We start from the raw sequence: 72089 nt of genomic DNA, 5'->3' as shown, positions 1-72089 counted from the left end.
CCTCTACTGTCTCCCATCACATCTACCTTCTCCTCCCATCACCTCTACTGTCACATCACCTCTACTGCCTCCTCCCATCACCTCTACTGTCACCTCTACTGTCTCTCCCATTTCTGTCACCTCTACTGTCCCATCACCTCTACTGTCTCCTCCCGTCTCCTCTACTGTCACATCACCTCTACTGTCTCCTCCCATCACCTCTACTGTCTCCTCCCGTCTCCTCTACTGTCACATCACCTCTACCGGCTCCTCCCATCATGTCTACTGTCATGTCACCTCCACTGTCTCCTCCCGTCACCTCTACTGTCTCCTCCCGTCTCCTCTACTGTCACATCACCTCTACTGTCTCCTCCCATCACCTCTACTGTCTCCTCCCGTCTCCTCTACTGTCACATCACCTCTACCGGCTCCTCCCATCATGTCTACTGTCATGTCACCTCCACTGTCTCCTCCCGTCACCTCTACTGTCTCCTCACATCATTTCTGATATGCGAGTTCCTTTCTCTCTCTCTCTCCTCCTATGTTCTCAGTGTTTCCAGCAGGCATCCTCCAGCCTCCGTTCTTCGGTAAAGGCCAGACCAAGTCTCTGAATTTTGGAGGTATCGGCATGGTGATCGGACATGAGATCACTCACGGGTTCGATGACAACGGTAAGATACATACAATTTAGCTTCATACAATTTACATACAATTTGCACGTACAATTTAGCTTCATAAGAATTGACAGTCCAATTTGAAAGTGTCGTTTCATGACATGTGGACGAGCTGGTCAGCTGTCCGTAACAGTTTGTCCGGTTGCCAGGTCGTAACTACGATAAAGATGGTGACCTGAAGGAATGGTGGACGCCAAGCTCCACCCGGAACTTTGTGAATCTGTCCAAGTGCATTGTGGACCAGTATGGAAGCTTCTCCTGGGACCTGGCCAACGGACAGAATGTATGTTGTCCTCTCCTGTCCCTTTTCTCTGCATCTGTTTTCTCCTCTCTTTCCCAGGAAATGTGCACTGGGTTCACATCAAATTGTATTTGCCACATGCGCCGAATACAACCGTACCATGAAATGCTAACTTACAAGCCCTTAACCAACAATGCAGTTCATGAAGTAGAGTTAAGACAATTTTTACTAAATAATCTAAAGTTAAAAAGTAACACGCAATAAAATAACAATAACGAGGCTATATACAGAGGGTACCGGTACCGAGTCAATGTGCGGGGGTACTGAGTCAATGTGCAGGGGCAACGAGTCAATGTGCGGTGGCGCATGTGTGTCGATGTGCATAGTCTGGGTGGTCATTTGACCCCCCCCCCCCAATTTTGCTGCTACTCGCTGTTCATTATCTATGCATAGTCACTTCACCCCTACCTACATGTACAAATGACCTCAACTAGCCTGTACCCCTGCACACTGACTCAGTACCGGTATCCCCTGTATATAGCCTCATGTTATTGTATTTTTAAAAATTTGGTCAATATTTTCTTAACTCTTCTTGAACTGCACTGTTGGTTAAGGGCTTGTAAGTAAAGCATTTCACTGTGAGGTCTACACTGTTTGTTAAGGGCTTGTAAGTAAAGCATTTCACTGTGAGGTCTACACTGTTGGTTAAGGGCTTGTAAGTAAAGCATTTCATTGTGAGGTCTACACTGTTGGTTAAGGGCTTGTAAGTAAAGCATTTCACTGTGAGGTCTACACTGTTGGTTAAGGGCTTGTAAGTAAAGCATTTCACTGTGAGGTCTACACTGTTGGTTAAGGGCTTGTAAGTAAAGCATTTCACTGTGAGGTCTACACTGTTGGTTAAGGGCTTGTAAGTAAAGCATTTCACTGTGAGGTCTACACTGTTGGTTAAGGGCTTGTAAGTAAAGCATTTCACTGTGAGGTCTACACTGTTGGTTAAGGGCTTGTAAGTAAAGCATTTCACTGTGAGGTCTACACTGTTGGTTAAGGGCTTGTAAGTAAAGCATTTCACTGTGAGGTCTACACTGTTGGTTAAGGGCTTGTAAGTAAAGCATTTCACTGTGAGGTCTACACTGTTGGTTAAGGGCTTGTAAGTAAAGCATTTCACTGTGAGGTCTACACTGTTGGTTAAGGGCTTGTAAGTAAAGCATTTCACTGTGAGGTCTACACTGTTGGTTAAGGGCTTGTAAGTAAAGCATTTCACTGTGAGGTCTACACTGTTGGTTAAGGGCTTGTAAGTAAAGCATTTCACTGTGAGATCTACACTGTTGGTTAAGGGCTTGTAAGTAAAGCATTTCACTGTGAGGTCTACACTGTTGGTTAAGGGCTTGTAAGTAAAGCATTTCACTGTGAGGTCTACACTGTTGGTTAAGGGCTTGTAAGTAAAGCATTTCATTGTGAGGTCTACACTGTTGGTTAAGGGCTTGTAAGTAAAACATTTCACTTGTTGTATTCAGCACATGTGAAGTTCAATTTGATACCCTCCCAAACAATTGGGGTATGAGTTTTGGGGTATGAGTTTTGGGTGTCTACTTTTGTCCTGCTCCCCTAAAATGGGAGAACTATGTAAAAAATGACAGCACGTTCTATAACGGTTTACACGATTTATGGATGAAAATAGCCTCAAATTAAAGTTGACAGTCTGCATTTAATCATTATATCATTTAAAATCCAAAGTGTTGGAGTACAGAGCCAAAACAACAACAAAGTGTTGGAGTACAGAGCCAAAACAACAACAAAGTGTTTGAGTACAGAGCCAAAACAACAACAAAGTGTTGGAGTACAGAGCCAAAACAACAACAAAGTGTTGGAGTACAGAGCCAAAACAACAACAAAGTGCTGGAGTACAGAGCCAAAACAACAACAAAGTGTTGGAGTACAGAGCCAAAACAACAACAAAGTGTTGGAGTACAGAGCCAAAACAACAACAAAGTGTTGGAGTACAGAGCCAAAACAACAACAAAGTGTTGGAGTACAGAGCCAAAACAACAACAAAGTGTTGGAGTACAGAGCCAAAACAACAACAAAGTGTTGGAGTACAGAGCCAAAACAACAACAAAGTGTTGGAGTACAGAGCCAAAACAACAACAAAGTGTTGGAGTACAGAGCCAAAACAACAACAAAGTGTTGGAGTACAGAGCCAAAACAACAACAAAGTGTTGGAGTACAGAGCCAAAACAACAACAAAGTGTTGGAGTACAGAGCCAAAACAACAACAAAGTGTTGGAGTACAGAGCCAAAACAACAACAAATGTTTCAGACTGTATTGATCTTGATGTTTTTGTTTTCTGTAAGCAGCTCAATGGAAATAACACTCTGGGAGAGAACATTGCAGACAACGGTGGGATTCGCCAGTCGTACCAGGTAGGAATGCAGAAAGACAAAGATTTTACACAAGGGGAACAAACACAATCTGTGAAAAACAAATCAAGGAGTTTGAATACTTTCTGAAGGCACCGTAGATAGGTACTTCAATAGCCTTTAATACTTTACATTAGGTAGACAGGTACTTCAATAGCCTTTAATACTTTACATTAGGTAGACAGGTACTTCAATAGCCTTTAATACTTTACATTAGATAGACAGTTACTTCAATAGCCTTTAATACTTTACATTAGGTAGACAGGTACTTCAATAGCCTTTAATACTTTACATTAGATAGACAGGTACTTCAATAGCCTTTAATACTTTACATTAGGTAGACAGGTACTTCAATAGCCTTTAATACTTTACATTAGGTAGACAGGTACTTCAATAGCCTTTAATACTTTACATTAGGTAGACAGGTACTTCAATAGCCTTTAATACTTTACATTAGGTAGACAGGTACTTCAATAGCCTTTAATACTTTACATTAGGTAGACAGGTACTTCAATAGCCTTTAATACTTTACATTAGATAGACAGGTACTTCAATAGCCTTTAATACTTTACATTAGATAGACAGGTACTTCAATAGCCTTTAATACTTTACATTAGGTAGACAGGTACTTCAATAGCCTTTAATACTTTACATTAGATAGACAGGTACTTCAATAGCCTTTAATACTTTACATTAGGTAGACAGGTACTTCAATAGCCTTTAATACTTTACATTAGATAGACAGGTACTTCAATAGCCTTTAATACTTTACATTAGATAGACAGGTACTTCAATAGCCTTTAATACTTTACATTAGGTAGACAGGTACTTCAATAGCCTTTAATACTTTACATTAGATAGACAGGTACTTCAATAGCCTTTAATACTTTACATTAGGTAGACAGGTACTTCAATAGCCTTTAATACTTTACATTAGGTAGACAGGTCACTTCAATAGCCTTTAATACTTTACATTAGGTAGACAGGTACTTCAATAGCCTTTAATACTATACATTAGATAGACAGGTACTTCAATAGCCTTTAATACTTTACATTAGGTAGATAGGTACTTCAATAGCCTTTAATACTTTACATTAGATAGACAGGTACTTCAATAGCCTTTAATACTTTACATTAGATAGACAGGTACTTCAATAGCCTTTAATACTTTACATTAGGTAGACAGGTACTTCAATAGCCTTTAATACTTTACATTAGATAGACAGGTACTTCAATAGCCTTTAATACTTTACATTAGATAGACAGGTACTTCAATAGCCTTTAATACTTTACATTAGGTAGACAGGTACTTCAATAGCCTTTAATACTTTACATTAGATAGACAGGTACTTCAATAGCCTTTAATACTTTACATTAGATAGACAGGTACTTCAATAGCCTTTAATACTTTACATTAGGTAGACAGGTACTTCAATAGCCTTTAATACTTTACATTAGATAGACAGGTACTTCAATAGCCTTTAATACTTTACATTAGATAGACAGGTACTTCAATAGCCTTTAATACTTTACATTAGGTAGACAGGTACTTCAATAGCCTTTAATACTTTACATTAGATAGACAGGTACTTCAATAGCCTTTAATACTTTACATTAGATAGACAGGTACTTCAATAGCCTTTAATAATACTTTACATTAGATAGACAGGTACTTCAATAGCCTTTAATACTTTACATTAGGTAGACAGGTACTTCAATAGCCTTTAATACTTTACATTAGATAGACAGGTACTTCAATAGCCTTTAATACTTTACATTAGATAGACAGGTACTTCAATAGCCTTTAATACTTTACATTAGATAGACAGGTACTTCAATAGCCTTTAATACTTTACATTAGATAGACAGGTACTTCAATAGCCTTTAATACTATACATTAGATAGACAGGTACTTCAATAGCCTTTAATACTTTACATTAGATAGACAGGTACTTCAATAGCCTTTAATACTTTACATTAGATAGACAGGTACTTCAATAGCCTTTAATACTTTACATTAGATAGACAGGTACTTCAATAGCCTTTAATACTTTACATTAGGTAGACAGGTACTTCAATAGCCTTTAATACTTTACATTAGATAGACTGGTACTTCAATAGCCTTTAATACTTTACATTAGATAGACAGGTACTTCAATAGCCTTTAATACTTTACATTAGGTAGACAGGTACTTCAATAGCCTTTAATACTTTACATTAGGTAGACAGGTACTTCAATAGCCTTTAATACTTTACATTAGATAGACTGGTACTTCAATAGCCTTTAATACTTTACATTAGGTAGACAGGTACTTCAATAGCCTTTAATACTTTACATTAGATAGACAGGTACTTCAATAGCCTTTAATACTTTACATTAGGTAGACAGGTACTTCAATAGCCTTTAATACTTTACATTAGGTAGACAGGTACTTCAATAGCCTTTAATACTTTACATTAGATAGACAGGTACTTCAATAGCCTTTAATACTTTACATTAGGTAGACAGGTACTTCAATAGCCTTTAATACTTTACATTAGGTAGACAGGTACTTCAATAGCCTTTAATACTTTACATTAGATAGACTGGTACTTCAATAGCCTTTAATACTTTACATTAGATAGACAGGTACTTCAATAGCCTTTAATACTTTACATTAGGTAGACAGGTACTTCAATAGCCTTTAATACTTTACATTAGATAGACAGGTACTTCAATAGCCTTTAATACTTTACATTAGATAGACAGGTACTTCAATAGCCTTTAATACTTTACATTAGATAGACTGGTACTTCAATAGCCTTTAATACTTTACATTAGATAGACAGGTACTTCAATAGCCTTTAATACTTTACATTAGATAGACAGGTACTTCAATAGCCTTTAATACTTTACATTAGGTAGACAGGTACTTCAATAGCCTTTAATACTTTACATTAGGTAGACAGGTACTTCAATAGCCTTTAATACTTTACATTAGGTAGACAGGTACTTCAATAGCCTTTAATACTTTACATTAGATAGACAGGTACTTCAATAGCCTTTAATACTTTACATTAGATAGACAGGTACTTCAATAGCCTTTAATACTTTACATTAGATAGACAGGTACTTCAATAGCCTTTAATACTTTACATTAGATAGACTGGTACTTCAATAGCCTTTAATACTTTACATTAGGTAGACAGGTACTTCAATAGCCTTTAATACTTTACATTAGATAGACAGGTACTTCAATAGCCTTTAATACTTTACATTAGATAGACAGGTGCTTCAATAGCCTTTAATACTTTACATTAGGTAGACTGGTACTTCAATAGCCTTTAATACTTTACATTAGGTAGACTGGTACTTCAATAGCCTTTAATACTTTACATTAGATAGACAGGTACTTCAATAGCCTTTAATACTTTACATTAGGTAGACTGGTACTTCAATAGCCTTTAATACTTTACATTAGGTAGACTGGTACTTCAATAGCCTTTAATACTTTACATTAGATAGACAGGTACTTCAATAGCCTTTAATACTTTACATTAGGTAGACTGGTACTTCAATAGCCTTTAATACTTTACATTAGGTAGACTGGTACTTCAATAGCCTTTAATACTTTACATTAGGTAGACAGGTACTTCAATAGCCTTTAATACTTTACATTAGATAGACTGGTACTTCAATAGCCTTTAATACTTTACATTAGATAGACTGGTACTTCAATAGCCTTTAATACTTTACATTAGATAGACTGGTACTTCAATAGCCTTTAATACTTTACATTAGATAGACTGGTACTTCAATAGCCTTTAATACTTTACATTAGGTAGACAGGTACTTCAATAGCCTTTAATACTTTACATTAGATAGACTGGTACTTCAATAGCCTTTAATACTTTACATTAGATAGACTGGTACTTCAATAGCCTTTAATACTTTACATTAGGTAGACAGGTACTTCAATAGCCTTTAATACTTTACATTAGGTAGACAGGTACTTCAATAGCCTTTAATACTTTACATTAGATAGACTGGTACTTCAATAGCCTTTAATACTTTACATTAGGTAGACTGGTACTTCAATAGCCTTTAATACTTTACATTAGGTAGACTGGTACTTCAATAGCCTTTAATACTTTACATTCGATAGACATGTACTTTATTGGACTTTAATACTTTAAGATAGTTTATTAGATTTTACTTTACGATAGATGCTTTCTGAAGGCAATTTATTTGTAAAGTATTAAAGGATAATAAAGTACCTATGTGTCTTTCCTGAAGGCAAAGTGGCGTTGTTGATTTCAGGTATATTATACCCAGTAATACTGTGTGCGGAAGCTCAGAGAAGATGAGTGTAAAATAAGTCTCTGTTATATACTCAGATGGAAGTTGGGTTGTAATGATTTCAGGACAGAGAGAGGATGGAATGATTTCAGGCCAGAGAGAGGACAGAATGATTTCAGTCCAGAGAGAGGACAGAATGATTTCAGGACAGAGAGAGGATGGAATGATTTCAGGCCAGAGAGAGGATGGAATGATTTCAGTCCAGAGAGAGGATGGAATGATTTCAGTCCAGAAAGAGGATGGAATGATTTCAGTCCAGAGTAGAGGACCCAGAATGATTTCAGTCCAGAAAGAGGATGGAATGATTTCAGTCCAGAGAGAGGACAGAATGATTTCAGTCAGAAAGAGGATGGAATGATTTCAGTCAGAGAGAGGATGGAATGATTTCAGTCAGGAAAGGGGACAGAATGATTTCAGTCCAGAGAGAGGACAGAATGATTTCAGTCCAGAGAGAGGATGGAATGATTTCAGGCCAGAGAGAGGATGGAATGATTTCAGTCCAGAGAGAGGATGGAATGATTTCAGTCCAGAGAGAGGATGGAATGATTTCAGTCCAGAGAGAGGATGGAATGATTTCAGTCCAGAGAGAGGATGGAATGATTTCAGTCCAGAGAGAGGATGGAATGATTTCAGTCCAGAGAGAGGATGGAATGATTTCAGTCCAGAAAGAGGATGGAATGATTTCAGTCCAGAGAGAGGATGGAATGATTTCAGTCCAGAAAGGGTATGGAATGATTTCAGTCCAGAAAGAGGATGGAATGATTTCAGGCCAGAGAGAGGATGGAATGATTTCAGTCCAGAGAGAGGATGGAATGATTTCAGTCCAGAAAGAGGATGGAATGATTTCAGTCCAGAGAGAGGATGGAATGATTTCAGTCCAGAAAGGGTATGGAATGATTTCAGTCCAGAAAGAGGATGGAATGATTTCAGTCCAGAAAGGGTATGGAATGATTTCAGGCCAGAGAGAGGATGGAATGATTTCATGCCAGAGAGAGGATGTAAGTGGTGGTGTTATGCTTTCAGGCCTACCTGAACTATGTGGAGAAGAATGGGAATGAGCCTCTCCTGCCTGGAATAAACCTCAACCATCAACAACTCTTCTTTCTCAACTTCGCTCAGGTCAGACTGGATGGATGGATAAGTGCATGCATGCATGGATGGATGGATGGATAAGTGCATGGATGGATGGATGGATAAGTGCATGTATGGATGGATAAGTGCATGTATGGATGGATAAGTGCATGCATGGATGGATAAGTGCATGCATGGATGGATAAGTGCATGTATGGATGGATAAGTGCATGGATGGATGGATAAGTCCATGCATGGATGGATAAGTGCATGGATGGATGGATAAGTGCATGTATGGATGGATAAGTGCATGCATGGATGGATAAGTGCATGTATGGATGGATAAGTGCATGGCCTATGGATGGATAAGTGCATGGATGGATGGATAAGTGCATGGATGGATGGATAAGTGCATGCATGGATGGATAAGTGCATGTATGGATGGATAAGTGCATGGATGGATGGATAAGTTCATGGATGGATGGATGGATAAGTGCATGGATGGATGGATAAGTGCATGGATGGATGGATGGATAAGTGCATGGATGGATGGATAAGGGGAATAATGGATGTCACTCCCTATCACACTCCTGTCTCTTCCTCCAGGTGTGGTGTGGAACACATCGGCCACAACAAGCTGTCAACTCCATCAAAGTAGATGTACACAGTCCAGGGAAGTTCAGGTACGATCTCTCATTCCTCTCCTGTATCACTTCCTCTTCCACTATCCCTATCTCTCCTCATATTAACTCTTTGTGTCCCTCCGTGTCTATGGTTTACCTTATTTCTCTGGTTTACCTTAGTGTGATTTAGACCTGGGTCACCAGGTGTGGGGGTTGCCTTGTCATTCTGGCCACTGATGACCATTTCCTGTTTCCTGTTCAGGGTCCTGGGGTCCCTCCAGAACTTCCCTGAGTTTGCCAAGGCCTTCAACTGTCCCAAGAACAGCTACATGGTGCCTGACAGTATCTGCCGAGTCTGGTGATACTGTAGTCTTGACACTAGCCTACCCTGAGGCTGGTAGGGGGTGAGAGGTGGGCTTGTGTCCTCTTTCCCTTCCTAACCACCTCACCTTTCCCCCTGACTGTTAGAGCACTAGTCTGGAACAGGGGTATGTTCTATGTTCCCTGCAGGGTGGACCAGGACTGCTACACTGACTGTACAGAACAAACAGATTCAATGGACTACAGAGTGCTGTTCATAGCCAGCTCCCAGACTCTTCACCAGATCAGCAGGGTCACTGCTTTCCACGGGATACAGTCACGTCAATTCAATCTTTTTTTTGTGTGTTTGAAAATGTACTTTTCAATTCTACTTTTTTCCCCCGCTGCATTTCAATCATGACAATTATTTTTTGTTGTATACAAAATGTGAGACTAATGTGAGCATCTTGAACAACAGACAAATATCCACTTATTCTAAACTGCAGCTCTGTTTGTCCAAAATGCTATTTGTTTTACACTATGAGGTGGGCCTCAATATAAACCAAAAATATACTATATAATCAATACATTATAGATGAATATACATTGACAGTAATACAGTAATCAGTAGTCACACTTGGGGGATTCTATTTGATTGTATATTTAAGAAAACCACATTTTATTTTACTGAATATACACCAATGAGTATAACGATAATTTCATGTTTTTTCTGTATATGTCTCTAAATGGATGCCAACTATGTCTATAAGCACGAAACACTTACGTTGTTGCCTTGGAAACAGTTGGGCGACTTAGCTGGTCAGGAAATGACATACATCAAACATATTGCTATTTTTATTTTACAGCAAGAATGTGACCTTGATTCAAACTGCTCTGTCCAGCAGAGGAGGCTGGTGGGAGGAGCTATAGCAGGACGGTTTCATTACAGTGGCTGGAATCGAACCAATGGAATGGTACCAAACATATGGAACCAACGGAATGGTACCAAACAAATAGAACCAACGGAATGGTACCAAACAAATGGAACCAACGGAATGGTACCAAACAAATGGAACCAACGGAATGGTACCAAACAAATGGAACCAACGGAATGGTACCAAACAAATGGAACCAACGGAATGGTAACAAACAAATGGAACCAACAAATGGAACCAACGGAATGGTACCAAACAAATGGAACCAACGGAATGGTACCAAACAAATGGAACCAACGGAATGGTACCAAACAAATGGAACCAACGGAATGGTACAAACAAATGGAACCAACGGAATGGTACCAAACAAATGGAACCAACGGAATGGTACCAAACAAATGGAACCAACGGAATGGTACCAAACAAATGGAACCAACGGAATGGTACCAAACAAATGGAACCAACGGAATGGTACCAAACAAATGGAACCAACGGAATGGTACCAAAAATGGAACAAAACAAATGGAACCAACGGAATGGTACGGTACCAACAAATGGAACCAACGGAATGGTACCAAACAAATGGAACCAACGGAATGGTACCAAACAAATGGAACCAACAAATGGAACCAACGGAATGGTACCAAACAAATGGAACCAACGGAATGGTACCAAACAAATGGAACCAACGGAATGGTACCAAACAAATGGAACCAACGGAATGGTACCAAACAAATGGAACCAACGGAATGGTACCAAACAAATGGAACCAACGGAATGGTACCAAACAAATGGAACCAACGGAATGGTACCAAACAAATGGAACCAACGGAATGGTACCAAACAAATGGAACCAACGGAATGGTACCAAACAAATGGAACCAACGGAATGGTACCAAACAAATGGAACCAACGGAATGGTACCAAACAAATGGAACCAACGGAATGGTACCAAACAAATGGAACCAACGGAATGGTACCAAACAAATGGAACCAACGGAATGGTACCAAACAAATGGAACCAACGGAATGGTACCAAACAAATGGAACCAACGGAATGGTACCAAACAAATGGAACCAACGGAATGGTACCAAACAAATGGAACCAACGGAATGGTACCAAACAAATGGAACCAACGGAATGGTACCAAACAAATGGAACCAACGGAATGGTACCAAACAAATGGAACCAACGGAATGGTACCAAACAAATGGAACCAACGGAATGGTACCAAACAAAAATGGAACCAACGGAATGGTACCAAACAAATGGAACCAACGGAATGGTACCAAACAAATGGAACCAACGGAATGGTACCAAACAAATGGAACCAACGGAATGGTACCAAACAAATGGAACCAACGGAATGGTACCAAACAAATGGAACCAACGGAATGGTACCAAACAAATGGAACCAACGGAATGGTACCAAACAAATGGAACCAACGGAATGGTACCAAACAAATGGAACCAACGGAATGGTACCAAACAAATGGAACCAACGGAATGGTACCAAACAAATGGAACCAACGGAATGGTACCAAACAAATGGAACCAACGGAATGGTACCAAACAAATGGAACCAACGGAATGGTACCAAACAAATGGAACCAACGGAATGGTACCAACAAATGGTACCAAACAAATGGAACCAACGGAATGGTACCAAACAAATGGAACCAACGGAATGGTACCAAACAAATGGAACCAACGGAATGGTACCAAACAAATGGAACCAACGGAATGGTACCAAACAAATGGAACCAACGGAATGGTACCAAACAAATGGAACCAACGGAATGGTACCAAACAAATGGAACCAACGGAATGGTACCAAACAAATGGAACCAACGGAATGGTACCAAACAAATGGAACCAACGGAATGGTACCAAACAAATGGAACCAACGGAATGGTACCAAACAAATGGAACCAACGGAATGGTACCAAACAAATGGAACCAACGGAATGGTACCAAACAAATGGAACCAACGGGAACGGTACCAAACAAATGGAACCAACGGAATGGTACCAAACAAATGGAACCAACGGAATGGTACCAAACAAATGGAACCAACGGAATGGTACCAAACAAATGGAACCAAATGGAACGGAATGGTACCAAACAAATGGAACCAACGGAACGGTACCAAACAAATGGAACCAACGGAACGGTACCAAACAAATGGAACCAACGGAATGGTACCAAACAAATGGAACCAACGGAATGGTACCAAACAAATGGAACCAACGGAATGGTACCAAACAAATGGAACCAACGGAACGGTACCAAACAAATGGAACCAACGGAACAAATGGAACCACCAAACAAATGGAACCAACGGAACGGTACCAAACAAATGGAACCAACGGAACGGTACCAAACAAATGGAACCAACGGAACGGTACCAAACAAATGGAACCAAACAAATGGAACCAACGGAACGGTACCAAACAAATGGAACCAACGGAACGGTACCAAACAAATGGAACCAACGGAACGGTACCAAACAAATGGAACCAACGGAACGGTACCAAACAAATGGAACCAACGGAACGGTACCAAACAAATGGAACCAACGGAACGGTACCAAACAAATGGAACCAACGGAACGGTACCAAACAAATGGAACCAACGGAACGGTACCAAACAAATGGAACCAACGGAACGGTACCAAACAAATGGAACCAACGGAACGGTACCAAACAAATGGAACCAACGGAACGGTACCAAACAAATGGAACCAACGGAACGGTACCAAACAAATGGAACCAACGGAACGGTACCAAACAAATGGAACCAACGGAACGGTACCAAACAAATGGAACCAACGGAATGGTACCAAACAAATGGAACCAACGGAATGGTACCAAACAAATGGAACCAACGGGAACCAACGGTACCAAACAAATGGAACCAACGGAATGGTACCAAACAAATGGAACCAACGGAATGGTACCAAACAAATGGAACCAACGGAACGGTACCAAACAAATGGAACCAACGGAATGGTACCAAACAAATGGAACCAACGGAATGGTACCAAACAAATGGAACCAACGGAATGGTACCAAACAAATGGAACCAACGGAACGGTACCAAACAAATGGAATGGTACCAAACAAATGGAACCAACGGAATGGTACCAAACAAATGGAACCAACGGAATGGTACCAAACAAATGGAACCAACGGAATGGTACCAAACAAATGGAACCAACGGAATGGTACCAAACAAATGGAACCAACGGAATGGTACCAAACAAATGGAACCAACGGAATGGTACCAAACAAATGGAACCAACGGAATGGTACCAAACAAATGGAACCAACGGAATGGTACCAAACAAATGGAACCAACGGAATGGTACCAAACAAATGGAACCAACGGAATGGTACCAAACAAATGGAACCAACGGAATGGTACCAAACAAATGGAACCAACGGAATGGTACCAAACAAATGGAACCAACGGAACGGTACCAAACAAATGGAACCAACGGAATGGTACCGAACAAATGGAACCAGCACGTTTCACTCCGTTTCTTTGAATTCCATTCCAACCGTTACAATGAGCCCGTCCTCTTATAGGTACTTCCACCAGCCTCCTCTGGTGTTCAGTATGTGTGTGTTTTTGTCTTTTTGAAGTGTGTGTTTTTTTTATCCGGATGTAACCACTACATTTTTCAACAAACTGATGAAGCCTTGCATGAACCATGGTGCTACTGCTGTTTTGTGTGTGTGTGTGGGGGGGCTGAGGAAGTCAGGTTTGTAGCTGGACCCCCCCCCCCCACACACACAGTTTACGCCAAAGATTTTTAAGTCTGAAATATTTTCTTGACTTAAAAATGTGCCACAAATAACCTCTTCTTTCTCCTGCTCTTTATAATTGTTTTCACGCACAAACACGGGAAACAAAACATGTTGTCCTTGTTGATGTTCAGCATTATCACGGTGTGTTTAAGGTACAGAAGTAACTAAGTGTTACGTTTTTGTCTCTTTTATTCCTTTCTGGGAGAAGCAGATGTAATATTTGCGCCTGTTAAGGTGTTTGGTGTCCTGGTTGTGAAACACACTATCCTTTTAGATCCTCTATGTAAGGGGAAAGGAGGATCACTCCACAATGTGTCACGGGACTCAAAACATACCATTTCTCAAAAGTGCCACCTGTTTATGTTGCCATGTTTTCTGTGTGTATGTTTTCCCTCCTACACATATACACACAACCATCTCACCTGTAGAAGGATAGACGGATATACCTCAGTTGCCTGTATTTACATACTTTGTAATAAAATAAATCCTTAAAGAGAATGTGGTATGTTTCAGACGTATTCTTTGTGTAGGTAGAGTACATGCTAGAGATATGGAGGGAGAGGGTGTGTCATTGTGCCTCCAGGGTCTATCTGAGATGACAACCAGTGGATGGATGTGTGCAGCCAGGCAACAGTTTTCCTGGGCTTTTTCCTAATTGCTGAGACAACCCAGCTCTGTGAGATCCAACAATGCTCTTTTCTATATGTCAATGTGCTTCTACCTCATGTGTTTGGTTGAGGAGGTCCTATATGATTTAAAGCAGAGCTACTTCTTCCTTCCCTGGGGCAGGCTGGCTCTCATCCACCTCTTCTGGTTGGTTTTGAGCTGGCAAACCAGGTGTGTGTACAGAGCCCTTAGCCAATCAGTGACATTTAGTTCAGGAACCAAACATGTCAGGAAGGGACAAACAGAATCCAGCAGGACTGTGACTTCAAGAAGTCATTCCTCAACTGAACACACAAACTGTTATACCATCCCATTTTGCCAACAGTCACAATAAGAGCGACGTGTTATACCATCCCATTTTGCCAACAGTCACAATAACATTTACATTACATTTAAGTCATTTAGCAGACGCTCTCATCCAGAGCGACTTACAAATTGGTGCATTCACCTTATGACAATAAGAGCGACGTGTTATGCCATCCCATTTTGCCAACAGTCAAAATAAGAGTGATGTGTTATACCATTGACCTAAGTCATTGGTTTTGGTTTGAATGTGACATAAGTTGATCATTTAACCAGAAGGGTACTAGGGTTCCAATTTTGGAACCCCCCCCCCCTCCCCCCCACGTTCAGCTGGAAGGTGGTGCATGGAACGCAAAAATATTCCTAAAAATATTTAACCTCCACACATTAACAAGTCCAATGGCTCAAATGAAAGATAAACACCTTGTTTATCTACCCAGCAAGTCAGATTTCTAAAATGTTTTACGGCGAAAACATAGCACATATTTATGTCAAACCACCACCGAAGACACAGCTAATTTGCATAGCCAAGTTGAAAAAAATATGCAATCAACGAACGCAGGATTAAAAGAAAAATAATTCACTAACCTTTTGAAATCTTCATCAGATGACAGTAATATAACATGTTACACAGTACATTTGTTTTTTTCAATAATATGCTATATATCCATAAATCTCTGTTTACAATGATGCATCGTTCAAAAAATGCTACTCAAATGTCCTGAGAAATGACGATAGCTCCGGCAGATAACGTCAGCTAACAAGGAATACACATCATAAACTTTGACTAAATATGCATGTTCTACATATATATAGTTAGATACACTTCTTCTGAATGCAATCGCTGTGTTACATTTATTTTTAACGTTACAGGTTTCGTTCACTAGGCTATACTATGAGTCGGCGCTCAAAGTAGCATTATGGCTCCTCTATCTTGGAGTCCACATAAACCCAAATTTACCACGTAAATATTCCCTTACCTTTGCTGTTCTTCCATCAGAAGACCTGGAAGGAATTATACTTACCAAAAACAGGGTTTAGTTTTGCAGTCTGTGTCTTTCGGTTCTCAAACACGACACATTTCGGTTGAAATGTAGCCAAAAGTCAAGTGGATGCGCACCAAAACGTTGAACTTACCTATTATATGTCGATTAAACTTGTCAAACTAAATTCATAATCAAGCTTTAACATGTTATAAAGGTGTACAGCAATCGTGAGGACGAACAGAAACGCATGCATTGTATAAATCGATCTTGGAAGAAAGACAGGACCTGAGCAGAGCGCGCATAAAAGTGACCTGTTTTTTCGCGTGACCGAAAGGTTTCGGCCTGCCAAAACTCTCGTGAGCCCGCGATTCTCACAATGAGAAGCCCCATTGAAAGCTGAGATCGTGCTGAAGACAGAGAGACTGTTCCCAGACCTGTAACTGCTTGGGAGGGTGGGGGCGATGACGTCAAAGTTGGGCCAACTTTTCTGATGACAAGAGAGAGTTTGGGAGAATGACTGCCCTGAGAGTTCTGCTTTACATACAGACATAATTTAAACGGTTTTAGAAGCTTTAGAGTGTTTTCTATTCAATAATATTTTTTATTTGCATTTATTAGCAACTTTTGACAAATAAAAATTACGTTTACTATGGGCACGCAATTACTCCAGCGGGGGCAGTAGACAGCCCTATCCCCAAGAGGTTTTAATTAAGTCCCAGGGAGAGTAATCAAATCAAATCAAATGTTATTTGTCACATACACAGATGTTAGTGCGAGTGTAGCGAAATGCTTGTGCTTCTAGTTCCGACAATGCAGTAATAACCAACAAGTAATCTAGCTAACAATTCCAAAACTACTACCTTATAGACACAAGTGTAAGGGGATAAAGAATATGTACATAAAGATATATGAATGAGTGATGGTACAGAGCGGCATAGGCAAGATACAGTAGATGGTATTGAGTGCAGTATATACATATGAGATGAGTATGTAAACAAAGTGGCATAGTTAAAGTGGCTAGTGATACATGTATTACATAAGGATGCAGTAGATGATATAGAGTACAGTATATACGTATACATATGAGATGAATAATGTAGGGTATGTAAACATATTAGGTAGCATTGTTTAAAGTGGCTAGTGATATATTTTACATAATTTCCCATCAATTCCCATTATTAAAGTGGCTGGAGTTGAGTCAGTGTGTTGGCAGCAGCCACTCAATTTTAGTGGTGGCTGTTTAACAGTCTGATGGCAATGAGATAGAAGCTGTTTTTCAGTCTCTCGGTCCCAGCTTTGATGCACCCGTACTGACCTCGCCTTCTGGATGATAGCGGGGTGAACAGGCAGTGGCTCGGGTGGTTGCTGTCCTTGATGATCTTTATGGCCTTCCTGTGACATCAGGTGGTGTAGGTGTCCTGGAGGGCAGGTAGTTTGCCCCCGGTGATGCGTTGTGCAGAGCTCACTACCCTCTCAAGAGCCTTACGGTTGTGGGCGGAGCAGTTGCCGTACCAGGCGGTGATACAGCCCGACAGGATGCTCTCGATTGTGCATCTGTAGAAGTTTGTGAGTGCTTTTGGTGACAAGCCAAATTTCTTCAGCCTACTGAGGTTGAAGAGGGGCTGCTGCGCCTTCTTCACGATGCTGTCTGTGTGGGTGGACCAAATCAGTTTGTCTGTGATGTGTACGCCGAGGAACTTAAAACTTACTACCCTCTCCACTACTGTTCCATCGATGTGGATAGGGGGTGTTCCCTCTGCTGTTTCCTGAAGTCCACAATCATCTCCTTAGTTTTGTTGACGTTGAGTGTGAGGTTATTTTCCTGACACCACACTCCGATGGCCCTCACCTCCTCTCTGTAGGCCGTCTCGTCGTTGTTGGTAATCAAGCCTACCACTGTTGTGTCGTCCGCAAACTTGATGATTGAGTTGGAGGCGTGCGTGGCCACGCAGTCGTGGGTGAACAGGGAGTACAGGAGAGGGCTCAGAACGCACCCTTGTGGGGCCCCAGTGTTGAGGATCAGCGGGGTGGAGATGTTGTTGCCTACCCTCACCACCTGCGGGCGGCCCCTCAGGAAGTCCAGTACCCAGTTGCACAGGGCGGGGTCGAGACCCAGGGTCTCGAGCTTGATTACGAGCTTGGAGGGCACTATGGTGTTAAATGCCGAGCTGTAGTCGATGAACAGCATTCTTCCATAGGTATTCCTCTTGTCCAGATGGGTTAGGGCAGTGTGCAGTGTGGTTGAGATTGCATCGTCTGTGGACCTATTTGGGCGGTAAGCAAATTGGAGTGGGTCTAGGGTGTCAGGTAGGGTGGAGGTGATATGGTCCTTGACTTCATGATGACGGAAGTGAGTGCTACGGGGCGGTAGTCGTTTAGCTCATTTACCTTAGCTTTCTTGGGAACAGGAACAATGGTGGCCCTCTTGAAGCATGTGGGAACAACAGACTGGTATAGGGATTGATTGAATATGTCCGTAAACACACCAGCCAGCTGGTCTGCGCATGCTCTGAGGGCGCGGCTGGGGATGCCGTCTGGGCCTGCAGCCTTGCGAGGGTTGACACGTTTAAATGTTTTCCTCACGTCGGCTGCAGTGAAGGAGAGTCCGCATGTTTTAGTTGCGGGCAGTGTCAGTGGCACTGTATTGTCCTCAAAGCGGGCAAAAATGTTATTTAGTCTGCCTGGGAGCAAGACATCCTGGTCCATGACGGTGCTGGTTTTCTTTTTGTAATCCGTGATTGACTGTAGACCCTACCACATACGTCTTGTGTCTGAGCCGTTGAATTGAGATTCTACTTTGTCTCTATACTGACGGTTAGCCTGTTTGATTGCCTTGCGGAGGGAATAGTTACATTGTTTGTATTCGGTCATGTTTCCAGTCACCTTGCCCTGATTAAAAGCAGTGGTTCGCGCTTTCAGTTTCACGTGAATGCTGCCATCAATCCACGGTTTCTGGTTTGGGAATGTTTTAATCGTTGCTATGGGAACGACATCTTCAACGCACGTTCTAATGAACTCGCACACCAAATCAGCGTATTCGTCAATGTTGTCGTCTGACGCAATACGGAACATATCCCAGTCCACGTGATGGAAGCAGTCTTGGAGTGTGGAGTCAGATTGGTCGGACCAGCGTTGAACAGACCTCAGCGCGGGAGTTTCTTGTTTTAGTTTCTGTCTGTAGGCAGGGATCAACAAAATGGAGTCGTGGTCAGCTTTTCCGAAAAGAGGGCGGGGCAGGGCCTTATATGCGTCGCGGAAGTTGGAATAGCAATGATCCAAGGTTTTTCCAGCCCTGGTTGCGCAATCGATATGCTATTAAAATTTAGGGAGTCTTGTTTTCAGATTAGCCTTGTTAAAATCCCCAGCTACAATGAATGCAGCCTCCGGATATATGGATTCCAGTCTGCAAAGAGTCAAATAAAGTTTGTTCAGAGCCATCGATGTGTCTGCTTGGGGGGGAATATATACGGCTGTGATTATAATCGAAGAGAATTCCCTTGGTAGATAATGCGGTCTACATTTGATTGTGAGGAATTCTTAATCAGGTGATCAGAAGGACTTGAGTTCCTGTATGTTGTTTTGGCCACGTCACGTTAACCATAAAGCATACGCCCCCGCCCCTCTTCTTACCAGAAAGATGTTTGTTTCTGTCGGCGCAATGCGTGGAGAAACCAGCTGGCTGCACCGTCTCCGATAGCGTCTCTCCAGTGAGCCATGTTTCCGTGAAGCAAAGAACGTTAGTCTCTGATGTCCCTCTGGAATGCTACCGTTGCTCGGATTTCATCAACCTTGTTGTCAAGAGACTGGACATTGGCGAGGAGAATGCTAGGGAGTGGTGCACGATGTGCCCGTCTCCGGAGTCTGACCAGAAGACCGCTTCGTTTTCCCCTTTTTCGAAGTCGTTTTTTGGGGTCGCCGGTTGGGATCCATTCCATTGTCCTGGGTGAAAGGCAGAACACAGGGTCCGCTTTGCGAAAGTCATATTCTTGGTCGTACTGATGGTGAGTTGACGCTGCTCTTATGTTCAATAGTTCTTCTCGACTGTATGTAATGAAACCGAAGATGACCTGGGGTACCAATGTAAGAAATAACACAATGACGGTGTCTCTCCACAACTCAAGTTGTTCCCCATTGACACTAGGTGAGTGTTTTTCAGGGTGTTTTGGCTACGTTGATGGACCTGGGTCATGTCCCCTGCTCAGAAGTGGCACACATCAACCAATTGTTGCATGACATGTCATCGACTGACAGATTGCTGTAACTTTCTGGTTGTGGTTAGCTGCAGTTACAATACCTATCCAGGCGTGGTAAGATCTGGCATGCGTCAGCAACACCTGGGCAGAGGAACGCGCCCTCCATCCCCTGAGCCTGGTTGGTGGAGAGAGTATCTGCGGTATCTTAATGGCCGCCCCGGGGACATGTTAAATATACCCCACACTGTCCTGCACCTAATTAGAGGCACATTTGTTGGCACTCAGGAGACAGCCTGCAGAGAGAGATACTGACACATGAGAGGGAGAGAGAGAGGCTTACTGAGAGGAGAGAGAGAGGCATACTGAGAGCGAGAGAGAGAGAGAGAGAGAGGGAGGCTTACTGAGAGCGAGAGAGAGAGAGAGAGAGAGGCTTACTGAGAGGGAGAGGGGGAGGATTACTGAGAGGGAGAGAGAGAGGCTTACTGAGAGGGAGAGAGAGAGGCTTACTGAGAGGGAGAGAGAGAGGCTTACTGAGAGAGAGAGAGAGAGAGAGAGGCTGACTGAGAGAGAGAGAGAGACAGAGAGAGAGAGAGAGAGATAGGCTTACTGAGAGGGAGAGAGAGAGGCTTACTGAGAGGGAGAGAGAGAGGCTTACTGAGAGGGAGAGAGAGAGGCTTACTGAGAGGGAGAGAGGGAGGATTACTGAGAGGGAGAGAGAGAGGCTTACTGAGCGGGAGAGAGAGGCTTACTGAGAGGGAGAGAGAGGCTTACTGAGAGGGAGAGAGGGAGGCTTACTGAGAGGGAGAGAGGGAGGCTTACTGAGAGGGAGAGAGGGAGGCTTACTGAGAGGGAGAGAGGGAGCATTACTGAGAGGGAGAGAGGGAGGATTACTGAGAGGGAGAGAGGGAGCATTACTGAGAGGGAGAGAGGGAGGATTACTGAGAGGGAGAGAGGGAGGATTACTGAGAGGGAGAGAGAGTGGCTTACTGAGAGGGAGAGAGAGAGAGAGAGGCTTACTGAGAGGGAGAGAGAGGCTAACTGAGAGGGAGAGAGAGGCTTACTGAGAGGGAGAGAGAGATGCTTACTGAGAGGGAGAGAGAGATGCTTACTGAGAGGGAGGGAGAGATGCTTACTGAGAGTGAGAGAGGGAGGCTGACTGAGAGTGAGAGAGAGAGGCTTACTGAGAGGGGGAGAGAGATGCTTACTGAGAGGGAGGGAGAGATGCTTACTGAGAGGGAGAGAGGGATGATTACTGAGAGGGAGAGAGAGTGGCTTACTGAGAGGGAGAGAGAGAGAGAGGGAGAGAGAGAGGCTAACTGAGAGGGAGAGAGAGGCTAACTGAGAGGGAGAGAGGGAGGATTACTGAGAGGGAGAGAGAGTGGCTTACTGAGAGGGAGAGAGAGTGGCTTACTGAGAGGGAGAGAGAGAGGCTTACTGAGAGGGAGAGAGAGAGGCTTACTGAGAGGGAGAGAGAGTCTTACTGAGAGGGAGAGAGAGATGCTTACTGAGAGGGAGAGAGAGAGGCTTGCTGAGAGGGAGAGCGAGAGGCTTACTGAGAGGGAGAGAGAGAGAGAGAGGCTAACTGAGAGGGAGAGAGAGATGCTTACTGAGAGGGAGAGAGAGATGCTTACTGAGAGTGAGAGAGGGAGGCTTACTGAGAGGGAGAGAGAGAGGCTTACTGAGAGGGAGAGAGAGAGGCTTACTGAGAGGGAGAGAGAGTCTTACTGAGAGGGAGAGAGAGATGCTTACTGAGAGGGAGAGAGAGAGGCTTGCTGAGAGGGAGAGCGAGAGGCTTACTGAGAGGGAGAGAGAGAGAGAGAGGCTAACTGAGAGGGAGAGAGAGATGCTTACTGAGAGGGAGAGAGAGATGCTTACTGAGAGTGAGAGAGGGAGGCTGACTGAGAGTGAGAGAGAGAGGCTTACTGAGAGGGGGAGAGAGAGGCTTACTGAGAGGGAGAGAGCGAGGCTTACTGAGAGAGGAGAGAGAGAGAGAGAGGCTTACTGAGAGGGAGAGAGAGAGGCTTACTGAGAGGGAGAGAGAGAGGCTTACTGAGAGGGAGAGAGAGAGCTTACTGAGAGGCTTATAAATATTATTATTAATATTATTATTATTATTTATATTATTAGGGAGAGAGAGAGTCTTACTGAGAGGGAGAGAGAGTCTTACTGAGAGGGAGAGAGAGAGTCTTACTGAGAGGGAGAGAGAGAGGCTTACTGAGAGGGAGAGAGAGAGGCTTACTGAGAGGGAGAGAGAGAGGCTTACTGAGAGGGAGAGAGAGAGGCTTACTGAGAGGGAGAGCGAGAGGCTTACTGAGAGGGAGAGCGAGAGAGAGGCTAACTGAGAGGGAGAGAGAGAGGATTACTGAGAGGGAGAGAGGGAGGCTTACTGAGAGGGAGAGAGAGAGGCTTACTGAGAGAGAGGCTTACTGAGAGAGAGGCTTACTGAGCGGGAGAGAGAGATGCTTACTGAGCGGGGGAGAGAGAAGCTTACTGAGAGGGAGAGAGAGGCTTACTGAGAGGGAGAGAGAGAGGCTTACTGAGAGGGAGAGAGAGAGCTTACTGAGAGGGAGAGAGAGAGGCTTACTGAGAGGGAGAGAGAGAGGCTTACTGAGAGGGGGAGAGAGAGGCTTACTGAGCGGGAGAGAGAGGCTTACTGAGAGGGAGGCTTACTGAGAGGGAGAGAGAGGCTTACTGAGAGGGAGAGAGGGAGCATTACTGAGAGGGAGAGAGGGAGGATTACTGAGAGGGAGAGAGAGTGGCTTACTGAGAGGGAGAGAGGGATGATTACTGAGAGGGAGAGAGAGTGGCTTACTGAGAGGGAGAGAGAGAGAGAGAGAGAGAGAGAGAGGCTTACTGAGAGGGAGAGAGAGAGGCTAACTGAGAGGGAGAGAGGGAGCATTACTGAGAGGGAGAGAGGGAGGATTACTGAGAGGGAGAGAGAGTGGCTTACTGAGAGGGAGAGAGAGAGGCTTACTGAGAGGGAGAGAGAGGCTTACTGAGAGGGAGAGAGAGAGGCTTACTGAGAGGGAGAGAGAGAGGCTTACTGAGAGGGAGAGAGAGGCTTACTGAGAGGGAGAGTGAGAGAGAGAGGCTTACTGAGATGGAGAGAGAGAGGCTTACTGAGAGGGAGAGAGAGAGGCTTACTGAGAGGGAGAGAGAGGGTTACTGAGAGGGAGAGAGAGAGTCTTCCTGAGAGGGAGAGAGAGAGTCTTACTGAGAGGGAGAGAGAGAGGCTTACTGAGAGGGAGAGAGAGAGGCTTACTGAGAGGGAGGCTTACTGAGAGGGAGAGAGAGAGGCTTACTGAGAGGGAGAGAGAGAGGCTTACTGAGAGGGAGAGAGAGGCTTACTGAGAGGGAGAGAGGGAGGCTTACTGAGAGGGAGAGAGAGAGGCTTACTGAGCGGGAGAGAGAGAGGCTTACTGAGAGGGAGAGTGAGAGAGAGAGAGGCTTACTGAGATGGAGAGAGAGAGGCTTACTGAGAGGGAGAGAGGGAGGCTTACTGAGAGGGAGAGAGAGAGGCTTACTGAGAGGGAGAGAGGGAACATTACTGAGAGGGAGAGAGGGAGGATTACTGAGAGGGAGAGAGAGTGGCTTACTGAGAGGGAGAGAGGGATGATTACTGAGAGGGAGAGAGAGTGGCTTACTGAGAGGAGAGAGAGAGAGAGAGAGAGAGAGAGGCTTACTGAGAGGGAGAGAGAGAGGCTAACTGAGAGGAGAGAGGGAGGGAGAGAGGGAGCATTACTGAGAGGGAGAGAGGGAGGATTACTGAGAGGGAGAGAGAGAGGCTTACTGAGAGGGAGAGAGAGAGGCTTACTGAGAGGGAGAGAGAGAGGCTTACTGAGAGGGAGAGAGGGAGGCTTACTGAGAGGGAGAGAGAGAGGCTTACTGAGAGGGAGAGAGAGAGGCTTACTGAGAGGGAGGGAGAGAGAGAGGCTTACTGAGAGGGAGAGAGAGAGGCTTACTGAGAGGGAGAGAGAGAGGCTTACTGAGAGGGAGAGAGAGGGTTACTGAGAGGGAGAGAGAGAGTCTTCCTGAGAGGGAGAGAGAGAGTCTTACTGAGAGGGAGAGAGAGAGGCTTACTGAGAGCTAGAGAGAGAGGCTGAGAGAGAGAGGCTTACTGAGAGGGAGGCTTACTGAGAGGGAGAGAGAGGGAGGCTTACTGAGAGGGAGAGAGAGAGGCTTACTGAGAGGGAGAGAGAGGCTTACTGAGAGGGAGAGGAGAGGCTTACTGAGAGGGAGAGAGGGAGAGAGCTTACTGAGCGGGAGAGATAGAGGCTTACTGAGAGGGAGAGTGAGAGAGAGAGGCTTACTGAGATGGAGAGAGAGAGGCTTACTGAGAGGGAGAGAGGGAGGCTTACTGAGAGGGAGAGAGAGGCTTACTGAGAGGGAGAGAGGGAACATTACTGAGAGGGAGAGAGGGAGGATTACTGAGAGGGAGAGAGAGTGGCTTACTGAGAGGGAGAGAGGGATGATTACTGAGAGGGAGAGAGAGTGGCTTACTGAGAGGAGAGAGAGAGAGAGAGAGAGAGAGAGGCTTACTGAGAGGGAGAGAGAGAGGCTAACTGAGAGGGAGAGAGGGAGCATTACTGAGAGGGAGAGAGGGAGGATTACTGAGAGAGAGAGAGAGTGGCTTACTGAGAGGGAGAGAGAGAGGCTTACTGAGAGGGAGAGAGAGAGGCTTACTGAGAGGGAGAGAGAGAGGCTTACTGAGAGGGAGAGAGAGAGGCTTACTGAGAGGGAGAGAGGGAGGCTTACTGAGAGGGAGAGAGAGAGGCTTACTGAGCGGGAGAGAGAGAGGCTTACTGAGAGGGAGAGTGAGAGAGAGAGGCTTACTGAGATGGAGAGAGAGAGGCTTACTGAGAGGGAGAGAGAGAGGCTTACTGAGAGGGAGAGAGAGAGGTTACTGAGAGGGAGAGAGAGAGTCTTCCTGAGAGGGAGAGAGAGAGTCTTACTGAGAGGGAGAGAGAGAGGCTTACTGAGAGGGAGAGAGAGAGGCTTACTGAGAGGGAGAGAGAGAGGCTTACTGAGTTTGAGAGAGAGAGAGAGAGAGCCTTACTGAGAGGGAGAGAGAGGCTTACTGAGAGGGAGAGAGAGAGCCTTACTGAGAGGGAGAGAGGGAGGATTACTGAGAGGGAGAGAGGAGGCTTACTGAGAGGGAGAGAGGGAGGCTTACTGAGAGGGAGAGAGAGGCTTACTGAGAGGGAGAGAGAGCTTACTGAGAGGGAGGAGAGAGAGGCTTACTGAGAGGGAGAGAGAGGCTTACTGAGAGGGAGAGAGAGGCTTACTGAGAGGGAGAGAGAGAGACTGAGAGAGAGAGTCTTACTGAGAGGGAGAGAGAGAGACTGAGAGAGAGAGAGAGAGAGAGAGAGACTGAGAGGGAGAGAGAGAGAGAGAGAGAGAGAGAGAGAGAGAGAGAGAGGGAGAGAGAGAGAGAGACTGAGAGGGAGAGAGAGAGGCTTACTGAGAGGGAGAGAGGCTTACTGAGAGGGAGAGAGGAGGCTTACTGAGAGGGAGAGAGAGGCTTACTGAGAGGGAGATTACTGAGAGGAGAGGCTTACTGAGAGGGAGAGAGGGAGGCTTACTGAGAGGGAGAGAGGAGAGGCTTACTGAGGGGAGAGAGGGAGGCTTTCTGAGAGGGAGAGGGAGAGGGAGGGAGGCTTACTGAAAGGGAGAGAGAGGCTTACTGAAAGGGAGAGAGAGGCTTACTGAGAGGGAGGCTTACTGAGAGGGAGGCTTACTGAGAGAGATTCTTACTGAGAGAGAGGATCACACAGATCCACAAAGAATTCGAAAACATATCCAATTTTGAAAAACTCCCATACCTACTGGGTGAAATTCCACAGTGTGCCATCACAGCAGCAAGATTTGTGACCTGTTGCCACGAGAAAAGGGCAACCAGTGAAGAACAAACACCATTGTAAATACAACCCATATTTATGCTTATTTGTTTTATCTTGTGTCCTTTAATTATTTGTACATTGTGTATATATGTATGTGTATATATATATATATATATATATATATGTATGTATATATATATATATATATATATATATAATATGACATTTGTAATGTCTTTACTGTTTTGAAACTGTTGTATGTGTAATGTTTACTGTTAATTTTTGTTGTTTTTCACTTTATATATTCACTTTGTATGTTGTCTACCTCACTTGCTTTGGCAATGTTAACACATGTTTCCCATGCCAATAAAGCCCTTGAATTGAATTGAATTGAATTGAGAGGCTTACTGAGCGGGAGAGAGAGAGGCTTACTGAGCGGGAGAGAGAGAGGCTTACTGAGCGGGAGAGAGAGAGGCTTACTGAGAGGGAGAGCGAGGCTTACTGAGAGGGAGAGCGAGGCTTACTGAGAGGAGGGAGAGAGAGCGTCTTACTGAGAGGAGGGAGAGCAGCTTACTGAGAGGAGGGAGAGCAGCTTACTGAGAGGAGGGAGAGAGGATTACTGAGATGAGGGAGAGAGGATTACTGAGAGGGAGAGAGAGAGGCTTACTGAGAGGGAGATCAAGGCTTACTGAGAGGAGAGGGGGAGAGAGGCTTACTGAGAGGAGAGAGGTAGAGAGTATTACTGAGAGGAGAAGAAGAGAGAGAGGCTTACTGAGGGAGAGATAGGCTTACTGAGAGGAGGGAGGGAGAGAGAGAGGCTAACTGAGAGGAGAGGGGGAGAGAGAGGCTTACTGAGAGGAGAAGAAGAGAGAGAGGCTTACTGAGAGGAGAGCGGGAGAGTGAGGCTTACTGAGAGCAGAGCGGGAGAGAGAGGCTTACTGAGAGCAGAGCGGGATAGAGAGGCTTACTGAGAGGAGAGCGGGAGAGAGAGGCTTACTGAGATGAGAGCGAGAGAGAGAGGCTTACTGAGAGGAGGGAGAGAGAGGCTTACTGAGAGGAGGGAGAGAGAGGCTTACTGAGAGGAGGGAGAGAGAGGCTTACTGAGAGGAGGGAGAGAGAGGCTTACTGAGAGGAGAAGAAGAGAGAGAGGCTTACTGAGAGGAGAGCGGGAGAGTGAGGCTTACTGAGAGCAGAGCGGGAGAGAGAGGCTTACTGAGAGCAGAGCGGGATAGAGAGGCTTACTGAGAGGAGAGCGGGAGAGAGAGGCTTACTGAGAGGAGAGCGAGAGAGAGAGGCTTACTGAGAGGAGGGAGAGAGAGGCTTACTGAGAGGAGGGAGAGAGAGGCTTACTGAGAGGAGGGAGAGAGAGGCTTACTGAGAGGAGGGAGGGAGAGAGATGCATGAAAAGAGGTAGATAAATGGAGAAATGCAAAGAGAAAAATATAGTAGCGTAAAGAGAGGGAGGGAGTGATGGAGGGACTGAGGTCGAGACATGTAGAGATATGCTGAAGTTCACTGATTGCTGACCTGGGTGTGAAGGAAGGCTGGAGGTTCATATTTCATTCTCTTTCTGCTGGCTGTCAAAACTGTGCCAATAAATGCCTTGTTATGCCTGCCATCTCCACGTCCCTTTCTGTATCTCTCACTCTTTATTTCTGTCTCTCTCTCTCTTTTTTGTGTGTGTATATATGTGTGTGTGTAGCTCTCTCTCTCTCTCTCTCTCTCTCTCTCTCTCTCTCTCTCTCTCTCTCTCTCTCTCTCTCTCTCTCTCTCTCTCTCTCTCTCTCTCTCTCTCTCTTTTTCTCTCTCTCTCTCTCTCTCTCTCTCTCTCTCTCTCTCTCTCTCTCTCTCTCTCTCTCTCTCTCTCTCTCTCTCTCTCTCTCTTTTCTCTCTCTCTCTCTCTCTCTCTGCTTGACAGCTTGCTGTAGGTTAACAACACCCACTACCCTATGGTGGCAGCAGCAGTGTTTCCACACCATTCCCACTCACACCTTCAGTGCTATTAGTGGCTACGCTACCTAGCGTCACAGCTAGCATTACAACACCTCAGCATGTTCCCGGTAACCTGCCTGCCATTTGCCTTGCTGGGTCACTGTGACCAAGTCAGAGTAGTTTGGTGGGGGCTGGTAGACATAGTCACAGTCCCTTTTCATGGTTGCATCTCAGAGTGTTGAGTTTGACCATTTCAAGTCACCAAGACCTGTACAACTTGATAATAATAGGCCCATTCAGAGGTAGTATTCAGGGGTAGTATTCATTGGTAGTATTCAGAGGTAGTATTCAGAGGTAGTATTCAGAGGTGCTATTATTCAGAGGTGCTATTATTCAGAGGTGCTATTATTCAGAGGTAGTATTCAGAGGTAGTATTCAGAGGTAGTATTCAGAGGTAGTATTCAGAGGTAGTATTCAGAGGTAGTATTCAAGGGACTTTACACTGGACTGAACAGAGGGAGTGAGCAGGTCAGCCCTGTGGTTAGCCATGTGGTCAGCACTGTAGTCAGCCATGTGGTCAGCCATGTGGTCAGCACTGTAGTCAGCCCTGTGGTTAGCCATGTGGTCAGCCCTGTGGTCAGCACTGTGGTCAACCCTGTGGTCAGCACTGTGCTCAGCACTGTAGTCAGCTCTGTGTGGTCAGCCATTTGGTCAGCCCTGTGGTCAGCCCTGTGGTCAGCCCTGTGGTCAGCACTGTGGTCAGCCCTGTGGTCAGCACTGTGCTCAGCACTGTAGTCAGCTCTGTGTGGTCAGCCATTTGGTCAGCCCTGTGGTCAGCCCTGTGGTCAGCCCTGTGGTCAGCCCTGTGGTCAGCCCTGTGGTCAGCCCTGTGGTCAGCCCTGTGGTCAGCCCTGTGGTCAGCCCTGTGGTCAGCCCTGTGGTCAGCCATGTAGTCAGCCCTGTAGTCAGCCCTGTGGTCAGCCCTGTGGTCAGCACTGTAGTCAGCACTGTAGTCAGCCCTGTGGTCAGCCCTGTGGTCAGGCCTGTAGTCAGCCCTGTGGTCAGCCATGTGGTCAGCCCTGTGGTCAGCCCTGTGGTCAGCCCTGTCGTCAATGAAATAGATGACCAGTGTAATGTCCAGTTTAGGGGACGAGAGGAAGACAGGTGGTCAAGCAGCAGGTTCAACCATGACGGTTGGTAACTTTCCAGTCACTGATACAATGTCACAATGTCCATATCTCCCCTGCCTCCACCTTCTTCCAAATTCTTCCAAAGGGCAGAGTTGGGAGGTGACCTACCTCATGTTTCTATGCCCCCTTGTCCATACCCTCCCTCTTCTCCTCATCATTCCAGCCAATGTGTGTTCCTCACCAGTGGTGGTTGTTTTGATGTCTTTCCCCTGTAGCCTCTAGATGGCCCTCAGTGGGTACTGTGGTCTGTGTGTTGGTCCTGTAGCCTCTAGATGGCCCTCAGTGGGTACTGTGGTCTGTGTGTTGATGCTGTAGCCTCTAGATGGCCCTCAGTGGGTACTGTGGTCTGTGTGTTGATGCTGTAGCCTCTAGATGGCCCTCAGTGGGTACTGTGGTCTGTGTGTTGATGCTGTAGCCTCTAGATGGCCCTCAGTGGGTACTGTGGTCTGTGTGTTGATGCTGTAGCCTCTAGATGGCCCTCAGTGGGTACTGTGGTCTGTGTGTTGATGCTGTAGCCTCTAGATGGCCCTCAGTGGGTACTGTGGTCTGTGTGTTGGTCCTGTAGCCTCTAGATGGCCCTCAGAGTGGGTGCTGTGGTCTGTGTGTTTCCCCTGTAGCCTCTAGATGGCCCTCAGTGGGTACTGTGGTCTGTGTGTTGGTCCTGTAGCCTCTAGATGGCCCTCAGAGTGGGTGCTGTGGTCTGTGTGTTTCCCCTGTAGCCTCTAGATGGCCCTCAGTGGGTACTGTGGTCTGTGTGTTGGTCCTGTAGCCTCTAGATGGCCCTCAGAGTGGGTGCTGTGGTCTGTGTGTTTCCCCTGTAGCCTCTAGATGGCCCTCAGTGGGTACTGTGGTCTGTGTGTTGGTCCTGTAGCCTCTAGATGGCCCTCAGAGTGGGTGCTGTGGTCTGTGTGTTTCCCCTGTAGCCTCTAGGTGGCCCTCAGTGGGTGCTGTGGTCTGTGTGTTGGTCCTGTAGCCTCTAGGTGGCCCTCAGTGGGTGCTGTGGTCTGTGTGTTGGTCCTGTAGCCTCTAGGTGGCCCTCAGTGGGTGCTGTGGTCTGTTTGTTGGTCCTGTAGCCTCTAGATGGCCCTCAGTGGGTGCTGTGGTCTGTGTGTTGGTCCTGTAGCCTCTAGATGGCCCTCAGAGTGCGTGCTGTGGTCTGTGTGTTGGTCCTGTAGCCTCTAGATAGCCCTTAGAGTGGGTGCTGTGGTCTGTGTGTTGGTCCTGTAGCCTCTAGATGGCCCTCAGAGTGCGTGCTGTGGTCTGTGTGTTGGTCCTGTGGCCTCTAGATAGCCCTCAGAGTGGGTACTGTGGTCTGTGTGTTTGTCCTGTAGCCTCTAGATAGCCCTCAGAGTGGGTACTGTGGTCTGTGTGTTGGTCCTGTAGCCTCTAGATGGCCCTCAGAGTGGTGCTGTGGTCTGTGTGTTGGTCCTGTAGCCTCTAGATAGCCCTCAGAGTGGGGGGGGGTCTGTGTGTTTCCCCTGTAGCCTCTAGATAGCCCTCAGAGTGGGTACTGTGGTCTGTGTGTTGGTCCTGTAGCCTCTAGATGGCCCTCAGAGTGGGTGATGTGGTCTGTGTGTTTCCGCTGTAGCCCCTAGGTGGCCCTCAGTGGGTGCTGTGGTCTGTGTGTTGGTCCTGTAGCCTCTCGGTGGCCCTCAGTGGGTGCTGTGGTCTGTGTGTTGGTCCTGTAGCCTCTCGGTGGCCCTCAGTGGGTGCTGTGGTCTGTGTGTTGGTCCTGTAGCCTCTAGGTGGCCCTCAGTGGGTGCTGTGGTCTGTGTGTTGGTCCTGTAGCCTCTCGGTGGCCCTCAGTGGGTGCTGTGGTCTGTGTGTTGGTCCTGTAGCCTCTAGGTGGCCCTCAGTGGGTGCTGTGGTCTGTGTGTTTCCCCTGTAGCCTCTAGATGCCCCTCAGAGTGGGTGCTGTGGTCTGTGTGTTGGTCCTGTAGCCTATAGATGGCCCTTAGAGTGGGTGCTGTGGTCTGTGTGTTGGTCCTGTAGCCTCTAGATAGTCCTTAGAGTGGGTGCTGTGGTCTGTGTGTTGGTCCTGTAGCCTCTAGATGGCCCTCAGAGTGGTGCTGTGGTCTGTGTGTTGGCCCTGTTGCCTCTAGATGGCCCTCAGAGTGGTGCTGTGGTCTGTGTGTTGGTCCTGTAGCCTCTAGATGGCCCTCAGAGTGGGTACTGTGGTCTGTGTGTTGGTCCTGTAGCCTCTAGATGGCCCTCAGAGTGCGTGCTGTGGTCTGTGTGTTGGTCCTGTAGCCTCTAGATGGTCCTCAGAGTGGTGCTGTGGTCTGTGTGTTGGCCCTGTTGCCTCTAGATGGCCCTCAGAGTGGTGCTGTGGTCTGTGTGTTGGCCCTGTGGCCTCTAAATGGCCCTCAGAGTGGTGCTGTGGTCTGTGTGTTGGTCCTGTTGCCTCTAGATGGCCCTCAGAGTGGTGCTGTGGTCTGTGTGTTTCCCCTGTAGCCTCTAGGTGGCCCTCAGTGGGTGCTGTGGTCTGTGTGTTGGTCCTGTAGCCTCTAGGTGGCCCTCAGTGGGTGCTGTGGTCTGTGTGTTGGTCCTGTAGCCTCTAGATGGCCCTCAGAGTGGGTGCTGTGGTCTGTGTGTTGGTCCTGTAGCCTCTAGATAGTCCTTAGAGTGGGTGCTGTGGTCTGTGTGTTGGTCCTGTAGCCTCTAGATAGCCCTTAGAGTGCGTGCTGTGGTCTGTGTGTTGGTCCTGTGGCCTCTAGATAGCCCTCAGAGTGGGTACTGTGGTCTGTGTGTTGGTCCTGTAGCCTCTAGATGGCCCTCAGAGTGGTGCTGTGGTCTGTGTGTTGGTCCTGTAGCCTCTAGATAGTCCTTAGAGTGGGTGCTGTGGTCTGTGTGTTGGTCCTGTAGCCTCTAGATGGCCCTCAGAGTGCGTGCTGTGGTCTGTGTGTTGGTCCTGTAGCCTCTAGATAGCCCTCAGAGTGGGTACTGTGGTCTGTGTGTTGGTCCTGTAGCCTCTAGATGGCCCTCAGAGTGGATACTGTGGTCTGTGTGTTGGCCCTGTAGCCTCTAGATGGCCCTCAGAGTGGTGCTGTGGTCTGTGTGTTGGTCCTGTTGCCTCTAGATGGCCCTCAGAGTGGTGCTGTGGTCTGTGTGTTGGCCCTGTGGCCTCTAGATGGCCCTCAGAGTGGTGCTGTGGTCTGTGTGTTGGTCCTGTTGCCTCTAGATGGCCCTCAGTGGGTACTGTGGTCTGTGTGTTGGTCCTGTAGCCTCTAGATGGCCCTCAGAGTGGTGCTGTGGTCTGTGTGTTGGTCCTGTAGCCTCTAGATGGCCCTCAGAGTGGTGCTGTGGTCTGTGTGTTGGTCCTGTAGCCTCTAGATGGCCCTCAGAGTGGTGCTGTGGTCTGTGTGTTGGTCCTGTAGCCTCTAGATGGCCCTCAGAGTGGTGCTGTGGTCTGTGTGTTGGTGTTTGCTCACAGAATGTTTGGAATGCCCTGGCAGACGTCATGTGACAGCTCCTGGTGTTTTAGACATCACACTGGGATGGGAGAGGGAACTGACGCAGGCACACACACATACTGGTACACACACACACACACACACACACACACACACACACACACACACACACACACACACACACACACACACACACACACACACACACACACACACTCTGACATGTTTTTACTGCGTGGGAGGTGGTGAACATTTACTGTTGGGTGTGAAGTTTGTGTTAACTTCAGCAGGAATATTTACTCTTTGGAGTAGAGCCCACAGTGAAGTGTACACTTATTTTGGAGTACCAATTTGCTTGGAAAGAGACACTTTACTCTACACTTGTTGTGGAGAACCTACTTACGTTGAAGTGTGCATTCCGACGTTGAAGTGCACTAAGTATTATGTAAGACCAAGCATAATCACCTAGCGTAACCTTGGTCTAAATTAAGGTCTCGCAGCAGGACAGTAGGCCTCTCACTGGGCAGTCTGTCTTTCAGCTGGGGATGCTGTCTTCACAGGAAGTGGGGGGGAAACGTCCTCTCATTTATAGTGGACCAGAAGGGTTCAAATGACTAATGAGAGAAAGGTGCCGTTTGCAGCACAGACAGACAGGCTGTAGGAACAGATGTCAGAAGAGAGAGAGAGACTGTGGAGAGGGCCATGATCTCAACCATGACTGTGAGGTAAACACTGTGATCACACTGACTGACAGAGAGACAGGCTGTAGGAACAGATGTCAGAAGAGAGAGAGAGAGACTGTGGAGAGGGCCATGATCTCAACCATTACTGTGAGGTAAACACTGTGATCACACTGACTGACAGAGAGACAGGCTGTAGGAACAGATGTCAGAAGAGAGAGAGAGACTGTGGAGATGGCCATGATCTCAACCATGACTGTGAGGTAAAAACTGTGATCACACTGACTGACAGAGAGACAGGCTGTAGGAACAGATGTCAGAAGAGAGAGAGAGACTGTGGAGAGGGCCATGATCTCAACCATGACTGTGAGGTAAACACTGTGATCACACTGACTGACAGAGAGACAGGCTGTAGGAACAGATGTCAGAAGAGAGAGAGAGACTGTGGAGAGGGCCATGATCTCAACCATGACTGTGAGGTAAACACTGTGATCACACTGACAGACACACAGCACTTTGGAATCAGACGAGGAGGGATTGTAGCCAGGAGGAGCCATCAGTACGACTGTTATGATGATTTCCAGCATTGATCAAAGTAAGAAATTAAATGGGGGACAATCTCTCTGCACATTTGTGTCATTCGTCACGTAACGATGTCATGTTTCTTACTGTAGACACAGATCATTGACAATGTATGTGACTGAAAACGGACATCTGTGGCCAATATGGCCGGGTGCTGTGTCGTTGACGCTACGGTAACCATGACAACAGACAGTAGAATACTGCAGGTCACAGACACTCCACAATGGTGACATATCCCCCCCGGGAATTATTACAAACCTCATGTTAAATTACTGACATGGATTCAGTCCAAGACACATTGTAGAGCAGTGCACTAGACAGCCTACAATACGCCTTTTAAAGACATTTTCTCTGATGTTTGCAGAGATCGCATCCACGGTAAACACTACCGTCAGCTAAAGTATAAATTCATTTTAAAAGCCTGATATAGTAGCCTGCTCTATAACGAGCCTTTTATTGAATCCTGCCCCGTTGCCTAACACAGAACAAAAAGCTTTCCTCTTGGTCTAACTAGGCAAAACAGTGACGCCATGTGGCTAGTTATATTACTGCGCGCAGAGTAAAGTTTAAATGAACAGTATGTGAGAGAATTGAGTTTTAGTGCAACTAGTAAGCCTATCCAAGATCCACAATGCCTTCTAACCATTGGATCAGGAATGAATTTGTTAAAGCTTTTTTCTTGTTTTATCCCTCATTTTGCCTCTGCAGATTGTGTTTGCAGAATATCACTGTAAGCAACACTGTGTTATTCTAACACATCTGAAGACTGTTGCCACTTCCTAAATTCCCCCGAGGGTTTCAAATCTATGATGATTCAAACGCAGTGTTATCTCACGACTGTTTGAGAAGTGAGTTGGTAATACCTATTAATGGGGGACTAAAGATCCAGCCAAGATTCTTTATGGAAACAGATCGTAGAACACCCGGCAGACCTGACATCAGTTTATGTTCTTGAGTCAGTCTAGTTAACATTACTTTAAGTGATGATCTCATCTGATTCTTGATCAGCACTCCGGGGTACTTTCCACCCTGGTTACAGGGAGGAACAGTACACTTAACCTCTATCGAGGTGCCTAACACCAACACGGTGTTTATGACCACATACTGTACATTGTGTTTGGAAGGAACAGCTTTGGCCTGAGGCATTTATACACACCTATTTTCCCAACGACGTGCGCATTCCTGTGTGTAAAAAAAAAAAATCAAATTAGAATCCAAGGTAAAAAAAAACACATGAATGAACACATTAAATTCAATGTGGGTGTTGAGCTAATGCCCTGCACCTGGAAGTCATTTTATTACACCATAACATTTTGTGTACTCAGGGCCGACCCGAGGCATAAGTGACATAAGCGCTCACTTAGAACCACGGCCAAATGTATTCAAATTTAGGAACTCAGTCAGGATTTCAACTTACCGTTGAGAGTTAGAATAACATAATTCACAAGGTTTTAGTTTCAAATGTGGTTGTCAATGTGGTTGTCAATTTGGTTGTCCCTCAGTAGTTTTCCTCTTGTTATGTCAGTCACTCACAGACACTCAATTAGCCCATGTCAGCAAATGTTTTTTGTTTGTTGGTAAAATAGTTTAATGGCCAGCTATGTAAACTTGTAGTAATCATGGCCAAATTACCGACCAGGCACGAAGGGCACGTGCCCAGGGGCCCTGACCTGACCCATTGGTTATGATTCATTAATGGGATAACAGAAAGGTGTCACATTAGTATTTTCCCTCAAACATCCTTTCTGAATTTAAAAGTAACCCAAGAAGTAATCATCTAGTTTTTCCCCAAAGTATCTGTAATCTGATTACAATATTTTTTGCTGGTGCTTTTAAAGGCCAGACACCTCCTTCACGACAAGTGTTCGCACTCTCACTTATGGGGGGGGTAACCATGGCAACCACATCATCACATCAGATGTTTTTGATAGGTGTTACTGTGTGACACACACACACACACACACACACACACACACACACACAGTTACGGAACCGATACTTTTAGCACATCATGTAACAAGAGAAACTGATAATGGATAGCTGAAGGTTCATCTCCACTCAAGAACATTACATCACCACAGCTGAACCATGGTGAGTTCATCAACACTCAAGAACATTACATCACCACAGCTGAACCATGGTGAGTTCATCAACACTCAAGAACATTACATCACCACAGCTGAACCATGGTGAGTTCATCAACACTCAATGACATTACATCACCACAGCTGAACCAGGGTGAGTTCATCAACACTCAAGAACATTACATCACCACAGCGGAACCATGGTGAGTTCATCAACACTCAAGAACATTACATCACCACAGCGGAACCAGGGTTTCATCAACACTCAATGACATTACATCACCACAGCTGAACCATGGTGAGTTCATCAACACTCAAGAACATTACATCACCACAGCGGAACCATGGTGAGTTCATCAACACTCAAGAACATTACATCACCACAGCTGAACCATGGTGAGTTCATCAACACTCAAGAACATTACATCACCACAGCTGAACCGGGTGAGTTCATCAACACTCAAGAACATTACATCACCACAGCTGAACCATGGTGAGTTCATCAACACTCAAGAACATTACATCACCACAGCGGAACCATGGTGAGTTCATCAACACTCAACATTACATCAACAGCTGAACCATGGTGAGTTCATCAACACTCAAGGACATTACATCACCACAGCTGAACCATGGTGAGTTCATCAACACTCAAGAACATTACATCACCACAGCGGAACCATGGTGAGTTCATCAACACTCAAGAACATTACATCACCACAGCTGAACCATGGTGAGTTCATCAACACTCAAGAACATTACATCACCACAGCGGAACCATGGTGAGTTCATCAACACTCAATGACATTACATCACCACAGCTGAACCAGGGTGAGTTCATCAACACTCAAGAACATTACATCACCACAGCTGAACCAGGGTGAGTTCATCAACACTCAAGAACATTACATCACCACAGCTGAACCAGGGTGAGTTCATCAACACTCAAGGACATTACATCACCACAGCTGAACCAGGGTGAGTTCATCAACACTCAAGAACATTACATCACCACAGCTGAACCAGGGTGAGTTCATCAACACTCAAGAACATTACATCACCACAGCGGAACCATGGTGAGTTCATCAACACTCAAGAACATTACATCACCACAGCTGAACCATGGTGAGTTCATCAACACTCAAGAACATTACATCACCACAGCGGAACCATGGTGAGTTCATCAACACTCAAGGACATTACATCACCACAGCTGAACCATGGTGAGTTCATCAACACTCAAGGACATTACATCACCACAGCTGAACCAGGGTGAGTTCATCAACACTCAAGGACATTACATCACCACAGCTGAACCATGGTGAGTTCATCAACACTCAAGAACATTACATCACCACAGCTGAACCAGGGTGAGTTCATCAACACTCAATGACATTACATCACCACAGCTGAACCATGGTGAGTTCATCAACACTCAATGACATTACATCACCACAGCTGAACCATGGTGAGTTCATCAACACTCAAGAACATTACATCACCACAGCTGAACCAGGGTGAGTTCATCAACACTCAAGAACATTACATCACCACAGCTGAACCAGGGTGAGTTCATCAACACTCAAGGACATTACATCACCACAGCTGAACCATGGTGAGTTCATCAACACTCAAGAACATTACATCACCACAGCGGAACCATGGTGAGTTCATCAACACTCAAGAACATTACATCACCACAGCTGAACCATGGTGAGTTCATCAACACTCAAGAACATTACATCACCACAGCTGAACCATGGTGAGTTCATCAACACTCAAGAACATTACATCACCACAGCTGAACCATGGTGAGTTCATCAACACTCAATGACATTACATCACCACAGCTGAACCAGGGTGAGTTCATCAACACTCAATGACATTACATCACCACAGCTGAACCAGGGTGAGTTCATCAACACTCAATGACATTACATCACCACAGCTGAACCAGGGTGAGTTCATCAACACTCAAGAACATTACATCACCACAGCTGAACCATGGTGAGTTCATCAACACTCAATGACATTACATCACCACAGCTGAACCAGGGTGAGTTCATCAACACTCAAGAACATTACATCACCACAGCTGAACCAGGGTGAGTTCATCAACACTCAAGAACATTACATCACCACAGCGGAACCAGGTGAGTTCATCAACACTCAAGAACATTACATCACCACAGCGGAACCATGGTGAGTTCATCAACACTCAAGAACATTACATCACCACAGCTGAACCAGGGTGAGTTCATCAACACTCAAGAACATTACATCACCACAGCGGAACCATGGTGAGTTCATCAACACTCAAGAACATTACATCACCACAGCTGAACCATGGTGAGTTCATCAACACTCAAGAACATTACATCACCACAGCGGAACCAGGGTGAGTTCATCAACACTCAATGACATTACATCACCACAGCGGAACCATGGTGAGTTCATCAACACTCAAGGACATTACATCACCACAGCTGAACCATGGTGAGTTCATCAACACTCAAGGACATTACATCACCACAGCTGAACCAGGGTGAGTTCATCAACACTCAAGGACATTACATCACCACAGCTGAACCAGGGTGAGTTCATCAACACTCAAGAACATTACATCACCACAGCTGAACCAGGGTGAGTTCATCAACACTCAAGGACATTACATCACCACAGCTGCTCACACTGAGAATTTCACAAGACGGTGGGTCATTTAGGGTCACAGGCATCTGGTCCAGAAGGGTTGTTTTACTGTATGGCATCACAGCCTTACATGCAGACTAGACCGGGTGTGTTCATGCGTCAGTGTGCGTCATGGCTCGCATGTTGATTGTGTCCTCCCACAACAGACGCAATTGAAATATCAAAACGAACTCGGAACCAACTATACTAAATTGGGGACAGGTCAAAAAGCATGAAACATTTATGTCAATTAAGCTAGTTAGCTTGCTGTTGCTAGCTAATTTGTCCTGGGATATAAACATTGGGTTGTTATTTTACCTTAAATGCACAAGGTCCTCTACTTCGACAATTAATCCACAGATAAATGGGTAAACCGAGTTCATTTCAATTCATCTCTCCTCCTTCATGTATTGTCTTTACATGGCAGTTGACAACCAACGTTAAGGTGCATTACTGCTATCAACTGGACTGGAGTGTGAACCTCAGTCAATCTTTCAATAACCCACGTGGGTCCAGTTGAAGTTGGAAGTTTACAGTACAAATACAGTGGGGAGAACAAGTATTTGATACACTGCCGATTTTGCAGGTTTTCCTACTTACAAAGCCTGTAGAGGTCTGTAATTTTTATCATGGGTACACTTCAACTGTGAGAGACGAAATTTAAAACAAAAATTCAGAAAATCACATTGTATGATTTTTAAGTAATTAATTAGCATTTTATTGCATGACATAAGTATTTGATCACCTACCAACCAGTAAGAATTACGGCTCTCACAGACCTGTTAGTTGTTCTTTAAGAAGCACTCCTGTTCTCCACTCATTACCTGTATTAACTGCACCTGTTTGAACTCGTTACCTGTATAAAAGACACCTGTCCACACATTACAGACCTCTACATGCTTTGTAAGTAGGAAAATCGGCAGTGTATCAAATACTTGTTCTCCCCACTGTACCTTATCCAAATACATTTAAACTCAGATTCACAGTTCCTGACATTTAATCCTAGTAAAAATTCCCTGTCTTAGGTCAATTAGGATCACCACTTTATTTTAAGAATGTGAAATGTCAGAATAATAGTAGCAAATGATTTATTTCAGCTTTTCTTTCATCACATCCCCAGTGGGTCAGAAGTTTACATACACTCAATTAGCATTTGGCAGCATTGCCTTTAAATTGTTTAACTTGGGTCAAACGTTTCTTGTAGCCTTCCACAAGCGTCCCACAATAAGTTGGGTGAATTTTGGCACCATTCCTCCTGACAGAGCTGGTGTAACTGAGTCAGGTTTGTAAGACCTCCTTGCTTGCACATGCTTTTTCAGTTCTGCCCACAAATTGTCTATGGGATTGAGGTCAGGGCTTTGTGATGGCCACTCCAATACCATGATTTTGTTGTCCTTAAGCCATTTTGACAACTTTGGAAGTATGCTTGGGGTCATTGTCCTTTTTCCTCCAACCATAATGATGGTCATTATGGCCAAATAGTTGTATTTTTGTTTGATCAGACCAGAGGACATTTGTCCAAAAAGTTTGATCTTTGTCCACATGTGCAGTTGCAAACCTTAGTCTGGCTTTTTATGGCAGTTTTGGAGTGATGGCTTCTTCATTGCTGAGCAGTCTCATGTTATGTCGATATAGGACTCGTTTTACTGTGGATATAGATACTGTGTACCTGTTTCCTCCAGCATCTTCACAAGGTCCTTTGCTGTTGTTCTGGGATTGTTTATGGTATCTTCAGATGTTTGGAAATTGCTCCCCAGGATGAACCAGATTTGTGGAGGTCTACAATGTTTTTCTGAGGTCTTGGCTGATTTCTTTTGATTTCCCCACGATGTCAAGCGAAGCAGCACTGAGTTTGAAGGTGGGCCTTAAAAATACATCCACAGGTACACCTCCAATTGACTCAAATGATGTCAAGTAGCCTATCAGAAGCTTCTAAAGCCATGACATCGTTTTCTGGAATGTTCCAAGCTGTTTCCAAGCCACAGTCAACTTAGTGTATGTAAACTTCTGACCCACTGGAATTGTGATACAGTGAATTATGTGAAATTATCTGATTGTTGAACAAATTACTTGTGTCATGCACAAAATAGATGTCCTAACCGACTAGCCAAAACTATAGTTTGTTAACAAGAATTTTGTGGAGGGGTTGAAAAATGAGGTTTAATGACTCCAACCTCAGTGTATGTAAACTTCTGACTTCAACTGTATATGCTCCTAAAAACCAATGAGGAGATGGGAGAGGTGGGATTTGCAGCGCATCAAGCATCACAAATAGAACCAAGTTCCATGTTAGTGCCTGGCTACGCAGATGCTCATTGACGTGCGAGAGCAGTGTGGATGCAATGATTGAATAGCATGTATGTGCACATTTATTTATTTATTTTTTTGTGGTTTGGTCAGTTTGTTATAGTAGATAAACATCCATCTCTATGTACAGATTAAGTACAGACAAATCCTTTATGAAATGTATGAGTCACAGATAGGAAGGCAGTATAAGATCACACATTGACACTGACATAAAGACTAGATTATATCAGATCCACGCTAGCCGGCGGTGTCTGATGTGGAACTGTGTTAGAGCTGTCAAATCCCTGAGCGACTCTCATCATTGTACCTGAAGAGGGACCATGCCATTGGCTGCAAGGAGTTGCGTTGACAAGCCAAATGAACACTGGAATGTGTGATGTAATCTACACACACCTCCATTATGCTGATAGAAATCATGGTTTTCTATTCGAGCTTCATTAGTTCTATATAACCTACACAGTCTTGTTCTGAACTTCCACCGTGAGTGGGGCGGGTGTGGCTTCATGACAATGATCACAAGAGCAGCCGCTCACCGATTTGACAACTCCAACGCACAAAACATGATCAAACGCGTGATCTGATTGAATCTAGGCCTAAGAGTCATTTGGGCGTGCCGGTAGATTCTGCCTATTATTTACAGACATGCACAACGTACATAATTGCTAAGACAGAAAAACAGTTTTCTTGGTGCTTTGCTTTCTTCTATTCAGCTTCCTGTCGTCAGGAGGTGAGTTCCAACATGAAGCACAAGGACTAGACGTCTCTTCTGTTGGGAGAGAGGGCAGGTGTTCATACTCAACTTCATTATATCCATACTGTAAAATGTGTTTTCTCACACACAAACACACCGTACCTAGGCGAAGACAAAATAGACTACCACCATGCAGCCAACGATCCATGCTGCCATCAGTAGAGCAGGAAACAGCCTGCAGGACGACACCACCTGACCTGAGGTTGCATGATATAACACATCAGAACACCTCACACACACACGGTCCTCCCTAAACACAATTCATTGTTAAAAGTCTTAGCCGTTGTGAGGGGGTTGTAAACTAACATATTGAATCGTTTTAAGACTGTCATAGTGCGGATCATTTAGCTGTTTGATTTGGAATTTGAAGAACCCTTTAGGTGTAAAAAGAAAAGTATATACAAAAATGATTTATTTTGGCCTTCACCACTATAGTCCAGAGAAACGCATTGAATAACACATCCATAAATGGCAAAAAAATAATTACAAACAAGGTTTTGAAGTGTTCTATATCTAGGAGATATAAGTATCATGACACAAGGTGAGACCCAGATGCAGACACATGAAGCAGATGGTTGGAGTCTTACAATGTTTATTAATCCAAAGGGGTAGACAAGAGAATGGTCATGGACAGGCAAAAAGGTCAAAACCAGATCAGAGTCCAGGAGGTACAGAGTGGCAGACAGGCTGGTGGTCAAGGCAGGCAGAATGGTCAGGCAGGTGGGTACAAAGTGGCAGACAGGCTGTTGGTCAAGGTAGGCAGAATGGTCAGGCAGGTGGGTACAAAGTCCGGAACCAGGCAAGGGTCAAAACCAGGAGGACTAGAAAAAGGAGAATGCAAAAAGCAGGAGAAACTGGCCCAGAGAGACTGGAAACACAGGGATAAATACACTGGCACAGAGAGACAGGAAACACAGGGATAAATACACTGGTACAGAGAGACAGGAAACACAGGGATAAATACACTGGTACAGAGAGACACAGGGATAAATACACTGGTACAGAGACAGGAAACACAGGGATAAATACACTGATACAGAGAGACAGGAAACACAGGGATAAATACACTGGTACAGAGAGACAGAAAACACAGGGATAAATACACTGGTACAGAGAGACAGAAAACACAGGGATAAATACACTGGTACAGAGAGACAGAAAACACAGGGATAAATACACTGGTACAGAGAGACAGGAAACACAGGGATAAATACACTGGTACAGAGAGACAGGAAACACAGGGATAAATACACTGGTACAGAGAGACAGGAAACACAGGGATAAATACACTGGTACAGAGAGACAGGAAACATAGGGATAAATACACTGGTACAGAGAGACAGGACACACTTGAATAAATACACTGGCACAGAGAGACAGGAAACACAGGGATAAATACACTGGTACAGAGAGACAGGAAACACAGGGATAAATACACTGGTGCAGAGAGACAGGAAACACTTGAATAAATACACTGGTACAGAGACAGGAAACACAGGGATAAATACACTGATACAGAGAGACAGGAAACACAGGGATAAATACACTGGCACAGAGAGACAGGAAACACAGGGATAAATATACTGGCCCAGAGAGACAGGAAACACAGGGATAAATACACTGGCACAGAGACAGGAAACACAGGGATAAATACACTGGTACAGAGAGACTGGAAACACAGGGATAAATGCACTGGTACAGAGAGACAGGAAACACAGGGATAAATACACTGGGGAAAACAAGCAACACCTGGAGGGGGTGGAGACAATAACGAGGACAGGTGAAACAGATCAGGGCGTGACAATAAGAAAGCTCAGGAAATATATTTAAAACATTATTTTTTTTTACACATATTCAACCTTTTTTTGGGTAGGCACAAAACTACTTTCATACTTCCATTCATTTTTTTAAACCAGTACCGGTTACCTTTAGACAAGTCATGTGACAATTGTGGGGGTCATAGAGCAAAATGAGAGTCTCCCCTTTCCATACAGTGGTCATAAGAGTTTGTAGGTCAAACTGTTTGAACGCGACAGACATTTTCGTGAGAAGACCGATATTCTGGATGTCTCCTCATCTGACAAACATCGCAGATGTCTCATGACTCACTGCTGTCACCTTTCACCTCAGATGTCTCACTGCTCTGGCTCTGCCACTTTTCACCTCAGATGTCTCACTGCTCTGGCTCTGCCACCTTTTACCTCAGATGTCTCACTGCTCTGGCTCTGCCACCTTTTACCGCAGATGTCTCACTGCTCTGGCTCTGCCACCTTTTACTTCAGATGTCTCACTGCTCTGGCTCTGCCACCTTTTACCTCAGATGTCTCACTGCTCTGGCTCTGCCACCTTTTACCTCAGATGTCTCACTGCTCTAGCTCTGCCACCTTTTACCTCAGATGTCTCACTGCTCTGGCTCTGCCACCTTTTACCTCAGATGTCTCACTGCTCTGGCTCTGCCACCTTTTACCTCAGATGTCTCACTGCTCTGGCTCTGCCACCTTTTACCTCAGATGTCTCACTGCTCTGGCTCTGCCACCTTTTATCTCAGATGTCTCACTGCTCTGGCTCTGCCACCTTTTACCTCAGATGTCTCACTGCTCTGGCTCTGCCACCTTTTACCTCAGATGTCTCACTGCTCTGGCTCTGCCACCTTTTACCTCAGATGTCTCACTGCTCTGGCTCTGCCACCTTTTACCTCAGATGTCTCACTGCTCTGGCTCTGCCACCTTTTATCTCAGATGTCTCACTGCTCTGGCTCTGCCACCTTTTACCTCAGATGTCTCACTGCTCTGGCTCTGCCACCTTTTACCGCAGATGTCTCATGTCTCACTGCTCTGGCTCTGCAACCTTTCACTGCAGATGTCTCATGTCTCACTGCTCTAGCTCTGCAACCTTTCACTGCAGATGTCTCATGTCTCACTGCTCTAGCTCTGCAACCTTTCACTGCAGATGTCTCATGTCTCACTGCTCTGGCTCTGCCACCTTTTACTGCAGATGTCTCATGTCTCACTGTTCTAGCTCTGCCACCTTTTACTGCAGATGTCTCATGTCTCACTGCTCTAGCTCTGCCACCTTTCACCTCAGATGCGGAAGTTCAACATCGCCAGATGCGGTCGATTAAGATTCATCCGATGCAAAAACTGATATCTCTATCTTAAACTGACAGATTTTTTAAAGGGGATTTTTTTTAAATGATGTTACTTAGATCGACCCTAGAGGGTTAAACCATGCTAAAACACATCCCACAAATCCTCAAAGTTGCTAAATGCCTGTGGAATATGCAGCCAAGTCACCCGTGATACAAGTCAGTGTTCGACGTCCATCCATGTCTGAGGACGTTGGGAGATGAGGTGGAAACCGGCCACTAGGGGCAACAGTGAGCGCTGTGACTTTCAAATAGTTTTCAGATTAGTGGATGGGTGTTAGCATTTGTTTTGTTTGAATGGTTTTAAGCCTGTCCCCAACCTTTAATCTTTTACCTTTAACCATTCAGAGTTCATTCTAGATTTTGGAGTGAATGCCTAAACTTAAACTTAAACTGAAACTCTTTAAAATGTGACGTTATAAAATAGCTTTGAAATTTGATGTTTCGGTAAACATGGATGAATGTCTTATTCTGATTTGTGAAAGTGTTTGGAATGACCGAACTATAATCATGCATATTTCTCATAAAGATCAGCCTTTAGTAAATTTATTTTTATTATGCTATTTAACTAGTCAAGAACAAATTCTTATTTAAAATGATGACCTACCCTGGCCAAACCCTAACCCAAGCGACGCTGGGCCAATTGTCTGCTGCCCTATGGGACTCCCAATCACAGATGATTATAATACAGCCTGGAAACAAACCGGTGTCTGTAGTGACGCCTCTAGCACTGAGATGCAGCATCTTAGACTGCTGCGCCACTCGGGAGCCTCTTGCATACAGATGCTTGGTAAGCATACAAGTATTTATCAGAGCCAAAGAAATCACTAATTTACTCGCTCACTCACTCACTACACAGTTTTGAAGAGGTTTCTTACCTCTTGGCTCCATGGTTCCTCTTCACTGATCTTCTGGTCACCTTGGATCCGACTGCATAAGAGCAGTGGTGACTTGATGTTTACATCTGCCTAGGCAGCTATGGACTGAACAGTGGGGTGAACACACACTCAGTCCCCCCCGGAAACAGCTTTTAAAATGAAACTCATTCACACACTCACACAGAAAACACACACACACAGATTGACACATGGAGAGTACACACACGTCCCCATTGGCCTCATTTTCTAAACTCAAAAGGTCCTTACGCCTCTAGAGAATACTATCTCCAGAAAAACACACAAACGATTACATCACACACCAACACACATGAGGGCCTACAGTGGGAGACCATGTGAAATGGCAAGAAAATGCATGGCAGAAAGCCAGAACTTAGAGTGTGTGTCTGAGTGTATCGGGGGTCACATCAAAACATAGAGACCCCACGTTTTGGGAAATCTAACGGCAGGATAGCTGTTTCCATAACAACCATTTCTCTGTGGTCCTGGTCCCAGCTGTGAAAGACCCAGGTCTCCTCTTCAGATCTCCCCCAGGGGCAGCACCTCCAGCTGGGGTGCACTCCTCCTCTCTGTCCCCAGAGAGGCGTGGAGCTCCAACCCTAGCCCCAGTGAGGCCACAGACAAGCAGTAAGGCAGGTGAAGAGGAACATGGAGATCATTAACTATCATGGAAATGAACTTCACAAGATGTGCAATAGAAGCTCCTCGAGTGACTTTACAACTTTGTGACTATTGACAGGTTATATTAGGTTGAATACCATCACACTTTATTTCTCTATCCATCCCTCCAGTCTACCACTCGTCAGACTGGGGGAGCACAGAGGCAGTAAAGCCAGTCATACACAGTCTGTAGAAGATGAGGGTATAGGGGAGAGGGGGATGAGAAGAGGAGGGCATAGGGGAGAGGGGGTGTGAAGAGGAGGACATAGGGGAGAGGGGTGTGAAGAGGAGGACATAGGGGAGAGGGGTGGGTGTGAAGAGGAGAAGAGGAGGACATAGGGGAGAGGCGGTGTGCAGAGGAGAAGAGGAGGACATAGGGGAGAGGGGGTGTGAAGAGGAGGACATAGGGGAGAGGGGTGTGCAGAGGAGAAGAGGAGGACATAGGGGAGAGGGGGTGTGGAGAGGAGAAGAGGAGGACATAGGGGAGAGGGGGATGAGAAGAGGAGGATGAGAGGAGGAGGGCATGGGGGAATGACCCCTGCCTTTCACAATTCACCTTTCCAACACCCCATTCCTGTTGGTGCAGTACAAGACTTCTACAGACACACACACACACACACACACACACACACACACACACACACACACACACACACACACACACACACACACACACACACACACAGCACACACACACAAGCACACACAAGCACACACACACACAAGCTAAATATTTAACTAAATATACAGTATACAGTCACAGTAAAACGTTTGGACACCTACTCATTCAAGGGTTTTTCTTATTTTTTTTTGACTATTTTCTACATTGTAGAATAATAGTGAAGAAATAAAACCATGAAATAACACATTTGGAATCATGTATTAACCAAAAAAGTGTTAAACACATCAAAACATTTTATATTTTAGATTTTTGGCATTCTCTCAACCAGCTTCACCTGAAATGCTTCCAACAGTCTTGAAGGAGTTCCCACATATGCTGAGCACTTGTTGGCTGCTTTTCCTTCACTTTGCAGTCCAACTCATCCCAAAGCAGCTCAATTGGGTTGAGGTCAGGTGATTGTGCAGTTCAGGTCATCTGATGCAGCATTCCATTACTCTCCTTCTTGGTTAAATAGCCCTTACACAGCCTGAAGTTATGTTGGGTCATTGTTCTGTTGAAAAACAAATGATAGTCCCACTTAGAGTAAACCAGATAGGATGTAATTTGGTTGCAAAATACAAGCATTTCGTTACACTGTCATTAACATCGGCTAACCATGTGTATGTGACAAATAAAATTGGATTTGATTTGATTTGCTCTGGTAGCCATGCTGGTTAAGTGTGCCTTGAATTGTAAATAAATTACAGACAGTGTCACCAGCAAAGCACCCCACACCATCTACCTCCTCCATACTTCACCGTGGGAACCACACATGCGGAAGTCATCCGTTCACCTACGCTGCGTCTCACAAAGACACCGCGGTTGGAACCAAAAATTTCAAATTTGGTCTCATCAGACAAAAGGACAGATTTCCACTGGTCTAATGTCCATTGCTTGTGTTCCTTTGCCTAAGCAAGTCTCTTCTTATTATTGGTGTCAATTAGTAGTGGTTTCTTTGTAATTCGACAGTGAATTGGCTGATTCACACAGTCTCCTCTAAACACTTGATGTTGAGATTTGTCTGTAACAAACTCTGTGAAGCATTTATTGAGCTGCAATTTCTGAGGCTGGTAAACTCTAATGAACTTATCCTCTGCAGCAAAGGTAAATCTGAGTCTTCCTGTCCTGTGGCAGTTCTCATGCGATCCAGTTTCATCATAGTGCTTGATGGTTTTTGCGACTGCACTTGAAGACCTTCATGTTTTAAATGATTTGTGATAGGAGGCGGTATTTTGAAGTCCGGATGAAAAGCATGCCCAAAGTAAACTGCCTGCTACTCAGGCCCATTTAATTGATAGATATGGATAGAACACCCTCTAATGTTTCTAAAACTGTTAAAATAATGTCTGTGAGTATAACAGAACTTAAATGGCAGGCGAAACCCTGAGGACAAACCACCCCCCCAAAAGAAATCATACGACCACTGATTTCAATGGCTGGCACTTTTATAATATGGCGAAATCATGCCCCATTGCAGTTCCTAGGGCTTCCACTAGATGTCAATAGTCTTTAGAAAGAGTTTTAGGCTGGTTTTTGGAAAAACTTGCCAGAAATTGTAGTTTTTCTAGGTGGTTCCCATTTTGGCTGAAGTGTTTCCAAGCATGTGAATGAGAGCGTGTTCTTTGGTATTTTTCTCCGGTAAAGACAATAACGATTCTCCGTCTTAAATTTTAGCATTTATTTATGTATTAGGGTACCTATTGTTTGATTATAAATGTTGATTGACTTGTTTGGATAAGTTTATGGTTGAAAATGATTTGTTATGCATTTGTGTGCAGGGCGTTGTCCTCAGATAATCGCATGGTTTGCTTTCAACGTAAAGCCTTTTTGAAATCTGACACGGCGGCTGGATTAACAACAAGTTAACTTCTTGCGTCGAGCCAACCCGGATCCGGGATCATGACTACAGCCTCAAGCCCATTACCATAACGCAACGTTAACTATTCATGAAAACCGCAAATGAAATGAAATCAATATGCTAGCTCTCAAGCTTAGCCTTTTGTTAACCCTCCACCTCTCTCAAGACATCTAAAGGTGTTCAACCTCCACATCTATCAAGTCAACTGCAGCACTGGGCCAGCACAGGTTAAACACTTTCCCACTTACCAGATGAACAAGCCAGCAAAGGTGTAGCGCATACTGACTAACGAGGTGACACCAATCGGTGCGCCCTACCTGCTAAAGTCCAACCTCAAAACATAAATGGAAAAAACAAAACCTGTAACAGGAGTAACTAAAATGTTGATCCATCCTCAGTTTTCTCCTTTCACAGCCATTCAACCATTTAACTGTTTAAAGTCACCAGTGGCCTCATGGTGAAATCCCTGAGCGGATTCCTTGCTTTCCGCAACTGAGTTAGGATGGACGCTTGTATCTTTGTAGTGACTGGGTGTATTGATACACCACCCAAAGTGTAATTAATAACTTCATCATGCTCAAAGGGATATTCAATGTACGTGTTTTGTTTCTCTACCCATCTACCACTAGGTGCTCTTCTTTGCGAGGCATTGAAAAACCTCCCTGGTCATGGTGGTTGAATGGTTTGAAATGCACTGCTCTACTGCGGGACATTTACATTACATTTAAGTCATTTAGCAGACGCTCTTATCCAGAGCGACTTACAAATTGGTGCATTCACCTTATGACATCCAGTGGAACAGTCACTTAACAATAGTGCATCTAAATCTTAAAAGGGGGGTGAGAAGGATTACTTATCCTATCCTAGGTATTCCTTAAAGAGGTGGGGTTTCAGGTGTCTCCGGAAGGTGGTGATTGACTCCGCTGTCCTGGCGTCGTGAGGGAGTTTGTTCCACCATTGGGGGCCAGAGCAGCGAACAGTTTTGACTGGGCTGAGCGGGGACTGTACTTCCTCAGTGGTAGGGAGGCGAGCAGGCCAGAGGTGGATGAACGCAGTGCCCTTGTTTGGGTGTAGGGCCTGATCAGAGCCTGGAGGTACTGAGGTGCCGTTCCCCTCACAGCTCCGTAGGCAAGCACCATGGTCTTGTAGCGGATGCGAGCTTCAACTGGAAGCCAGTGGAGAGGGCGGAGGAGCGGGGTGACATGAGAGAACTTGGGAAGGTTGAACACCAGACGGGCTGCGGCGTTCTGGATGAGTTGTAGGGGTTTAATGGCACAGGCAGGGAGCCCAGCCAACAGCGAGTTGCAGTAGTCCAGACGGGAGATGACAAGTGCCTGGATTAGGACCTGCGCCGCTTCCTGTGTGAGGCAGGGTCGTACTCTGCGGATGTTGTAGAGCATGAACCTACAGGAACGGGCCACCGCCTTGATGTAATATATGCCATTTAGCAGACGCTTTTATCCAAAGCGACTTACAGTCATGTGTGCATACATTCTACGTATGTTAGTTGAGAACGACAGGGTGTTGTCCAGGATCACGCCAAGGTTCTTAGCGCTCTGGGAGGAGGACACAGTGGAGTTGTCAACCGTGATGGCGAGATCATGGAACGGGCAGTCCTTCCCCGGGAGGAAGAGCAGCTCCGTCTTGCCGATGTTCAGCTTGAGGTGGTGATCGGTCATCCACACTGATATGTCTGCCAGACATGCAGAGATGCGATTCGCCACCTGGTCATCAGAAGGGGGAAAGGAGAAGATTAATTGTGTGTCGTCTGCATAGCAATGATAGGAGAGACCATGTGAGGTTATGACAGAGCCAAGTGACTTGGTGTATAGCGAGAATAGGAGAGGGCCTAGAACAGAGCCCTGGGGGACACCAGTGGTGAGAGCGCGTGGTGAGGAGAAAGATTCTCGCCACGCCACCTGGTAGGAGCGACCTGTCAGGTAGGACGCAATCCAAGCGTGGGCGCGCCGGAGATGCCCAACTCGGAGAGGGTGGAGAGGAGGATCTGATGGTTCACAGTATCGAAGGCAGCCGATAGGTCTAGAAGGATGAGAGCAGAGGAGAGAGAGTTAGCTTTAGCGGTGCGGAGCGCCTCCATGATACAGAGAAGAGCAGTCTCAGTTGAATGACTAGTCTTGAAACCTGACTGATTTGGATCAAGAAGGTCATTCTGAGAGAGATAGCGGGAGAGCTGGCCAAGGACGGCACGTTCAAGAGTTTTGGAGAGAAAAGAAAGAAGGGATACTGGTCTGTAGTTGTTGACATCGGAGGGATCGAGTGTAGGTTTTTTCAGAAGGGGTGCAACTCTCGCTCTCTTGAAGACGGAAGGGACGTAGCCAGCGGTCAGGGATGAGTTGATGAGCGAGGTGAGGTAAGGGAGAAGGTCTCCGGAAATGGTCTGGAGAAGAGAGGAGGGGATAGGGTCAAGCGGGCAGGTTGTTGGGCGGCCGGCCGTCACGAGACGCGAGATTTCATCTGGAGAGAGAGGGGAGAAAGAGGTCAGAGCACAGGGTAGGGCAGTGTGAGCAGAACCAGCGGTGTTGTTTGACTTAGCAAACGAGGATCGGATGTCGTCGACCTTCTTTTCAAAATGGTTGACGAAGTCATCTGCAGAGAGGGAGGAGGGGGGAGGGGGAGGAGGATTCAGGAGGGAGGAGAAGGTGGCAAAGAGCTTCCTAGGGTTGGAATTTAGAGTGGTAGAAAGTGGCTTTAGCAGCAGAGACAGAAGAGGAAAATGTAGAGAGGGGGGAGCGAAAGGATGCCAGGTCCGCAGGGAGGCGAGTTTTCCTCCATTTCCGCTCGGCTGCCCGGAGCCCTGTTCTGTGAGCTCGCAATGAGTCGTCGAGCCACGGAGCGGGAGGGGAGGACCGAGCCGGCCTGGAGGATAGGGGGCATAGAGAGTCAAAGGATGCAGAAAGGGAGGAGAGGAGGGTTGAGGAGGCAGAATCAGGAGATTGGTTGGAGAAGGTTTGAGCAGAGGGAAGAGATGATAGGATGGAAGAGGAGAGAGTAGCGGGGGAGAGAGAGCGAAGGTTGGGGCGGCGCGATACCATCCGAGTAGGGGCAGTGTGGGAAGTGTTGGATGAGAGCGAGAGGGAAAAGGATACAAGGTAGTGGTCGGAGACTTGGAGGGGAGTTGCAATGAGGTTAGTGGAAGAACAGTATCTAGTAAAGATGAGGTCGAGCGTATTGCCTGCCTTGTGAGTAGGGGGGGAAGGTGAGAGGGTGAGGTCAAAAGAGGAGAGGAGTGGAAAGAAGGAGGCAGAGAGGAATAAGTCAAAGGTAGACGTGGGGAGGTTAAAGTCCCCCAGAACTGTGAGAGGTGAGCCGTCCTCAGGAAAGGAGTTTATCAAGGCATCAAGCTCATTGATGAACTCTCCGAGGAACCTGGAGGGTGATAAATGATAAGGATGTTAAGCTTGAAAGGGCTGGTAACTGTGACAGCATGGAATTCAAAGGAGGTGATAGACAGATGGGTAAGGGGAGAAAGAGAGAATGACCACTTGGGAGAGATGAGGATCCCGGTGCCACCACCCCGCTGACCAGAAGCTCTCGGGGTGTGCGAGAACACGTGGGCGGACGAAGAGAGAGCAGTAGACCTTACATACAATTGTATGTGTCGGTACAGAAATTAGGAAGTCAAATCACAATTGAATCCCATTTAAATTCAGGCTGTAACACAAAAAATGTGAAAAAAAGTCAAGGAGTGTGAATACTTTCTGAAGGCACTGTATCTACCTCAATTACCTTGTATCCCTGCACATTGACTCGGTATGTGTATGTGTATATGTGTATATATCCTAGTTATTGTTATTCATTATTTATTTATTACTTGTATTATTACGTATTTCACTTTTCCATTATTTCTCTATTTTATTTCTAATATATATATATATTTCTCTCTGCATTGTTGGGAAGGGCCCATAAGTAAGCATTTCACTGTTAGACAAAGGTTTATGAGGCAGAGGTTTAATCCTAGACACATGAACTGTGGGATGTATACGGTGGATTCGGGGCAATAGAAGATAAACAGCAGAGGGGCTAAGGACTTTAGGATTTTACAGATGGGGAAAGGGCTGACAAAACAGGAGGAAAGTCTACGGGACTCCACCCGGAGGGGCAGAGGAGAGGAAAGCCATACCCTCTGCCCTAGATTATAGCGGGGAGCCGGGGTCCGTTGGCAGTCCTCCTTTTGCAAACATCTGGAGGTGGTCTTGAGAAGAGGGATCCGGGCTCCCTTCCAAGTACGGCGACAGCAGTGGACAAACATATGGACAGAGGGTCTGCTGAATTCTTCCTCTTGCTCAGGGAGAGCGTGGTCTGATAGCCCAGGGAACACTCAAAGGGCGAGAGACCAGTGAAGGGTGTTGCGGGTGTATTCCACTAACACAAGTTTCTGGCTCCAGGTGGTGGGGTTGGCGGTGACGAGGCAATGAAGAGCCGTCTCCAGGTCCTGATTGGCTCGGTCTGACTGGACGTTAGATTGAGGATGAAAGTCAGAGGACAGGCTGGCCGACGACCCAATGAGCGTGCAGAACGCCTTCCAGAACCGGGACGAGAACTGAGGACCACGACCGGAGACCATATTGACCCCGGAAGACGTGCTGCACCATGAGCTGGGCCGTCTCCTTGGTTGGGGGTAATTTGGAAAGAGGAATGAAATTGTTGTCTTCGGAAAACCTATCTACCATTGTTAGGATTGCTGTGTTGCCATCTGATGGAGGGAGACCATTTAAGTCCAGGGATATATGAGACCGGGTCAGTGAGGAACAGGAAGTGATTGAAGGAGGTCCGAGAGAGCTTGCTGCAGAGTATTATTCTGTGGACACAGTGCAGGCAGCGACGAACTCGAAGACATCAGGTACCATGGTGAGCCAATAAAAACGTTGTCGTCCAACGGGAGCCAGGATGGCAGGTGAGTCTTGAGGAATGTGCCCATTCCAGGAATGGAGAACGGCAGAGTCCGGGACAACCACAGCAGGGATATACAGGCGTGAGAGCACATCAGATTTGACATTCTTGGGGCACTAAGATATAGTGAAATTAAAATGAGTGAATAACAGGGCCCATCGAGCCTGCCTTAAGATGAGGCGCTTGGCGGTGCGGAGATATTGCAGGATTTTTATAGTTAGTCCACACTAATAATGGATGTTCCGCCTCATCTAACCAGTGCCTCCACTTCTCCAACAACATCTTAACCACAAGTAGCTGTTGATTTCCCACCTCATACTTCCTCTCAGCTGGGTTTTGACAATGGGAAAGGAAGGCGAGGGGATACAGTTTTTGGTCTTGGGCAGAACACTGGGACAGGATCTCCCCCACTCAACACAAACTGATGGGACGGGTACAAATGGATTATGATGGGAGCTGTAGTGAATTGATGCTTGAGGTCAGAGAACGCCGGACAGCTGCTGGAGAACACATGAAAGGAACCTTGTGAGAGGTGAGTGCTGAGAGGGGGGAAGCCAGGGTGCTGTAACCCCGGACGAAGCCCAAGGAAATTAGCAAACCCCAGAAAACATTGCAGCAGCACTCTGAATTTGAGTAGAGGCCAATCCACCACCACTCTCACCTTGTTAGAATTTATCTGAATAGTTCCTGCAGTGATGATGTATCCTAGGAAGGAGATGGTGGAGTGATGTAATTCACTGGAGGACCTGTCGGACGTGGAGGACTTGCTCTTGTGCTGACCATGCAAAAATGCAGATGTTGTCGATGTAGACAAACACGAATCGGTTCAACTTGTAATGAAGCACATCCTTAACCAGGGCCTGGAACACTGTGAGAGCGTTGGTCAGTCGGAATGACATCGCCAGTTAATCGCAGCGCACGCTCGCTTGGTCTACGGACCTGACAGGGAACAAATTTGCCCCCAAGGTGGTGTTGTGCCCGGGAAAAGGTCAATTGCGCAGTCGTAGGGTTGATGCGGAGGAAGAGATGTAGCGAGAGCATTGTTGAAAACCTCCTGGAGGTCTTGGAATTCCGCGGGAATGGCAGAGAGATCCAAGGCTTTTCCATAGCCTGCACAAAGATTTTCAGGGGCAGGCCGATCAGGAGATAAGTACATAAGGCATTTCAATGAGCAGGAAGTGCCAATTATCTTGCCAATTATCTGCCACTCGCAGGTTTATAGGAACCATATTGCTGTTAACTCTGGCAATAGAGCACCCATCCAGCTTCAGTGACATCCATGGGAATGAAAAGGGGTTGTGTGGAGATACCCAGCTCCGACACCAGGGTAGAGTCCATAAAACTATCGTCAGCCCCAGAGTCAATGAGCACCCGGAGAGATTTGGAGCGGTCCCCCAACAGCAGGATGGCATGAAGAGGGGTACGAGTAAGGGGATATTGGATACTTCCCGTACAGCTCACCAGCGTACTCGTAACTACTGATGAGCCTGGTCTTTTAATAGACAGATAGATATGTAGTGTTCTGTAGTACCACAATACAGACAGCTCTTGGTGCTCAGTCTGCGCAAGTGTTCAACAGGAGACAATCTAGCCCTTCCAAGTTGCATGGGCTCCAGAGGAGATGAGTTGACTGCCCTCTGTGATTCCCGAGGGAACTCAGGTGACTTTGGATCCTCCCGGCAATGTAGACTTCGGGAACTTCCGGTATTCCTTGGAGGCGAGTTGGGAATCGTGGACGAGCAAGTGGGACCGGGAACAGACCTCCTCTCCCGCCTACGTTCCTGTGGCCACCCTAAGTCTGCTCTGCATAAAGGGCAGCGGGCTCTATTACTGATTCATGTCTATTTTGCAAAATCCTGTGGTATGTTGAATTTGATGTTCCTTTTAATGGTTTAGAAGGTACTTCTTGCCTTCACAGCTTTGCGGAAGTTACCTGTGACAGTGATGTTTAGGCCAAGGTATGTATCGTTTTTTTGTGTGCTCTGGGGCAACGGTGTCTAGATGGAATTCGTATTTGTGGTCCTGGAAAGTTAACCTTTTTTGGAACACCATTATTTTTGTCTTACTGAGATTTACAGTCAGGGCCCAGGTCTCATAGAATATTTGCATAAGACTTAGGTGCAGCTGTAGGCCCTTCTTGGTTGGGGACAGAACACCAGATCATCAGCAAACAGTAGACATTTGACATCAGATTCTAGTCAATCAAATCAAATCAAATGTATTTATATAGCCCTTCGTACATCAGCTGACATATCAAAGTGCTGTACAGAAACCCAGCCTAAAACCCCAAACAGCAAGCAATGCAGGTGTAGAAGCACGGTGGCTAGGAAAAACTCCCTAGAAATGCCAAAACCTAGGAAGAAACCTAGAGAGGAACCAGGCTATGTGGGGTGGCCAGTCCTCTTCTGGCTGTGCCGGGTGGAGATTATAACAGAACATGGCCAAGATGTTCAAATGTTCATAAATGACCAGCATGGTCGTATAATAATAAGGCAGAACAGTTGAAACTGGAGCAGCAGCACGGCCAGGTGGACTGGGGACAGCAAGGAGTCATCATGTCAGGTAGACCTGGAGCATGGTCCTAGGGCTCAGGTCAGTTGAAACTGGAGCAGCAGCACGGCCAGATGGACTGGGGACAGCAAGGAGTCATCATGTCAGGTAGACCTGGGGCATGGTCCTAGGGCTCAGGTCAGTTGAAACTGGAGCAGCAGCACGGCCAGGTGGACTGGGGACAGCAACGAGTCATCATGTCAGGTAGTCCTGGGGCATGGTCCTAGGGCTCAGGTCCTCCGAGAGAGAGAGAGAGAGAGAAAGAAAGAGAGAAGGAGAGAATTAGAGAACGCACACTTAGATTCACACCGAATAGGACAGGAGAAGTACTCCAGATATAACAAACTGACCCTAGCCCCCCGACACGTAAACTACTGCAGCATAAATATTGGAGGCTGAGACAGGAGGGGTCAGGAGACACTGTGGCCCCATCCGAGGACACCCCCGGACAGGGCCAAACAGGAAGGATATAACCCCACCCACTTTGCCAAAGCACAGCCCCCACAAAACTAGAGGGATATCTTCAACCACCAACTTACCATCCTGAGACAAGGCTGAGTATAGCCCACAAAGATCTCCGCCATGGCACAACCCAAGGGGGGGGCGCCAACCCAGACAGGATGACCACATCAGTGAATCAACCCATTCAGGTGACGCACCCCTTCCAGGGACGGCATGAGAGAGCCCCAGTAAGCCAGTGACTCAGCCCCCGTAATAGGGTTAGAGGCAGAGAATCCCAGTGGAAAGAGGGGAACCGGCTAGGCAGAGACAGCAAGGGCGGTTCGTTGCTCCAGAGCCTTTCCGTTCACCTTCCCACTCCTGGGCCAGACTACACTCAATCATCTGACCCACTGAAGAGATGAGTCTTCAGTAAAGACTTAAAGGTTGAGACCGAGTTTGCGTCTCTGACATGGGTAGGCAGACCGTTCCATAAAAATTGAGCTCTATAGGAGAAAGCCCTGCCTCCAGCTGTTTGCTTAGAAATTCTAGGGACAATTAGGAGGCCTGCGTCTTGTGACCGTAGTGTACGTGTAGGTATGTACGGCAGGACCAAATCAGAGAGATAGGTAGGAGCAAGCCCATGTAATGCTTTGTAGGTTAGCAGTAAAACCTTGAAATCAGCCTTTGCTTTGACAGGAAGCCAGTGTAGAGAGGCTAGCACTGGAGTAATATGATCAAATTCTTTGGTTCTAGTCAGGATTCTAGCAGCCGTATTTAGCACCAACTGAAGTTTATTTAGTGCTTTATCCGGGTAGCCGGAAAGTAGAGCATTGCAGCAGTCTAACCTAGAAGTGACAAAAGCCTGGATTCATTTTTCTGCATCCTTTTTGGACAGAAAGTTTCAGATTTTTGCAATGTTACGTAGATGGAAAAAAGCTGTCCTTGAAATGGTCTTGATGTGTTCTTCAAAAGAGAGATCAGGGTCCAGAGTAACGCCGAGGTCCTTCACAGTTTTATTTGAGACGACTGTACAACCTTTAAGATTAATTGTCAGATTCAACAGAAGATATCTTTGTTTCTTGGGACCTAGAACAAGCATCTCTGTTTTGTCCGAGTTTAAAAGTAGAAAGTTTGCAGCCATCCGCCTTACATGTTTGAAACACATGCTTCTAGCAAGGGCAATTTTGGGGCTTCACCATGTTTCATTGAAATGTACAGCTGTGTGTCATCCGCATAGCAGTGAAAGTTAACATTATGTTTTCGAATAACATCCCCAAGAGGTAAAATATATAGTGAAAACAATAGTGGTCCTAAAACGGAACCTTAAGGAACACCGAAATGTATAGTTGATTTGTCAGAGGACAAACCATTCACAGAGACAAACTGATATCTTTCCGACAGATAAGATCTAAACCAGGCCAGAACTTGTCCGTGACCAATAGACCAATTTGGGTTTCCAATCTCTCCAAAAGAATACACATCCGGTGGATAGAGAGCCATTTATTATGTTCAACATAGGAGGGCCAAGCACAGGACGCAGCTCTTTCAGTAGTTTAGTTGGAATAGGGTCCAGTATGCAGCTTGAAGGTTTAGAGGCCATGATTATTTTCATCATTGTGTCAAGAGATATAGTACTAAAACACTTGAGCGTCTCTCTTGATCCTAGGTCCTGGGAGAGTTGTGCAGACTCAGGACAACTGAGCTTTGAAGGAATACGCAGATTTAAAGAGGAGTCCGTAATTTGCTTTCTAATAATCATAATCTTTTCCTCAAAGAAGTTCATGAATTTATCACTGCTAAAGTGAAAGTCATCCTCTCTTGGGGAATGCTGCTTTTTAGTTAGCTTTGCAACAGTATCAAAAAGGAATTTCGGATTGTTCTTATTTTCCTCAATTAAGTTAGAAAAATAGGATGATCGAGCAGCAGTAAGGGCTCTTCGGTACTGCACGGTACTGTCTTTCCAAGCTACTCGGAAGAATTCCAGTTTGGTGTGGCGCCATTTCCTTTCCAATTTTCTGGAAGCTTGCTTCAGAGCTCGGGTATTTTCTGTGTACCAGGGAGCTAGTTTCTTATGAGAAATGTTTTTAGGGGTGCAACTGCATCTAGGGTATTGCGCAAGGTTAATTTGAGTTCCTCAGTTAGGTGGTTAACTGATTTTTGTCCTCTGGTGTCCTTGGGTAGACAGAGGGAATCTGGAAGGACATCAAGGAATCTTTTTGTTGTCTGTGAATTTATAGCACGACTTTTGATGTTCCTTGGTTGGGGTCTGAGCAGATTATTTGTTGCAATTGCAAACGTAATAAAATGGTGGTCCGATAGTCCAGGATTATGAAGAAAAACATTAAGATCCACAACATTTATTCCATGGGACAAAACTAGGTCCAGCGTATGACTGTGACAGTGAGTGGGTCCAGAGACATGTTGGACAAAACCCACTCGAGTCGATGAAGGCTCCGAAAGCCTTTTGGAGTGGGTCTGTGGACTTTTCCATGTGAATATTAAAGTCACCAAAGATTAGAATATTATCTGCTATGACTACAAGGTTCGATAGGAATTCAGGGAACTCGGTGAGGAACGCTGTATATGGCCCAGGAGGCCTGTAAACAGTAGCTATAAAAAGTGATTAAGTAGGCTGCATAGATTTCATGACTAGAAGCTCAAAAGACGAAAACATCATTTTTTTTTGTAAATTGAAATTTGCTATCGTAAATGTTAGCAACACCTCCGCCTTTGCGGGATGCACGGGGGATATGGTCACTAGTGTAGCCAGGAGGTGAGGCCTCATTTAACACAGTAAATTCATCAGGCTTAAACCATGTTTCAGTCAGGCCAATCACATCAAGATTATGATCAGTGATTAGTTCATTGACTATAATTTCCTTTGAAGTAAGGGATCTAACATTAAGTAGCCCTATTTTGAGATGTGAGGTATCATGATCTCTTTCAATAATGACAGGAATGGAGGTGGTCTTTATCCTAGTGAGATTGCTGAGGCGAACACCGCCATGTTTAGTTTTGCCCAACCTAGGTCGAGGCACAGACACGGTCTCAATGGTGATAGCTGAGCTGACTACACTGACTGTGCTAGTTGCAGACTCCATTATGCTGGCAGGCTGGCTAACAGCCTGCTGCCTGGCCTGCACCCTATTTCATTGTGGAGCTAGAGGAGTTAGAGCCCTGTCTATGTTGGTAGATAAGATGAGAGCACCCCTCCAGCTAGGATGGAGTCCGTCTACAAATCCTCAGCATTTAGGTCAGGCTTGGTCCTGTTTGTGGGTGAGTCCCAGAAAGAGGGCCAATTATCTACAAATTCTATCTTTTGGGAGGGGCAGAAAACAGTTTTCAACCAGAGATTGAGTTGTGAGACTGCTGTAGAGCTCATCAGTCCCCCTAACTGGGAGGGGGCCAGAGACAATTACTCGATGCCAACACATCTTTCTAGCTGATTTACACGCAGAAGCTATTAGCTTGGTGATCTCTGACTGTTTCATCCTAACATTGTTGGTGCCGACGTGGATAACAATATCTCTATACTCTCTACACTCGCCAGTTTTAGCTTTAGCCAGCACCATCTTCAGATTAGCCTTAACGTCGGTAGCCCTGCCCCCTGGTAAACAGTGTATGATCGCTGGATGATTTGTTTTAAGTCTAATACTGCGGGTAGTGGAGTCGCCAATGACTAGAGTTTTCAATTTGTCAGAGCTAATGGTAGTAGGGTGAGTCCGGATGCTGCAGACTGTTCTAGTGCCCTTGCCAATTCGTTGATATACAGTGCATTCGAAAATTATTCAGACCCTTTGAATTTTGTTACAGTACAACCTTATTCTAAAATAGTTTCCCCCCCTAATCAGTCTACACAAAATACCCAAAATGACAAAGCAAAACAGGTTCTTCGAAATTTTTGCAAATTCATTAAAAAAAAATCCCTGGCAATATCACATTTACATAAGCAATCAGACCCTTAAGACCCTTTAACTCCGTACTCTGTTGAAGCACCTTTGTCAGCGATTACAGCCTGGAGTCTTCTTGGGTATGACGCTACAAGCGTGTCACACCTATATTTGGGGAGTTTCTCACATTCTTCTCTGCAGATCCCCTCAAGCTCAGACAGGCTGGATGAGGAAGGTCGCTGCACAGCTTTTTTCAGGTCTCTCAGGAGATGTTCGATCGGGTTCAAGTCCAGGGTCTGGCTAGGCCACTCAAGGACATTCAGACACTTGGGCCCAAGCCACTCCTGCGTGGTCTTGGCTGTGTTCTTAGGGTTGTTGTCCTGTTAGATGGTAAACCTTTGCCCCAGTCTGAGGTCCTGAGCGGTCTGGAGCAGGTTTCCATTAAGGATCTTTCTGTACTTTGCTCCGTTCATCTTTCACTCGATCCTGACTAGTCTCCCAGTCCCTGCCGCTGAAAAACAACTCCACAGCACGATGCTGCCAACACCATTCTTCACCCTACGGATGGTGCCAGGTTTCCTCCAGACGTGACACTTGGCATTCACCCTAAATAGTTCAATCTTGATTAAATCAGACCAGATAATCTTGCTTCTCATGGTCTGAGAGTCCTTTAGATGCCTTTTGGCAAACTCCATGCGGTGCGGTTGTGTAGCCTTTTACTTAGGAGTGGCTTCCATCTGGCCACTCCACCATAAAGGCCTGATTGGCGGTGCTGCAGAGATGGTTGTCCTTTTTGAAGGTTCTCCCATCTCCACAGAGGAACTCCAGAATTCTGTCAGAGTGACCATTGGGTTCTTGATCACCTCCCTGACCAAGGCCCTTCTCCCCCCGATTTCTCAGTTTGGCTGGGTGGCCAGCTCTAGCAAGAGTCTTGACGGTTCCAAACTTCTTTCATTTATGGATGATGGAGGCCACTGTGTTCCTGGGGAACTTCAATGCTGCATAAATGTTTTGGTACCCTTTCCCAGATCTGTGCCTCGACACAATCCTGTCTCGGAGCTTGACAGACAATTCCTTTGACCTCATGGCTTGGTTTTTGCTCTGACATATACTGTCAACTGTGGGACCTTATATAGACAGGTGTGTGCTTTTCCAATTCACATTACATTTATTGATTTTACCACAAGTGAACTGCAATCAAAATGTAGGCACATCTCAAAGATGATCAATGGAAACAGGATGCACCTTGGCTGGTTTATCCATACATCTCCATTTTGGATAGATAACTCTGTTGTTGTTCATGTAGTGTGTTCCAATTTTCCCAGAAGTGGTCTCTCTCTCTCGCTCTCTCCCTCTCTCTCTTTCTCTCCATGCATCTCTAATCCATTTAGTCAGAATTTAACTTTTTACTTAATAAAATAATTTATTGTACAGTATGATGTAATATCTGTCTGAATGGATCCATCTGATGATGTTGAAGAACAGATACTGTATCTCCTGTACTACACATTACCTTCAAAAACATCACACTCAAATGCTTCCTGCAATTACCCCCAATTACATGATCCCCAAGTTATCCTCCAATAACAAGTCCCAATTAACCCCCTCCTGCCCCTCCCTCCCTACAAGCACCCCCTGGTGGCCGTGTACTTGTTTTTTAGCCGGGGGCTCATTTCTCCCTATATCAGCAGCTCCCCTTCTCTCCTCTTCCTCTCCCTCTTTCACTCTCACACTCTCTGCAGGAGATACCAGACTGACAGACACTCATCATCTCTCTCTCTCTCTCTCTTTCTGTCTGTCTGTTTGTCTGTCTATCTGTCTGTCTCACCAGGATAAGGTTTTCTGTTGCCAGGTAGGGCAGAGGTAGAACAAGGTGTTGTGTGTCTATCACTGTTGTTTCACATGTCTGGTTACTCTGAAACAACAGGTGTCTGTGTTGTATGATGTATCTCTTCATTGAAAGCACTTTGATCATGTCTTTTTGTCTACAGAGTGTTCTGTCTACAAGGTCTTGGTTTGGTCTCTCTCCAACAGGTGACGGAACTCTCCCAGTCCTCAGCCTTGTCTCTCTCCAGGTGATGAGCCTCTGGGGCTGGCTGTGGCTGCTCTACTGTCTCCATGTCCCTGGGTCTGTCTGGGGTCTGGATGGAGGTGGAGAGGGGGCTTGTCGGCTAATAGCTAAGCCCATCTCAGGCAGTGTTTATCGGGCAGGAGATGTGGTCATTGGGGGCCTGTTCCCCATCCATGTGGAAGCCCCTCTACCAGAACAGGAGTTCAGGAGCATTAAGGAAAATTATACCTGTACAATGTACGCAGCTTGTGTGATAACAGCTTTTTGTCATTGTGTTTTCCCTTGAAGGTAATGTGTATTCAGTTGAACTCTTATCTCTTCGTATCTTCCTTTCTTCCGTCTGTCAGTTTTAAACAGCGTGCTTACCGCTGGCTCCAGACTATGATCTTTGCTGTGGAGGAGATTAACCGTGACCCAGCCTTCCTGCCTAACCTCACCCTGGGGTTCCTGGCTTCTGACACATGCCGGACAGAGGGCATCACCCTGGGGGCGGCCCTAGCCATGGTGACCGGCAAGGAGGCCTCCGTGGTGGAAACAGATTGTGGCACTACTCCTGAGGTTCCCGTCATCATCGGGGATGCCCACTCCTCAGCCTCCATGGTGGTGGCACAGACCCTCGGGCCATTTGATTTACCCATGGTGAGGCAGGGGTTGGATTACAGGTTGGGATGAGATGATGACTCTTTTCACATGACATTTCCATCTCTATCTAGATTTCTCTCTCTCTAACGTTTACTTTCCTTCTCCCTCTGCACCTTACAAATTATAATTATCCTTGACTCTCACTCTCTCTCTGTCTCTCACTGTCTCTTTCATGCCCTCTCTCTCTCACTCTTTTCTCTCCCAGGTGAGTTACTTTGCCACCTGTGCGTGTTTGAGTGACAACTGGAAGTACCCCTCATTCTTCCGTACTGTTCCCAGCGATGCCTTCCAGGCTCGGGGCATGGCCAAGCTTCTGCGTCTGCTGAGATGGGTGTGGGTAGGGCTAGTGTCAGAGGATGATGATTATGGCAAGTTTGGGGTTCAGCTGCTTCTCCAAGAGCTCCAGGGTTCTGGGGTGTGTGTCGCCTACTCTGAGGTCCTGCCCAAGGTATGACCTCACTCTGATGATCTGACAATAAACTCTCTCTTTTGCTCTATCTTTCTCTCTCTCTTTCACTCCCCATCTCTTCTAATCTAATAGAAATGCTCTCTCTGATATTCTCTGACTCTCTTCCCTTTCTCTCACTGATGGTCATCCCCAAGGTACCGTCTAAGAGAAAGATCAGGCACATTGCAGACACCATCAGAGGATCTACTGCCAGAGTGGTGGTGGCATTTGTAGGATTCACGGGTCATTCAGGGGTGAGCAGTCAGAGTATTGTTAATGATTTGTAACACTGCTGTAGCAGTGTCCTTGTGTCTTGATTCACTTTATAGACACAATAATTTCAAAATTGATAATCATGCATTTGATCTTGATTATCTTGATCTTTTTAACAATTTCATTCTCCAGGCCCTGATGGAAGAGGTTGTCCGTCAGAACATTACAGATAAGCAGTGGATTGCCTCAGAGTCCTGGGTCACCTACTCTACTATCGCCTCCCCGAGAAACATGCCCTCTCTTGCCGGGACAATCGGTTTTGCCCTGAAGAAAGCTGATATTCCCGGCCTGGGGCCTTTCCTAACACGCCTCCATCCAGACGGGGACTACCAAAAGTCCGACCCATTCCTGAGAGATTTGTGGGAAGAGATGTTTGGGTGTTCTCTGGGAGTTGACCTCAGCGTGACACTGCCGTCCCGGCCGCAGTGTACGGGGTCAGAGGTCATACGTGAGGGAGACTTTACACCTACATCTCTGTTTTTGTCCAAATTCCCAATGTTATCTCAGTAAAATGAAGTGTCAATCCTAGGTGAGGGGGAGAGCCAGTATGCTGACGTGTCTCAGCTGAGAGCCAGCTATAATGTGTACAAGGCTGTGTACGCCATCGCCTACGCCATACAGGATATGATGGCCTGTCGACCAGGGGACGGAGTCTTTAATGGTGGACAGTGCCCTGATATCAGGAAGCTTCAGCCCAGCCAGGTGAGAATAAGATGTTGATCTGTTTTCAAGTTAAGAACACTAATGTTTCCAGTCAGGATACAGTGGAAACACTTTGTAAGGTTTGAGTTCTGAAGAACAAAAGCCACAACTGGTTCTAACTCTTAATCCTGTACCAATGCCCTTTTCTCTTTGAGATTGTTCATTACCTGAGGGGAGTGAACTTCACTACTCCTGTGGGGGAATCTTTCCACTTCGACATGAATGGTGATCCGCCTGCCTCTTATGACATCATCAACTGGCATGTGACCCCCGAGGGGACGGCAGAGTTTGTCCAGGTCGGACATTTTCTGTCCTCTGAGGGATCGGACGACCAGTTTCACATCGACATGGATAAAGTGATGTGGGGTGGGGGCAGCGGAGATGAGGTGAGAACTGTTCAGTTTAGTGTCATTGAGGCAGAGTGGAGTGTTTGTGTGAATCACGGCCAAATTTGATACAGCTTGGATTCGAACCAGGGACTGTAGTGATGCCACTTGCACTGATATGTAGTGCCTTAGAATGCTGAGCCACTCAGGGGGAGCATGATACAGAATGTGAGATATTTGTGTGTTCATATTCCTGACATAGTCCCCAGAGGGACCCAGCAAGCCTGCCTGTCTGTGAAATAATTATGATAATAGCAATGCTAATGATGATGATGATAACTTCTTCCTCTCCCCCTCTGGTAGGTCCTTGTGTCTGTATGCAGTGCTGACTGTCCCCCTGGCACCAGGCATGCGGTACAGAAGGGGAGGCCTGTGTGCTGCTTTGACTGTCTGTCCTGTGCTGAGGGAGAGATCAGCAACACAACAGGTAGTCTATCAACGGTTCTGATTCCAATTCATATTTTTCCTCAATCCTGATTGGTCCTGATTTGGGCTCCTCATTCTTCTTCCTTCTATATCAGGGTCAGTTGAGTGTATTAGGTGTCCAGAGCGGTTCTGGTCCAACCCTGATCGTACGGCCTGCATCCCCCAGCTGGTGGACTTCCTCTCCTACAGCGACACCATGGGCGTCATCCTGTCTGTCATCTCAGTTTCCGGGGCAACACTCACAGCCGGTGCCCTGGCCACCTTCCTCTACCACCGTCACACAGCCCTGGTGAGTTGAATCATATGATCATATTTTGAGGTACTGGACAGAGATGAGATTGTGTCATATGATTTCTGACATCACTCAGTCTAATTTATCTTTCTCTGTCTCGTTCCAGGTGAAAGCCAACAACTCTGAGCTCAGCTTCCTGCTCCTTCTGTCTCTCAAGCTCTGCTTCCTTTGTGCGCTGGTTTTCATTGGCCAGCCGAACCCGTGGACGTGCATGCTGAGACACACCCTGTTTGGTATAAGCTTTGTGTTCTGCATCTCCTGTCTGCTCAGCAGGACTGTGGTGGTGCTGGTGGCCTTCAGGGCCACTCTGCCTGGAGAGAACCTGATGAGATACTTCAGCCCCACCCAGCAAAGGATGGGTATCTCATTCTGCACACTCATCCAGGTAAACATATAGTTTTTACTGTACTCTATGGGAATGGGAGTTGTTTCCTTCATTGACCATGTTATTTGATTTCAAGATTACTAGTTTTCCATCCACCTCTGTTCCCTTACAAAGGTGCTGATCTGTGTGCTGTGGCTGGCCTTAGCTCCACCCCGACCTGTTGAGAGGAGGGGCAGAGAGGGTCGGGGGCCAAGGGTCGTCCTGGAGTGTGAGGTGGGCTCTGTGATCGGCTTCTCTCTGGTGCTGGGCTACATTGGCCTGCTGGCCTCCCTCTGTCTCCTCTTAGCCTTCCTGGCCAGGAAACTCCCAGACAACTTCAACGAGGCCAAGTTCATCACCTTCAGCATGCTGATCTTCTGTGCCGTGTGGATCTCCTTCATCCCTGCCTACGTCAGCTCTCCTGGGAAGTACACAGTAGCTGTAGAGATCTTTGCCATCCTGGCCTCCAGCTTTGGGCTGCTGTTCTGTCTGTTTGCTCCAAAGTGTTACATTATCCTTCTGAGACCAGAGAGAAACACCAAGAGACACATGATGTCCAAATAGAAACTACCAAGAAACACATGTTGTCCAATTAGAAACCACCAAGAAACACATATGTCCAATTAGAAACCACCAAGAAACACATGATGTCCAATTAGAAACCACCAAGAAACACAAGATGTCCAATTAGAAACCACCAAGAAACACATGATGTCCATTTAGAAACCACCAAGAAACACATGATGTCCATTTAGAAACCACCAAGAAACACATGATGTCCATTTAGAAACCACCAAGAAACACATGATGTCCATTTAGAAACCACAAAGAAACACATGATGTCCATTTAGAAACCACCAAGAAACACATGATGTCCAATTAGAATCCACCAAGAAACACAAGATGTCCAATTAGAAACCACCAAGAAATACATGATGTCCAAATATTAACTTAAACATACTCACATCGTTATTTAGGGCTTGTTGACATTCATTTCAACAGGGGAATGTCCATTCTGTTTGGAAACATTCATTTCCTGCTCTAACTTAATATTAATAATATTAAGAATAATATTAATATTAGAATGTGTTCTTATAATGTGTCAGAAATAAACACGTATATATGAACAATACCAATAAAGTTTACGTAGTGTCTACTCATGCTGGAAGAGTTAGTATTGAGTCTGTCTGACAGAACCTACAGACCCCCTACACATGATTCCTTCGTCACCCAGTCAGTGTGTGAGTGTGTGTGTGTGTGTGTGTCTGTCACTCATCGTATAACAAAATGAAAACAGTAACATTCCACTGTCTGCTTACCCACTGTGGGAACCTCTCCACTCCCCATCACTCCCTCTTCACACCCAGAAGACTCAAGGCTGTAATCACTGCCAAAAGTGCTTCGACAAAGTACTCAGTAAAGGGTCTGAATACTTATGTAAAGGTGATATTTTAGTATTTTTTATTTTGTATAAATTTGCATACCTTTCTAAAAAAAACTATTTTTGCTTTGTCATTGTGGGGTTTTGTGTGATTGATGAGGGGGAAAAAGCAATTTAGTCATTTTTAGAATAAGGCTGGAACGTAACAAAACGTGGAAAAAATCAAGGGGTCTGAATACTTTCCGAATACACTGTATGTTCTCATATTTCCAGAGTTGCTGGAGGTCTTTGGAAACCCATGTATGTATTTGTGACACCATATATTCTACATTTTGTGGAAGAACATGAACTGCTTTGGAGGCACATAGTTGCAGGGAATGACAAACACATTTAATGTAGACCTAATACGGATTGTGTTCTTGAAGTTTTGTCAGAACAGAGCTGTTTTTGCTGCACATTGTATTGCAGCCATCTGTGGCTAGACCGATGCAGTTTATTGTCATGAAGAAACCTGAACAAGGCATTGGCAAAGGTCAGTGAATCAGCAGCTGGAATGATTATTATTCCTCCAAATGTGCTTATGATTTGAAAGAGTTTATTGCGTGTTGTTTTACCAGAACACCCAGCTGCTTCTTAGTAGTGACATCAGTACTTTCATCAGTAATCAATGAGTAAGACACATTCCCAATGTCCTTTATTGGTTCCTCATGCACTGCAGGCCCTGTAACTGCATTTAGGAGTGCTGTGCATTTTTTTCTGTGAATATTGATTCCTTTCTTTGCAATGTCTTCAACAAAACATCCCAAGTGATCTACAGTTGCAATGCTGGAGTGGCATTTGGTTACGTGTCCATCACATCTGCCAGTGTCACACTTCCGCATCTGTGGTGAAAGGTGGCAGAGCTAGAGTGGTGTTTGTCAGACCATGACACCATGTGACATCCCGAAAACTTTATTAGACCAGTTAGGCTAGTTGAGAACAAGTTCTCATTCACAAATGCGACCTGGTCAAAATAAATAAAAGCAGTGCGATACAAACAACAACACAGAGTTACACACGGAAATACAAACATACTGTCAGTAATACAATATCAAAAGTCTAAATGCAATGTGTGCAAATGAGGTAGGATAAGGGAGGTAAGGCAATAAATAGGCAGTATTGGCGAAATAATTACAATATTGCAATTAAACATTGGAGTGATAGATGTGCAGAAGATGCGTGAGCAAGTAGAGATACTGGTGCAAAGGAGCAAAATAAATAAAATAAATAACAATATGGTGATGAGGTAGTTGGATGGGCTATTTACAGATGAGCTATGTACAGGTGCAGTGATCTGTGAGCTGTTCTGACAGCTGGTGCTTAAAGATAGTGAGGGAGATATGAGTCTCCAGCTTCAGCGATTTTTGCAGTTCGTTCCAGTCATTGGCAGCAGAGAACAGGGAGGAAAGGTGGCCGAAGGAGGAATTGGCTTTGGGGGGTGACCAGTGAAATATACCTGCTGGAGTGCGTGCTATGAGTGGGTGCTGCTATGGTGACCAGTGAGCTGAGATAAGGCGGGGCTTTACCTAGCAAAGACTAATAGATGAACTGGAGCCAGTGGGTTTGGCGACGAATACGAAGAGAGGGCCAGCCAACGAGAGCATACATGTCGCAGTGGTGGGTAGTATATGGGGGTTTGGTAAAAAAAAACGGATGGCACTGTCATAGACTGCATCCAATTTGCTGAGTCGAGTTTTGGAGGTTATTTTGTAAATGACATCACCGAAGTCAAGGATCGGTTGGATAGTCCGTTTTACGAGGGTATGTTTTGCATCATGAGTGAAGGATGCTTTTTTTGCGAAATAGGAAGCTTATTCTAGATTTAATTTTGGATTAGAGATGCTTAATGTGAATCTGGAAGGAGAGTTTACAGTCTAACCAGACACCTAGGTATTTGTAGTTGTCCACATATTCTAAGTCAGAACCATCCAGAGTGGTGATGCTGAATGGGCAGGCAGGTGTGGGCAGCAATCGGTTGAAGAGCATGCATTTAGTTTAACTTGCGTTTAAGAGTAGTTGGAAGCCACGGAAGGAGACTTGTATGTCATTGAAGCTCGTCTGGAGGTTAGTTTAAACTTGTTATGGCTGGGGGTCCGTATTGAGTAGCTTGGATGAATAAGGTGCCCAGAGTAAACTGCCTGCTACTCAGGCCCAGTTGCTAATATATATGCATATAATTCGTAGATTTGGATAGAAAACACTCAGTTTCTAAAACTGTTTGAATGATGTCTGTGAGTATAACAGAACTCATATGGCAGGCAAAAACCTGCGAAAAAATCCAACCAGGAAGTGGGAAATCTGAGGTTTGTAGTTTTTCATCTCTTTGCCTATCAAATATACAGTGTCTCTGGGGTCGAAATGCACTTCCTAAGATTCCACTAGATGTCAATATTCTTTAAAACCTTGTTTGATGCTTCTACTGTGAACGAGGGGGGAGAGAGAGAGAGGGAGCTGAATGAGTCAGTGGTCTCTCTCTCTCTCTCTCTCTCTCTCTCCCCTCCTCTCTACTTGCTCTCTCTGTATCTCACTCTCTCTCTGTCTCTCTCTGTCTCTCTCTGTCTCTCTCTGTCTCTCTCTGTCTCTCTCTGTCTCTCAATTCAATTCAATTCAAGGGGCTTTATTGGCATGGGAAACGTGTTATGATTGCCAAAGCAAGTGAGGTAGATAATATACAAAAGTGAAATAAACAAACTATATAAAATGAACAGTAAACATTACACATACAGAAGTTTCAAAACAATAAAGATATTACAAATGTCATATTATATATATATATATACTGTATATATACAGTATTGTAACAATGTACAAATAGTTAAAGTACACAAGAGAAAATAAATAATCATAAATATGGGTTGTATTAACAATGGTGTTTGTTCTTCACTGGTTGCCCTTTTCTTGTGGCAACAGGTCACAAATCGAGCTGCTGTGATGGTACACTGTGGAATTTCAGCCAGTAGATATGGGAGTTTATCAAAATTGGATTTGTTTTCAAATTCCTTCTGGATCTGTGTTATCTGAGGGAAATATGTCTCTCTAATATGGTCATACATTGGGCAGGAGGTTAGGAAGTGCAGCTCAGTTTCCACCTCATTTTGTGGGCAGTGAGCACATAGCCTGTCTTCTCTTGAGAGCCATGCCTGCCTACGGCGGCCTTTCTCAATAGCAAGGCTATGCTCACTGAGTCTGTACATAGTCAAAGCTTTCCTTAAGTTTGGGTCAGTCACAGTGGTCAGGTATTCTGCCACTGTGTACTCTCTGTTTAAGACCAAATAGCATTCAAGTTTGCTCTGTTTTTTTGTTAATTCTTTCCAATGTGTCAAGTATCTTTTCTTTTTGTTTTCTCATGATTTGGTTGGGTCTAATTGTGCTGTTGTCCTGGGGCTCTGTGGGGTGTGTTTGTGTTTGTGAACAGAGCCCCAGGACCAGCTTGCTTAGGGGACTCATCTCCAGGTTCATCTCTCTGTAGGTGATGGCTTTGTTATGGAAGGTTTGGGAATCGCTTCCTTTTAGGTGGTTGTAGAATTTAACGGCTCTTTTCTGGATTTTGATAATTAGTAGGTATCGGCCTAATTCTGCTCTGCATGCATTATTTGGTGTTCTACGGTGTACACAGAATTCTGCATGCAGAATCTCAATTTGGTGTTTGTCCCATTTTGTGAATTCTTGGTTGGTGAGTGGACCCCAGACCTCACAACCATAAAGGGCAATGGGCTCTATGACTGATTCAAATATTTTTAGCCAGATCCTAATTGGTATGTTGAAATTTACGTTTCTTTTGATGGCATAGAATGCTCTTCTTGCCTTGTCTCTCAGATCGTTCACACCTTTGTGGAAGTTACCTGTGGCGCTGATGTTTAGGCCAAGGTATGTATAGTTTTTTGTGTGCTCTAGGGCAACAGTGTCTAGATGGAATTTGTATTTATGGTCCTGGTGACTGGACCTTTTTTGGAACACCATTATTTTGGTCTTACTGAGATTTACTGTCAGGGCCCAGGTCTGACAGAATATGTGCAGACGATCTAGGTGCTGCTGTAGGCCCTCC

General features: G+C 45.5%; 2 protein-coding genes and 1 long non-coding RNA gene across 6 annotated transcripts in view; 2 read left to right on the top strand and 1 right to left on the bottom strand.

Moving 5' to 3' along the window:
• LOC118396904 (neprilysin-like) overlaps positions 1-10807 on the top strand; it is a 90742-nt gene extending 79935 nt beyond the window's left edge. For all 4 annotated transcript variants that reach the window (XM_052468538.1, XM_052468537.1, XM_052468535.1 and 1 more), the window contains 6 exons: positions 531-650; positions 803-936; positions 3250-3315; positions 8675-8770; positions 9329-9405; positions 9608-10807. In XM_052468538.1, the coding sequence (XP_052324498.1) occupies positions 531-650; positions 803-936; positions 3250-3315; positions 8675-8770; positions 9329-9405; positions 9608-9707 (593 nt within the window). In that variant the 3' untranslated portion in view covers positions 9708-10807. The remainder of the gene's footprint in view (positions 1-530; positions 651-802; positions 937-3249; positions 3316-8674; positions 8771-9328; positions 9406-9607) is intronic.
• A 30815-nt stretch (positions 10808-41622) lies between these two features.
• LOC118396995 (uncharacterized) lies at positions 41623-46305 on the bottom strand. The gene is made up of 3 exons (XR_004828315.1): positions 46032-46305; positions 42111-42205; positions 41623-42023 (listed from the first exon to the last, which is right to left on the bottom strand). It is a non-coding gene; the product is annotated as an uncharacterized LOC118396995 (long non-coding RNA).
• A 16734-nt stretch (positions 46306-63039) lies between these two features.
• Positions 63040-67784, top strand: LOC118397590 (extracellular calcium-sensing receptor-like). The gene is made up of 11 exons (XM_052468532.1): positions 63040-63328; positions 63439-63730; positions 63939-64181; positions 64337-64435; positions 64587-64902; positions 64984-65156; positions 65312-65542; positions 65846-65969; positions 66064-66257; positions 66367-66645; positions 66760-67784. Exons 1-11 carry the CDS (start codon positions 63099-63101, stop codon positions 67186-67188), a joined length of 2610 nt encoding a protein of 869 aa, XP_052324492.1. The 5' UTR covers positions 63040-63098; the 3' UTR covers positions 67189-67784.
• Positions 67785-72089: the final 4305 nt, after the last annotated feature.

This window comes from Oncorhynchus keta, chromosome 18, assembly GCF_023373465.1.
Source record: "Oncorhynchus keta strain PuntledgeMale-10-30-2019 chromosome 18, Oket_V2, whole genome shotgun sequence".
NCBI lineage: Eukaryota > Metazoa > Chordata > Actinopteri > Salmoniformes > Salmonidae > Oncorhynchus > Oncorhynchus keta.
This window is presented reverse-complemented; position numbering and strand designations above follow the sequence as displayed.

Bases quoted from the DNA above. Each gene is read 5' to 3' on its own strand.
- LOC118397590 (XM_052468532.1), top strand. From the start codon at position 63,099: ATGAGCCTCTGGGGCTGGCTGTGGCTGCTCTACTGTCTCCATGTCCCT. The intron at 63,329-63,438 runs GTACGCAGCTTG...TCCGTCTGTCAG, and splicing joins GAAAATTATACCTGTACAAT to TTTTAAACAGCGTGCTTACC. The intron at 65,543-65,845 runs GTGAGAACTGTT...CCCCTCTGGTAG, and splicing joins GTGGGGGCAGCGGAGATGAG to GTCCTTGTGTCTGTATGCAG.